This window comes from Vigna umbellata, chromosome 1 (genome assembly GCF_029865625.1).
Source record: "Vigna umbellata cultivar VRB3 chromosome 1, Vumbellata_1.0, whole genome shotgun sequence".
NCBI classification, from domain to species: Eukaryota; Viridiplantae; Streptophyta; class Magnoliopsida; order Fabales; family Fabaceae; genus Vigna; species Vigna umbellata.
Window position 1 is genome coordinate 26,822,025 of NC_142165.1, and position 72,089 is coordinate 26,894,113.

A 72,089-nucleotide genomic window follows, 5' to 3' on the forward strand; every position below is an offset into this window, starting at 1 on the left:
TATAAATTTGGATTTAAATTTAAAGTCATTAATATGAATAAAATTTTTAACCTTTTTTTTAGTTTTTCTATTGTTGAAACCCATAAACAATTTTCAGTTTATGTTTATTTGAAATATAATTTTGTTGATAAATAATTTGGTATTGAGAAATCATTTTCACAACAGTGTTGCATTTTAAGAAATGAAATATTTTTATGAAGATAAACCATATTTCAAGTTATGAACATAATTGTATATATGCTTTTCATTGGTTTTCGAATTTTACTTTTTAAATATTTTTTTTAAAAAAATAAAATAATTATTTTATTAATATTATCTATTAAGTGATTTTTTTTTAATTTTTCATTTTTTTAATTTAACCTCTTTTTTAACTTAATAATTTTTTAATTAAAAAGTTACTTACAAAAAATATAAAAATTACTTATAATAAAATAATAAAAATTATTTATATTTAATTTTATAATTATAATAATAACAATAATATTAATTTTATAATTTTTTATTATTATAAAAAAAATAGTACACATGCGTGTGTGTTTTCTAATTTATATAAAAGAAGTAAATTATATTGCAGCAGTAAGACTTCTTGAAATTTTAGTAAACATAGTTCTATATATTTTTCTAAAAAATTAATTATATCAGTAGGACTTAAAATTTTTAATAGAGATAAATTGAAATGTAAAAAAAAAATCATTTTATTAATCTAAAACTTTATTTCATCTAAACTCTTTAAAATTAAAGGATAACTACTCTTGTACACTTTCAATTTTTAGTATTTCAAAAGACAACAAATCTTGAATTGTTTAGTTTTCTTACTTTTGAAATGATTTATATATATCAAGACTCTCTATATCTCTTTAAAGTGATGGTTCTTAAGGGCATTGGTTATCCATATCTTATCATCTTCTTAATGCTCAATATGGGTGGGTTGGAATTGTTAGGTTATATGTTATGTTTGTGAACTTTTCCTTTTAAGTTAAAATGTTTTTTATTTTATAGAAACTAATCTAAATAATATAGTATAAATATATTTAAGTTCATGAAAGTAAGCAAATTTGTTTCTATTAATATAACCAAGATGAAAAAATCAGACTAATAAATATTTTTTACATGATTTATGTGAATGTTTTTCCCAAAAGTTCCTTCAGTTTCTCCAAGTAATCCTTTTATAAATGCTTTTATTATTGAGACTCTTCCATAATTGAATTTAATGCGTTCAGTGAAGGTTGCACTGGAATCAGAGTCTTCAAACATTTTATCATCCAAGAGTTTGCAATGACAAGATGTTAATAGTATTTTGATTGTTTTTTTAAGAGGATCACCTCGTCGATGAGAGGGAAGTATTTATCTACAAAGACTTTTGAATGTTCAAGTTAATAAAAGAAATAAGATTTATTATGAGAGTAATTATCAAGGATTAAGGGTAGTCGGGCTTTACTATTGGATTATTGGTCGTGTTGGTCGAGTTACGTTGTTTGTCAACCATGTTTTGTGGCTTGTTCTGAGGTCAAAGTTGTGTTCTATGATTGTGTTAGGCGGCTTAAGCCTTTTACCTGGTGTCGTAGGATTGTAATTGTACTTTGCCTTCTTTTGTACTCGGGTGCTGCTGAGTTGACTACCATGCTGAACTTTTCTATGTTCGATGTAGTATTTTTAGAGTCATTGCTTGGTATTTCTTTCAGTGTCTGCTGAGTTGACTACCATACCTGAAGGCTTTGTTTATGGGTTTTTGTCCGCTGTTGTTTATCTGGATCCTTGTTCTAGGTTGCCACGTTTGTGGGCTTTCGCTACAGTCCAATAGTTTTGTGCTTCAACAATTTTTTTTTGCTCAAGTATTGTGCTGAGTGTGTCCTATTCTAGGTTGCTAAGCTATCCCTGTGCTATCAAGGTTGAACATCATTTTTTTCTTATAATCGAGTTGATATGTCAAGTTGTTCTAGTGACTAGTCGTTGGATCATTTCTAGTGTTTGAGCAATAGGATACAAGGATTTTCTTGTTCGTGTGCTCTGGTGTTTGGAACACTGGGCTCTTTTTGTACTTGATTACCTAAATTCCAAGCTGATCACATGTTGAGATGTCATGGTGTTGAGTTGAGTTTTGTATTTGGGCATAGGAAGGTTGAGCTTCTTTGGGCTTAGGAAGGTTGAGCTTCTTTGGGCTTTTAATGAAGGATGGTGTAAGTAGGACCACCCAAATTGCTAGTTGTGCGATGCATAAAAGTTTCTTGATGGAAATATTGTTGAAATTTTACTGAGTAGACTCTTAGAAAAGAGAGATAAGTCACCATGGACAAACTAAAAAATATTGTCTTACCTAGCCAGAGTTTTCCTCAGTCATTTTTACAAATTTCCTTATAGAAATTCATGATTTTTATTAGATGAGAAATCCTAAAAATTATGTTTCAGATAGATGTTATCTAGTGCCAACTTAAGGTCATGCACACCTGTTACATTGTATTTTGTGAGTTCCCCATTTTTGTAACAATATGGAGCAGTGTGTTGGAGATGTTTGTCATTATAGACTTGGCACAAATGTTGTAGTAGGTCGAGTAACTAGATTGTTACTTTCCAACTAGATATAGTTGATCATGAATTAACGATAAATCTTTACTATGTCATTCCTATGCAGATCTTTAGGTACATCACTAACAAGAATTGAGTTTAGACTTTCTTCATGATATGGAACTATACAAGATCTAGTTTTAGATCCACCATACTTGTGTATTTTATCATTAGACCCTCTATATATATATATATATATATATATATATATATATGTCATCCATGAGGACCAAGTAGGTCGCAAATGTCTACTTGAATGAACTTGTGACATTTTTCCTAATGACCTTCGATAATGACCTTCGACAATTGGGAGTGCTTGTTCGGGTGGCATTGAAATGCTAGTTTCTTCTTGAAAGTGAGTTTGATATCCTTTTTGGTCATGTTTTGATGTAGCAAAAGAACCCTGCAATGATCTATTTAGATGTATTTACGTCCCATTAATTGTAATAGCCATTAACTAGAAGACCTTGGGTCATTAAGGTCACATGATAATTTAACTTTTGTTGGATCTCAAAGAATTTCCACCAATAAAAGTTTAGCATGTTGCATCAATTGCATGGATTTTGAGCACATGTGTCATCCTTTGAATTTTCACATGAAAAGAACATTGGTGCATTGCACCAATGTATCATAAGGTGTTGCCACATAAGCCCCATTGATGAGTGCAAATAAAGACCCGTAACTTGTTGAGGCGAATGATATCATAATAAAGAGAAAATATTTATATGCATGTTATTGTTCCACAAGTATTCAATATAATATTATATCATAATAAAATATTAAAAATGAGTATCAAGATAACACTCTTCAAAACCATTTCAAAACTTAGATCATAAATGCTCGTGCCAGCATGAGTGATTATCAATAATCATAGACTATCTTTATGCAGATGATGATAGTGAATAATGTGAAGACATGATAAAGTTTTACTTGAGCCCCACAATGGGCACATGTGATCTTACCTAGATCTTGAACATGGACTTTGTGAACATGTGACAAGATCCTAATAGTGCTTTGATTGCTCCTTTTGTTTGAAGAGGGTCACCTCATGAATGAGAGGGAAAGACTCACCTACAAAGACTCTCTGACGCTCAAGTCAGTAAGAGAGTTAAGATATATTATATGAGAGTAATTATCAAGTATCAAGTGTGAAGTAAGTATCTCTTGAGAGTTACTCTTATATTTATAGGATCAACATGAGTTGTGATTCTATTCCTATTAGAATAATATTTATCTAAGAAGTATAATAATAGTCTAATAATAATAATAATAATAGAATAATTAATAATAACCAAAATGTCAAACTATTGAAATTTAGTTATAATATATAAATATGCCCCAAATAGGTATTTTGAGCTACTCCATAATAAAGAGCCTAAAATAACCTTGTTGGACCGTTAACTTAATATGTCTTTTGGGTCGAGTAGAAACAACATAAAATAAGTAGGTTTTGTTTGAGTCTCATTTTTTTTCCACCCTTCATCAACAATAAGTGACAAAACACTCCTCCTTTCCTCCTTCTAAGAAGAGTTATTTATTACTAATTCACATTGTTCTCTTCAAGTTTGTTGTATTGGCAACTGGTTAGTAGTACTTGAAAAAACATGAAGGTTTCTGGCCTCTTTGCTTTGCTCTTGGTGGTTGGAGCAACTGTGATGTTCTTTAACATCTTAAGTCCAACAAGGGCCTTTGGGACACCTGGTATATATCTTCTTCCCTTGTTACTCTTTGTTTTATTTGAGAAAATTAGTTAGATATCTTCCAATAATGCCAATCAATTTCTTTGTCTTGTGTTTTGTTATTATCGCTATCCGAGTTGTGCTTGCATGCAGTGGTGGCAATTTCCAATCCAAAACTCCTTGGAAAAAACTATCATTCTTTATTTTCTCCTTTTTGTGTTTGATTTTCTGTAGTAGACAAACTATTTTTGTTATTATTCTGTTGTTTGACTTGAAACAACTATAGTGTTGTTTAGCAACAAACATTGAGTCCTTTATTTATAATCTAACAAGTTTCTAATGACATCTCAGATTTTATTGAAACCAACAGTGGTGATAAAGCCTCACGGATTGCAGAACGGAGGAAATTGAAGGTATGAATGCTTTACAATCCTTGGACTAAAGCTCTGACCCTTGATCATGCTGGTTAGAGCAATAAAAAATGATGATGATGTTATTACATAGTAAATTTGATGTGTTAATATTAAGTACCTTGAAAGTAATACCTAGAATGAATGTTACTTATTGAATAATTGATGTAAAACTTTTACACTTACAAAATGCATGAAAAATCAGTTGTGCCTTTAAGCATCCTATGTACTGGCCAATGTAAATACTTATAACTAACGATCATGCAAATTTCTAATTTTGTTAACTTTTAGAATAAAAGGTTCGATTGAACAAAACTAACATGGGATGAATTGATTTAAAGTTAAAAGTTCTACTTTTAAAAAAACTTTTCAATTATTTAAAACTTATTTTTATCAAACTTTAAACTTTGAACTTAATTAACTTTAAACTTTGAACTTATATTATAATTAAGGATCATGCAAATTTCTAAGTTTGTTAACTTTTAGAATAAAAGATTACGTTGAACAGAACTAATAGAGGATGAATTACTTTAAAGTTAAAGTTCTGATTTTTAAAACTTTTCAATTATCCAAAACTTATTTTTATCGGACTTTGAACTTATACTAAACTGTAATAACAAAATATCATAGTATTAAACTTTTATAAAATGTGTGAAAATTTAATCTTGTTGCAACGAAACAAAGAGAATAAGAAATAAAAACAAGTCATACAAAAATTTTAGACGGGTTCAAATCAATAATAATAAGTTGGTGAATCACTCTAAAGAGAGTGATCATAAATCACTATAAAAACAACCAAAACAATAGACTATTATAACCATAAATATAAAATGAAACATGTAATAAAACCTTTAAAATAATGAAAAATATAACCACAAGGAAAGAAAAACACTCTTGAATACCTGATGAAACACACCTTCTTTAAATAATCACGAGAAATGAAAAACCACCTCTTGAAAATCGACAAGAAACAAAAACACTTCCCTTAAAAATCCTTAAGGGATGAATCAAGAATCCTAACAACAGTAATAGCACCTTATCACACAAGAACCCTCTTGGAAGAACTTAAAGTCACTCTTTTAGCACAAAGGTTAAACCAAAGCTTACTATAGTAGTCATTTAAAATTTTTCTTCCTTCCATCTGATTTAGCGGAATCAGGATGCACCGATGGTTTATGAACAAAACACTTTTTAGAAGGGAAAAGTGGCAAACAAACATAATATACTGAGTAACTCTATAATTGGAAAATTGATACAACAATAACGTCTGATAAAAGTTCATTTTACAGTGTTACTACTTCAGTAAATTAAATTATTCAACGTATTGGCCTTCTGCACGTAATAAGCCTCACTTTGCATGATAAACTTCAAATGGAAAAAACAAAATGATTAACAAAAAAATACAAAACCCTTCTCACCTCAACCTGCCCTATGCAAATGGGAAATGCTGGTAAAAAGATTAGTGTCCTTAGCCTATGAAGCATACAACTTTGTAAGTTCCTCATTAAAAGTCTTTTTTATTGCCTCCCTCTTGAGTTTGAGAGCAGCAGTAACAAGGCCAGACTCAGGGGTCCATGGATCAGAAAGCAATTTAATTTTTGAAGGAATCTCAAATTTCTCCAGATGAGCCTTCTTTCCCTCCTGCCAATAGTTTCATTAAGAGAACTTCTATTCTTAATATTTTTCACAATATTATATACAATTACGTGAGATAAAAAAAAGGAAGAGAGAAATGAGAAATAAGATGCGCTATTTGATAGAAAGGGATTGAAAATTTGAGGTTTAAGAAAATGTTAAAGGAATATTTTAACTCGTTCACAGACTAAGATAACAAAGGAGGAACACATGGAATGTTGATTCAAAGAATGTATGTATGCATACTAGAAAAAGAGCAAACCTTTTCTTTTAATTGTGAAATTTGGGACTCACACCAAACATAACTAATAACAGGGAACTAAGTGGGATATCTTTGGTGTAACGTATGTTACAAGATATAAAATCAAGAACTAATATCAAGTTAGAAATGAACTTTACAACCTAATATAAGCCCCTTTGTCTCCTAGGGACTTTTTATAACATGCAAATTTTATACAAGTAAACATCACCAAATCTGTATAAATATATAAAAAGGATGAAACACCAGCTACATAAATCTACACGGCATGTCTTTTTAACCACATAAGCAAAATCTTATAACTTTGCCTTCCTTGGCTTTTAGGTTACTTTTATCTTGGATAATCGGCTTGTAAAGGGAGGTTTACATCCACTTATATACTTTAAACTGACTTTATCACTAGTCAATATGAGACTTTCAATACACCTCCCTCACGCCGAGATATATACATTTTGTGTGTGGGATTAGACATCAATGGATGGTTCGGTAGTGGCTCAATAGCGGGTGAAATGATATGTCCAAAAAACATAAATCTCATTACGATAGACTCTAACTTATAGCTCTGATACCATGTTAAGAAATGAACTTTAAAACTAACTCAATCCCAAAAAATCGGCTTGTAAGGTGAAAGTCAATATGAGACTTTCAATACACCTCCCTCACGCTGAGATATATACATCTTGTGTGTGGGATTAAACATCAATGGATGGTCCGATAGTGGCTCGATAGCAAGTGGAATGATATGTCCAAAAAAAACATAAATCTCATTAGGATAGGCTCTAACTTATGGCTCTGATACCATATTAAAAAATGAACTTTAAGACTAACTCAATCTCAAAAAATCGGCTTGTAAGATGAAGTTTGCACCCATATATATACTCTAAATTAGTCTTATTTCTAGTTGACGACGTAAGACTTCCAACAATAATTATTGGTTGTTTTCTTTAACCATGCAGAAATTAGAAAATGCCATCTCAATTTGATCATTCTTATTGTCATGATAAAACGCCAAATCAATGACTTGGTTTAAATAGTATAAGTCAAGGATAGAGGACAGCACAATAAAATGTAAATGTCATGGTCACAATAAACACACAATTATGACCCTTTTGTAAAAGGAGGATCACTATTTTCCAGATGATAAAAGCTTTTCAAGACATTGAACAAGATGTATCATATTCATATTCAAAAGTGGCCCTACTCTATTTATAATAAAAGAAATATAGGCTAAACCCAAAATACAAATAAGGACTAATAACAAACAAACTAAAGATAAAAGATAAAGATAAGATAAAGATAATATATCTAACACTCCCTCTCAAGTTGATGCATACAAATCGTATGTACCAAGCTTGTTACCAATTTAATCAATAAAAAATTAGTGAAAATATTTGCTTTTGCACTCAAGTGACACCAAATTGTTAATGATTTGCGAAGACGACATAAAAGATGAAATATCAACCCAAAAGACCTCCTTGAGCAACAAATATGGGAGGTTGCTCCATATAAATTTCTTTTTGCAAATTGTCGTTGAAGAATGCATTATTGACATCCAATTGATAAAGAGTGCAAACAGAGGTTAACAAACAACTAATAACAGCTGTGGAGAATAATATTAAACCGCGGTGGACAACCGCGAAACTTCGACAAAGAAGATTACCATCAATAGCAGACAACAACAAACTGTAGGGACTAAATTGTCATTAGTAATTGATAGGGGCCTGCAATGGTGGACAACAACAAACTACAAGTACTAGATTGCCATCAGTAACGGATGGTGGCCTGGAGTGGTTGACAACGATAGACTGCAGGGACTAGATTGGACCACATAGAAACAGTGAAGGTAGAAGATCTGACTCTTCAAAAGAATGGTCTTCTTTATTCATCAAAGCACCTAGAAACAGACTCTCCCAGTGGTGAACATTGGTGGACAAGGCAACAAATAGTGGACAACAATGAAAAAGACTCTAGTAGAGAACTGAAATTAGGAGAGTAGGACTGAGGTACTCAGACATAGGTTTTGAAAGATAAAATTCTTAGGACTACTAGTCGAGACAATCAAAATCGTGTTATCATTAGTCAAATCTAGAACTTCGACTATGGCAACAGAGGGTGTCGGTGACACTGACAGCGGCGGTAGACGACAGTGCTGCTGGTTGCAACAGTAGACAGCACCGCCGACAGCGGTAGGTGTCGTGACAGAGGCGACAATTTGTTTTTTCTCAAAAGAATCTTAGGCTCTAGATACCATGTTGAATATAGTGAAAAAACTATGTATGAAATTAATCTCCCTCTTGTTGAATATATACATATTTATAATAGAAGAAATATGGACTAAGTCTAAAATACAAATAAGGGATAATAACAAACTAATTAAAAATAAAAGATAAAGATAATATATCTAATACTTCTCCTCAGGCTGGTATATACAAATCGTATGTACCAAGCTTGTTGCTAATATAATCAATAAAGACATAGTGAAAATATATGCTTCTACACTCAAGTGACACCAAATTGTTAACGAATATGACATAGAAAATAAAATATCAACCCAAAAGAGAGCATGTGAAATCCAAGTTGCAACTTTTAACCATTCCAGGTTTTTCGTGTACAAAATATGGTGTTACATGATTTGTTTTCTAAATTTGCATATGTGGTTGTTTGAATACAAGACAAACCCGAGATAAATTAGGACGTAACTCTAAAGTTAATTACAAAATTTGCTTTCGTTAACTTTTAAGTCTATAATGTATTATTGATTTAGACAAGTGTACTTCCTAGAATATGACATTAATTCCTAATCATTACCAATAGATTGTTAAGAGAATTTAGGAAAGTGGGCATACCTTTACAAGTGATGCATGCACCTCCTTCACAGTTTCTTCTTTTGCACACAGATCTAAAAAATTGACATATGAAATTCCTTGTTGTGAAGCCCATTCCTCCAATGTGAACTGAGAACCCACCACAAGTGCCACACAGTAACTGTGGAAAGGGTCAGCATGGACCATAATATTGTCCACAAAGGGACTAACAATAAGAGCTGCCTCAACCTGCATTTAATAAGTTGGTCATGTAGGAAAATGTTTTAGAATGGTGCATGGTGCATGCTACAAAGTTGTTGAAAAATATGCCTAAATACCTACAACATGAAGATGGGAATTTTAATTTCTCAGAAAGGAGTAATATTTTATCAAGTTATTTTAAGCATAGGATACACTTAGAATTTGAATTTCCCGTTACACTTTTAACTCCAGTATAGTGCCAGTAACACATTCTCTAACAAACCTTTTACTATTGGCTAAATTTTCTTAAAACTACAAATTTTAATGATTCTTACTTTCACAGTAATGGATTCCGATCTTGATCCTGCAGTTTTTTAAAAGTTTTAACCAACACTGGAATGAATGTTAAAAAGAGCATGTTTGAGAGTTTATTGCTAACACTAACAACTCTAAAAATTGCTAACACTAATAACACTAAAAAGAGAGCTTAGCAATAAAAGTATTAGTGGTCCTTTCAATAACACAACTTTTCCTTAAAAAAACAAAAAAGAAGTATTATCCATATATACCTTTCCCAAGGAGACATATTCTCCATGCTGCAGTTTAACAATGTCCTTTTTACGGTCAATGATTTCAAGGCATCCATCTGGATGAAATCTGCCAATGTCACCAGTGTAAAACCACCTCATGCCTCTTTCATCAACCTTCACAACAAGTACAAATTAATCTCTTCCTCCCCCCACATAAAAAAAGTGTAACAAAATACAGACAGACATTGGACAGAAAAAATGTGTAAGATGAAATCTTTCAAATTGACTAAACAGAACTTTTATGGCAATAGTGGAAAATCGGAAGTGATACATTATCCCAGTTTTTTCTCCCCAAAGAAAAATAACAGAAAAGACCATCGATACAAACCTTGTACGATTCATTCGTTTTTTCTTCATTTTTGAAATACCCTAGAGTGACATTTGGACCACCAATTACAATTTCTCCACGGGGCATTGGTGAGTCATTTGTTAAATATCCACCTTCAGGCCAGTTGATTAGCTGTGGTAAGAAAAGCAAATGTTCATTAGAAATACTCTTTCACGGATACCAGAAAGAAAAGTAAACTGCTATGATTAGATATCTAGAGTAGAAAATACATAATGATGACTCAATCTTGAGGCCCCTTTACATTGCACCATTATACAAGGAAGATCATAGATTTTATCTATTTCTATAAAATTTTACGAGCTACAAATCACCAATGACAACAAGATTGAAGAAAAAAGGGAAATAGTTGACATTCAATACATCCACTTTAGAGTTGTGAGAAGGCCTCCACAAAGTCGTAAAGTACATAGGTCACACTTGGAAACATTCAAACAGTACTTAAAAACATTTATGGATAGATTTGAAAATATTTTCTATTTTGATATATACATATAAAGTACAAACCTCAGATAGGTTAACTTTTTTGAGTGAGTAAAACCTAGGACCTCATGCATATACATCTCAAATCTCCTACCACGGGGTCAACTCTAGTAGTTCAAATAGGATACAATAACACCAGAAACATCTTTCAAAAAACTTAAGAAAAGGTACATGCTCACAAGTTACTTAAGACTAGAGCACTAGTTAAAAATGGTAGAAAATCAATGACAACCATGGTTATAAACAAGACCTTTTGTGAAAAGAAAATGGTAAAATGAGTATAGAAAGAGAACAAGCTTCCTATTCTAGTAATTTCTCCACTTGCTAAGAAATTTTACATAACGTGACTTAACAAGATTTACTCAAGATAGGTAACCCATGCATATATACACGACCGTGTTGAATGATCACCATCAAGAATTGTTATCCGAGTATGATTGTAAGGTTTTGTATTACTTCTCCTTATTAATGTAGCAAGGTCCATGCTATGACATTACTCCCCTCCCCATAAGCAAAAATAAAAAAAAATGTGCCATTCAAGTTGCATGAAGATAAATTGATCTAATCTATAATTACCTTAATAAATGAGCATGGAAGAGGTGGTCCAACACGACCAACAGAAGTGTCATCAACATCAGAGAATGTCCCACCAGCACAAGTCTCTGTAAGACCATATCCTTGACCGATTGGAGCACTGAATATGACCATACATATATGAAAAAATATAATAATGGAAATGCAAAAAGGCAAAAAAGCACTGGAGTAGAAACTAGTAACATTTCCTTTTGTGGAACACTCAAAAGTGAATGAAGTAATTTATCCTTTAGAAGGTCATTCCACACATAACACATACATCGAATTTTAAAAGGAAAAATGCTGGCCCACAAAAGATTCAATTTTTCTTTGTTTACGGCAACTATCAAGGTCAATTACAACTTCCAGAAGTTACGTTTGAAATTTTCATCACAAGCCTCCCTATCTAGATTACATACTCTTTCATAATATTCTGACTTGTGTTGGTTCAGATTGTTTTGGGAGAAAATATAAAACATTCGTTTCTCTAAAATAAGAAGTGAGAAATCATTACAAGGTTGATAGAACAGTATCCTAATATTTATTAAGTCTGATCCTCAAGTTGGTCCTCTAGGCTTAAAGTTCTAATGGTCAACCAGTATAGTAAAATAAATGGTCAAAACTTATCACAAGTTTCACCACACCACCTAAAACATGAACAATAATTGTTGGGTATCCAAGTGTGAGTCCAAGTCCCACATTTGATAGAATTGAGAAAGTAGGACAGTATATAAAGATAAAAGACCCATTAACCCATTGCCTTAAGGTTTTGGGTAAAGAGTGGTGTCGATCCCTTGTATAGTTGGCTCAGATGTTATTGGTGTTTGTGCAACCCACATGGAACTTCCTCCTCGATAGACCCAACAGTGGTATCAGAGCCAACAGTGGTATCAGAGCCGATGGTTTGTCTTGATGACCGGCTCGGACGAGTATAAGCAAGCTCCGTTAAGATACGGCCCTTGGAAAGGGCTACTCGCGGTTGTGGTTAGTTGGGAATGCTTCCGCTGGAGGGGGAGTCTACCTATGTGGAAGAGACTCACCCTTGAGGGGGAGATGTTGGGTATCCAAATGAGTCCAAGTCTCACATTGGATAGAATTGAGAAAGTAGAGCAGTATATAAAGATGAAAGACCCATTACCTTAAGGTTTTAGATAAAGAGTGGTGTCGATCCCTTGTATAGTTGGCTCAGATGTTATTGGTGTTTGTGTAACCCACGGGTAACCTCCTCCTCGATAGACCCAACAATAATATCTCTTCAAAGTTAAAGATAAGCTAATATTTGACATGTCTATGCATGATGCAATTTAATACAATGGTTATGTTTTGGAGAATATTTCTTTCTCTTTTGATTAGCTTGTAAAATAGGGTTTTTTTCAATCGACACTTATTTTATATGGATTTCAACTTTGGAAAGATTGGCTAGATTTGAGTTGATTTGTCTTTCATGTATAGCACGAATGGTGAGAACCAGAAAAAGAAGTCTTCAATTAAAGAAGAAATTGGAGAACAAGATCTCAAGAAGACAAATTAAAGAATATAAAAATGTAATAAATTTAGAAGAAAGTATCCCACATGAAAAACGTAGCTTGAAAATAGGCCTAGGTTAGAATAGCTTGTTTGGTTTTTAGAATAAGTCTAACCTAGGGTAGAATAAAAAAACCCTGAGTGTATATGTTAGGAGCAATCCCAAACACTCCTTAAAGGCTTGTAGTGCAATAAAAGAGCACATCCTCTTCATTTAAAATCACACCTTTTTATAATAGAATACACTTTAACTTGAAAACTTGAGAGTGAAGTTCTTTTGTGAGAAGAATGAGCTTGGTTGAGTTTTCCCAAGATCCTCTCTTCTTGTCTTCTTGGACTCTTCAAGAAGAGTCTCAAGAGACCCTCAAGGATCTTAGCCACCCTACCCGTAGACCCTAGGGTGTGTACACCTCTAATAAGAAAATTCTTGAAAAAGAAAATGAATTTTATTATTTTCTTTCATGTCTATTACATTCACCTTATCTCTATTTGTAACAATCTAATCTTCTAAAAAAGGGAAATAAGAAAACAATATACTGAAAAATAAACTAGAAGATCCTACAGATATTTTCTCTAATGAGGAAGATTCTATAGATATTTTCTCTAATTAGGAAGGTTTTCCTCTAATTACAACATAAATACTCCATCCTTCCTCACTCCTTTTCCATTTCCACTTGCACTATCATTGATTGTCTTATTCATTCCATTTCTTGCATCTAATTGTGTAATCTTGTTGAGATTCCACCCTTCTACCTTTTCCACATCCTTTAGCCATCAAGATACACCCCAAAAGCATAAACACCATTTGCCATATACACCATCCACCAACACTCACCAATACCCCATACCTAGACTATTTGGCCATTCCTTTCTGCAACAAAACCCTATAAAAAAGATGGCCAAAAAGATCCAATCATCTTCCAAGACTTTCTTGGAAGCTTGTTTCTCTTTTGTGTCTTGGGTTCTTGGGGACTTCTAGTGGACTTTCCTGGTCAGGAGCCTTGAGAGGACCTCATCATCAATGAGCTTTTGTGTTTTTGATGTTCTTGGTTTCTCTCAGGAAAATGTCTTACCCTCTACACTTTTTCACTCATTTTTATTCCAAAATAAAATTAATTTTTATTTATTTCAAAGATAATGCATACATGTAATGACAAGACTGACCCGAGACAAATGTTGATGAACTTCTGGGTATCACCAGAAAGGGGAGCACCACCAGATAGTATAAAACGGATTCGGCCGCCCAGAATAGCTCGGACCTTTTTGAACACAAGAAAATCCCAAAGAGCCTTTTCCAAACCCCAAGCTCCAAGCCAACTACCATTAACTGCTTGCATCCTCCGGGCATAGGCTAAATAAAACAATTTCTTTGGCAATCCTCCTGTTGCATTTACCTGCATTGACAAGCTTTTAAGTCCTCAATCTCACCCAACTAGACCATGTTTGGATAAACTTTTCTATAAATAGCTTTAAGAGATAAAACTAAGATAAAATGCATTGAACTTCTCAAGCTAAAATTAACTCATACAGTTTAGTTTCTCGAGAAGCTATATAAAAACTAGAACTTTTATATATGTAAAGTGTATCAGTTGATTTTGGCTAATGCAAAAAGCTCAATTCATTTTACCTTCTTTTGTATTCTTCTATATGAGCAAGAAAAGTTCATCCAAACAATGCAACTAGCTTTCTAACATACATGTACCCTTGACGTGTTCAATGTAGGAGTGCAATCACACAAGTCACAAATCAAAGTACCTTCTTGAACACTCCATCACGAACACGATCAAGAATTGCTGGTACAGCTGCCATTAGAGTTGGACTCAGTGCAGTAGCATCCCCCTTTGTTCCTTTCTTAATCTTGTTTGATGTGTCAGTAAGGGTCAAAGGAGATCCATATCCTATAGGAACTCCAACAGCTGCCATCAAATTCTAACTTGTATGCAAGTTTGTTAAAACATGAAATAAAGGAGAACAGAAGAAATTAATATGGAAATAAAATCAATGCCCTTAAAAAAGAAATATTCATAGAATGTATTCAAGAACACTGTATTCACATACCTCAGCTGCTAATTCTAAGATATGAGCCATCGGCAAGTATGCAAGATATATATCCTTGGTCCCAATATCGGGAACAATGGTCATGACAGCAGAGAGTGTAGCTAAGACATTGCCATGTGTCATCATCACACCCTGTGCAAAAGAAAGATTAAAGAAATAGCAAAATAACATTAAGGTTAAACTACTTGTTTGAGCCTAGTTGTTTCCATTTTAAGTTTTAGTCCTTGTACAAGAAAACTGAAAAGTTTAGACCACGCCTAGTTTTTTTGTGAGAGCAGATCATTTATGTGGCGGTTTCACTGTCAGAAATTGTTTTCTAATGCTAGTAAAAAGGACCAAAACTAACTTTTTGTTCGTGCACAGGAACTAAAACTTTAGTTTTCTTGAGCAGAGGCTAAAACTTAAAACGAGGGAAACTATAAGAGCAAGTGAATAACTTAACCCAGTATAAATAAGAGAATAAAAAGGGAACAAAAAGAAGCCAAGAAAACATATTTTAGACAGTCTAAAACACTGTGTAGAGCAGTCAATCAAGTAAAAGGATACAAGAAATTGAAATTGGGAGAGCTACACATCTCAAAGATGCTTCTGACCTTGGGTAATCCCGTACTTCCACTTGTATACATTATAACTGCAACATCTGCTGAAAGTGGTAAATCAGCTTCAACAGGGTTTTCTCTGCCAAGTCTCTCAACCTCAGAGAACGAAGTGATTGTCCAGTTATATGCAATAGAAGAGGCATCAGATGGGATATCATCATCCATGCAAATCACACGTTTCACTGTGTCAAGTTGTCCACTTATATTTACTAGTGTTTTCATTTCTTTTCGCCCACAAATTACTGTTGTAACCTCTGTCTGGAAAAGGTTTTTGAAAGTGAGTTCGTACCAAAACAAAGAGCACACAAACTTAAACAAGGCAAACACAAACATTTCAGCAAACCATATTAAGTTCTAGAAAGTAAAAAACAACTGTGAGAACAAGCCCTGGCTATATAAACAACTTTACGAGACAGATTCAATTTTCCGAAGCTCAATAAACTAAAAATGCTAGAACTTATTGGTTGAGGAAATGTGTGATGTTCAAGTTTGCTCACCAAAAAATTGTGGACAATAACATAGTTTATTTCTTTAGAAAACCTACAAACTAACTACAGCCTTGTGTTAGTTGCTTATATAATGCCACCTCATGATGTAGCCAAAATTTGTTTGGTGCACTGAATTGAAGAGGATTTAGAAATTGCAAGAAGCATTTTATACATTGACATTTGCTGTGAAATAGAATTGTGTTCATGACATTCTAGTACTCTACCAGATAGCCAGTCATTGATTGCTACTGTGCATTTCCTAGCAAAGTTATTAGTTAACATACATCAAAAGAGGCTGGCCATATTGCTTTAGAAATTTAATCACACCTCTTTCCTTTTTTTTCTCATATGTCATATACGTGACAAGTGCTAAAAAATTGATCCATCGTATATATACAATCAAACGTGGCAAACTCGTATTATCCAAGGGTAAGATCCACTGGATTGTGATGAGGGTATACAGCAATTAGCAGAACATCCCAGGCATAGATGTGTGAGAAATAAGAGACAAAAGAGGAGTAACAAAAACCTCATTCAATGAATATGATAAAGCTTCCTCTCCCAATGATGCATACATAGTAACTACTGTCACATTTCGCCTGAAACAACCCTGAAGAAGCAAAAAGAGGGAAAGAAAAACCATGTCAAGTTATTTCCCCCTTATTATAGGGAAGAGTTATCGGTACATATTATCCTTCCTATGCAAAGAAGTTGTTTTCACATTGCAGTTCATGACAATTGATATCAAAGTGCAACTTTACCCATGGACCAAGTGTAACCTTCTTTAAATGTCACGAAGGTGTAGTTTCTTTCTATCTTGCAAAACTTTAAAGACAGATTTTATATTTCTTAAGTAAGTTTTTCCAATCAAATTTCCCACTTGATAAATAAAAGAATGGCGATGACTCTAATGTGCAAAAAAACAATTCCAGCATTACCATAGAAGTGTGACCAGTTCGTGTGTAGTGAATGAAATAAGTAAAAATTAAATAATTGCCACCAACATTTCATCGAGTAGAAAATAAATAAATAAAAATTCACAAACATGAGGTGTTAGAATCAAAATGAAAGTGTGTTCAAGTCAATAAATTTCTGCAGATATAAAATGTCAAGCGTAAACCTATATTTTTATAATTACGTAAATCTAATCTTACTCATTTTTACACAAAACATCCTATCTTACTTAATTACTTAATAAATTTAAATATTTTCCAGAAAACTGCCTCAGATACATTTTATTTTCCATACTTTTCAATTTCGTGAACTTAATCCCATAACTTTTTGCAAAAAATTCATTTTTCTACCATCTTAATAATAGAATTTTAATTTATCCTTGAATTTAATATTTCACAAAAATCTTGATGTAACATGACACCATTGTCATAACATTTATAAGACCGACACTTTAGTATGTTATCATCACATTAATATTTCTTATCAAACAAAAGATGTTAAATAAAAGTGTACACTTAAATTCGTAGAAAAAGCAAATCCAAAAAAGAGTTTAACCAGACAGCAGAACCTGAAGAGCCATAAACCACTCTTGGCGCGTGTCAGCGAAGATGGCGGCGCGTTCCTCCCTGGCATGTCCGAGGAAGGCTAACCCGGAAGCGAAGCTCGAAACGACATCGAAGACCGTATCGTAGGAGAGCCAGCCGTAGTCTCCCAAGTGAAGCTTCTCGAACGACCTGCCGTCGGGGCTGCTCTCCACTTCCCTCGCCAGCACCACGCGCGTGCCAAGGAGGAGCCTCTCCGCATGCGTTTTGCACGCCTCTTCGAAGAGCTCTGCGAGCGTGGCAACGCCTTCCCACGCGCTCTGGACCGGTGACTCAAACCGGCTGTTTCGGACAACCAGACCGGCCTCGCCGCCGGTTTGGACCGGAACGCCGCGTCTTTTGGGAGGATTCTTGTTGCGTACGAGAAGCGTGACGAGGAGAGGGAGTATGACTCCAAAAATGTAGGGACTCATGGTGTGCGTGTGTGTGTGTGTGTGTGAGAGAGAGAGAGAGAGGCTTAAATTAAGTAAACGGAAGAGAAGAGAGAGAGAGAGAAGAGAGTGTAGCTTTGGGGAGAACGATGCAGTGAACGTCGTTGGAGTTTCAGTAGGGAACGAGTTCCCCAACTTGATTTGGCACAAGTGCTTTCAGATTTGTTTTGTCGTCAACTTTTCTTTTCTGTTCGTTGGTTTTCCTTGGATTAGGTTGCCAACGTGGAAACAGATGCCTACCCGCAAAAGCGGAGAATAATGGAAAGGAAATTATTATTCCACCAAATTACACTACTAAAGTCTCCAAAAATTCTTTCCTTCTTTTTTTTAATTTAATTTTTATAACATTTTTTAAAGACATATTACAGCTGTCGAATAATGACGGTAATCACGGTAATTTTTTTACACAAATTGTTTTTACGCTTCTTACGTAATTTCACTCTATATATATATATATATATATATATATATATATATATATATATATATATATTGATTTTAGTGAGGAAAAAGTAATTAATTTGAAATAAATTAAAAATAAGAAAATTAATTGCACGTTAGAAACTGAAAATATCGGTTTTTGCACCAAACTAGGCATATTTGCCTATAATATTACCAAAATGGGCAAATTCAACCAAATTTACGAAAATGGGGAAGTCGTGGGGGGCCCAAACGACTTCAAATGAAGAAGTCGTGCCCCCCCTGCACGACTTCACACTGTTCATAGCAACAGTGTTGAAGTTGTGCACCCAAAAAACGACTTCAAGACCTTGTAATCGATTACAATGTAATGGTAATCGATTACAGAGTGTTGAAATCATGACCACCCTGCACGACTTCAAATTTGTATGCCACCAAAAGCATTGGTAATCGATTACAAAACATGTGTAATCGATTACCAGGTTGTTTTGGTGCAAGGCAGAAGAGGACGCTCGTCCAGCCAGGCAGAGAGAACGCTCGTCCAGAAAGCTAAGAGAACGTTCGTCCATCTAGCTAAGAGGACGCTCGTCGAGATGCGCTCAGTGGACGCTCGACAGGAGAATTGGACGCTCGTCCATTTTCAGTGAACGCTCGTCCACATACAGATCGTCCGCGCCCGGGCGCGATTTTTCCAGAAAGTTTCACGCAAGAGTGCTTCTTCCAACATAACCCACCTGGTAATCGATTACCAAAATGGCGTCATCGATTACCAGTACGTTTTCTGCCTTCACATTTCCAGTCTTGCAGGGGTCAAGATTTCAACATTGTGTAATCGATTACCAAAAAATGGTAATCGATTACAGGACCCAAAAGTCGTTTTTGGGGTGCACGACTTCAACACTGTTGCTATGAACAGTGTGAAGTCGTGCAGGGGGGCACGACTTCTTCATTTGAAGTCGTTTGGACCCCCCACGACTTCACTTTTAGTCAATTTTTGCCTACTTTGGTAATAAATACCACACTTTTGCCTACTTTGGTAACAAAGCCGAAAATATCAGTCAAATTAATTTTTTTTAGAAAAAACTTAAGTTACAATTATTTAAAATGAAAAAAGGTTTGATGTTAAATTTGTATATATAGTCAAAAATCAATTTAATATATAAAATTGTTAATATAATTGTAACGTGAGAATTCAAAATATGAAATATTCATTACAATTTAAAAAACTTTAAAGGAATAATGTAAGTCATTCAATTTGGTAGTTAAAGTGCATTTTGTTCACACCCTAGCAGTAAATAGCTATTCAGTTAGGATGGTAAAAACGAATCTACGTCCTTCGTTTAAACTCGATTCAATAATTGTTTGTCAAAAATGACTCAGATTATATTAACTTGCCAAATGAAAATGGATTAAATTTACAATCTAGTCTAACTCCTTAAGTTATCATTTAGATTGTTTCAAATACTGGTCGAGTTGTTTTAGACATTGACTGAGTTGTATCAGACTTTGGTCGAATTTTGGTCGAATTGTCGGACTGTGTTAATATGAACTGTCACGGCATTGGTTCAATTTTCTTTTTATGATGTCAAGCTGCTAGCACGACTAACCCATGAGGTTGGCCTGCTAGGTTGTCGGGCTTGGCGGGTTGGTTCAGGCTCCAAAATTGAAAACGTTGTCCCAGCCTACCTTTTTTGACCAAGCTAGCAGGCTTACCCGTCGAGCTTGGCCCTTTTCGCCATTCCTATCAGTGATGGTTTGTAGAGGAGAAGACTTCACATGTGGAGCATTGGTCGTGCATCTTGTAGAGTACTCGTTCATGATTGTATGTTCGAGGTAGTTGGATTTGCACACGTGGTTAGAGGGTTGTTGATTAGAAGGAGGTTAGTTGCTTAAGGAATATGTATGACTTCTTCTTTGGGGTTTCATATTCCTTAGGGTTGCTTACAAGATCAAGATAACAGAAAATCATCTTTCTCTAAATTCTTCTTCATAAGATGTGTGAACACAAAAACGTACATTTGCTTAGGTCCTTAATAATGTGTGTAATATTCATTTGTCCCAATTACTTACTCCTTGCATGGCGTATTTTTGTTAACAAAAGGGATAAACCTCATCCACATTTACCTTTAATATGTTATTACTTAATTATGACTTATCTTGCTACTTACATGGATATGTGAGCATCTCATTCCATAGTATAGTGTTGGTCGAGATGTTTTGAACCCTCTGATTTATGTGGACATGTAAGTTGAGGTGTCTTCCTCCTCGACCTATTAGTATAATTATATTCACTATTATCAGCTATACGTAGGATATCATTAAAAAAACTAAAGAAAAAAAAATTAGAACAAAAATTAGAAATTGAAAAACTATTATGATGACACTTGTATATTCTACTAACTTTTTTTATATAGAATTAAGAGAAAATAAATAATGTAATTAAAGTATTTTTATAAAACATTGTCAGAACCCTTAAAAACCCTGAGTTAGTGGAAGCCAGGTGTAGGTGCAAGGGTTCTGAAATTCAGAAAGTGGAAGACAGGTGTGGGATGCAAAGTGGACGATCGATTTTGACGATAGTTTATAAGTTAAGTTTGCAAAATTCGTGCCATTTTTCTGCATGCACCATTCTCTTCCAAATATTCTGAGTTCTTCATTTCTCCTACTTCTCTCTACAATCTTCTTCTTCTTCTCTCTAAGAATTCTCATCTTTTTCTTCTTCCAATCTTTAATCAGACCACGTTTGAGTCTTCCTGGTGTCAGGAGCTTTCTTTTGCACCGATCAAGTTGCTGGTTTGAGCTGGTAAGTTCATTCCTCTCTTAGAACTGTTGTTTTCTGGTACATGCAAACCAAGTTTTTGGTTTCATGAGTTATCATTTCATTCTGAACACACTTTTGGTCTTTTGATTGGTTTAGTTTCATAAATCTTGATCCGTAGGATTCTAAGATTTCTGGTGGTGAGCTATTATATTCAAACTATGAGCTTTCGGCTAAGTTTAAGAGGTAAGGGAAGCTTATATAATTTGATTATGATTCTTGTTCTAAATGGTTGTATGTTTGTCTGATCATTTGATGAATATGGAGTATGGGTGTTACTGCATGTTTGTTTGAATGAGGGGATAATTTATAAATGATGTGAACTGGGTTGAGATAGTGTTTGATCTTTAGTCTGCAACATTTTGCGTAATTCTGTGTTTGTCACCGAGAGTCATTATTGACCGTTCGGTTTTTCATTTGGGTATTTGGTTTGAACTAGATTCTTCTTCTGTAGAGAATTTCAGTTAATGACCGATCGGTGTTTCTCTTAGTACTCTGGTAAATAAGCGTTTGGTCTAAGTATAGTTTTCTCTTTGTAAATTAGCTTAGTTAAGGTATTCTATAATATCTAAAATTGTAGATATTATAATTATCCTTTATTAAAAATAAGTGTTACATAATGGTATTAGATATATCTATACTCCTTCATTCTTGGTATAAACTAAGTAGTGCTCGGTCTTAAATCCGGCGCTCGGTCTCAGCGATGCTCGGTTTTAATCCAAGCGCTCGGTCTCATCATAATACTCAATTATATTTTTTGGAATAAAAGTGTTCGACCCTCGTTTGTAGTGTTCGGTTTAAACTCTTAGGTCTCAGATAAAAACTTTCATAATCTTTTGTTAGGTTTAATTATATGTATTCTATAGTATTCCATACATTCCTTGAGTTCTGTTAGTAAAGACCTTTCGGTCAAAATGGTTGAGTATCTAGGAAACATTCCTTATTATTATAAGTGTTAGGCTTCTGATGAGTCTTGTCTCGTATGGGTCGTTCGGTCTTGTTCCGTGGATTAGTGAAAGACCGCTCGGTCTTACACTAAGTGTTCGGTTATGATAATCTAAACAATATTCTCTTGTGTCGGTCTTACTTCTAAGATTTAGGTTATCTCCTTAAACTCTATTTTAAGATGGGATCTGGTTTTATTGGTTTGGTTTGACTGTATTGATAATGAAGTATGATGACTTTAAAGTATGATGTGATTTAAATGGTATGGATATGAAAGAGTATTCATGGGAGGAATATCTCAAGATTTGTTATGGAATAATAAAGTATGAATGTTGTCATGCTAAGGTGGCGTTTATCCTGATATTCTATGATTACTCATTCTCAAGTAGAGAGGAGTAAATCTTGTGTGAGAATGGCAGGAGGTCCTAGTCCATAAGGTTAAGATGTGCGATGTAAGAACAGACTAACCTCGGGTTGCGGCGGTTGAGGGCATCCCAGCTACTACATGACCCGGGTGCACAAACGTTGTAGCTACACAGAATTCATACAGTCCGGATAGTCAGAGTCAAATGGTTGGTCATTCCATGCAATGATGAATAATTATGGTTGGAAATGTATGATTGGTTGTTGAATAATTGACTATGGAATTATATCAGATTTATGAGAAATATATGTCTTACTGAATTAATTAAATTACATAAGCTTACCCTATTTCTTATCTTGTATGTTTTGTTCATTCTGTTGTTATTCCTGTTGGAATGATCATCCTGTGGATGTGAGCAGAAGGGGAAGAGTGCTTGTTGGAAGAAGCCTTGGAAGAAGTGGAGGTTAAGGCTGAACCTTAAGACCGTTCGGCAATTAGAGATTTTCTTTCTATATAACTGTTCAATTAAGATTGTTTTATTGGAACTGTTCGGTCCAGTATTTAGCTTTGTAAAATTTTAAATTCTGTAGTATTTTGTAAGGTCATTCGGCCATAAACATATCCTTCCTTTCTGAACTAATCTGTAATATTGTTAATATGTGAGTATTCTATGATATGGTTTTATACTATATTTTTGGGATGTTACAAACATAGTTAATATAAAAACATTTCGAATTAAATTAGATGTGATCATGGATTAACATTTTTCAAATTAATATTCATTTTGTTAATTAGATTAAATTGGATGTGAGATCAACATAATCAACTTTAACATAGGATCAACTCAAATATAAACTCAACTTCATTTGGCCAAATCCGTCTTGATCCCACTGGAATTCGACTTAGACTTAGACTCAATCAAACTTAGCTTAATATTGGACCAACCTAACCTAATTCCTATTAGAGTTAGCCTGACTCATGCCTACCATGGCTTAACTAAACATAGGATTAGACCCACTTAGCTCGATGTGGCATGGGTTCAACCTAACTTAGCTTGACATGACACCAACCTGATGTTAAGACAAGATTTTCTAGAGAGACTAGATTGTCTAGCCACTCGAGTTTTAAGTTTAACATACAACACTTAACGAAAATATTGTTTAGTGAACTGTAACGTCTAAGAGAAGTGCATGAACGTACTATACTTTTGTCTTTTTTGTTTTTTCTCTCTTTATTTGTGCAGATAATGACAACACCAAACTTTACTCAAAAGCACTACACACATATCAGAAAGACATTGAGAAATAGGAAAACATTCTTGAAATGTTTCCCTAAAGCTTTATGTTCTGCCATAGTCGTACAAGCTCTCATTGTTAAAGCAATGTTGCTCTTCCTAAGATGCAAAAAAGTACAAATCTTCGTACAAGAAGCCACTTACTCTAAAAAAGGTCAACTCTTTCTAAGTAACGATAATCTCTCGAATAAAGCTATATAAGGAGAACTCACAGAAGAGAATAGAAGAACTTTTGCTATCATTGAATCGTTACACTGTTATCTCTCTAAAAGTTTACATCGTCTTATTCTATTCTTAGAAAAAGAAAAAAGTCTTTCAAGTTATCATATTTCGTAGTATTGAATTTATCCTTTCTTTAAGATTTATTTGAATATATACTTGTAATCAAAATACTGATTATGTTTGTTTATTCATAAGTGAATTAAAACACTTGTATTATTTAACTTAGTTGAGTTAAACATTCTAGATAGGTTGTCTAGGGTTGATACCAAAAATGGCTAAACTCAGACTAGTGAAGTTGATTAGGGGAACTAGAAGTTGTTGATAATAATTGTATACCAGGAGAAAGTTATACTTGTTTGTGATCTTGTATAAGATTAGTGGAACCCCTTAAAAGGTGTTAAGGGAGACTAGACGTATCTTAGGTTGAGTGAATCACTATAAAAATACTTGTGTTATTTATTTTCCTGTTTAAGACGTTTTCCTAAACACTTGCTTGAAATCACAGGGATCTAACAATTACTACAGTTTATCTAACACTCGCAATAGTTATTAAACATTGTTTTTGCAAAAAGTTTTAAAACATTATATGTGGGATTAATCTCCCTTATATTGAATATACACATATAGTACTCTATTTATAATAGAAGAATATGGGCTAAGCCCAAAATACCAATAAGAAATAATAACAAACTAACTAAAGATAACATATAAAGATAAGATAAACATAATATATCTACACTCCCCCTTAAGCTTGTGCATACAAATTACATATACTAAACTTACTACTAATATAATCAATAGACTTAGTGAAAATATATGCTTCTACACTCGAGTGACACTCAATTGTTAATGATTTACGAAGACGACATAAAAGACGAAATACCAACCCTGAAGACTCCTCCTGAACAACAAATCTGAGAGGTTGCTCCATGTAAATATCTTCCTGCAAATCGTCGTTAAGGAATGCATTGTTGATATCCAGTGGATAAAGAGGTCATTGTTGAAGAGCCACTACGACTATAGATAGACTAACAAAAGCCGTATATTTGCCATGGGAGAAAAAATCTTATATAAACGGGTCAAATGCAATGGTGACAGAAGGGAAGTAGAAGAGACAGTAGTAGAAGAAGTCATGGATAAACAGGAGAGAGAAACCTTAAAAATCCAATATTCTCTAATCAAGGCACTTGAAAAAGAAAAAGAAAACAACCTCAATGCTCTAAATAAATGTCTAAGAGGAGACGAGACGTACGACCATGCACGATGAACCTAAAAAGGAAAAAGAGCAACCTCAACACTCCGAATCACTGCAAGACGTGCTACCATGCATGAAGGAAAAGGGAGCAAATCCACAACTTCAAAAGACAAAGGCACTAAGAGAGTGTAAGAGCTCCGATGAAGGCATCTAATGGTACGGTGGTCGCCTGACCAAGACAATCAATACGGTGTGATCGTCAATCGAAACTATAACTTCAATAATGACAATGGTAGACAATGGCACTGCCAGCAGCAAGAATAGGCAACGTCGCTACCGACAACGACAAATATTGTGGTAGAGGCAAAAAAAACTTTTTTTCTCAAAGGAACCTAGCTCTGATAATATGTTAAGAAGTGGACTTTAAGCCTAATTCAATCCCACAAAACCGACTTGTAAGATGAGGTTAACATCCAATTGTATACTATAAATTAACCTTATTTCTAATCAATGTGAGACTTCCAACTAGACTAAATGTTATCCTACTCAACCTAGTTTTAATCATGTCAGGATCAATATGGTTTTGATTGAACTAGGATCAACCTAAGCTTAACCAACCTCAAATGAATTAGACTCACTTCAACTCTATCAAATGTAGACTCGTTCTGCATCAGGTCGACTTAGACTTAAGCTAACTTAACTTGAGCTTAGATTAACTCGACTTAACTTAAGCTTAGATTAACTCGACTTAACTTGAGCTTAGACTAATTCGACTTAACTTAAACCTTACTTAACCTAGTTTTAATTGAACCAAAATCATCATGTAACAAGCCTAACTCAACTAAATATGGTTTAGTTCTAACTCAAATGAACATGAATACGCATTGATTTGTCTGAATGCAAGTTTATCCTAATTCAAATAGTGCTACTTCACTTAGATATAAACATTTCATAAATTAAAATGATCAAAAAGCATATTTATTTTTAATTTTCAAAATGAAAAAATTTATTCCATCTATATCCAATCTAAATTTAATTAAATGAACTTAAAACCAAAAATATGAATTTAAATTTAAGATAATTTTATTTAAATTAGAGTAATATAAAATTGAATAATTATTGATTAAACTTTACCGTTTGCATTTTTTTTTCTCACCTTTAATTCTTATAAAAGAATTGCAAACTAATTTTTATTGGAATATCACAAAAATAGCTGAAAAAAAGTATATAATAAGTTTACGGAGATAAATAGTTCAATATGTTCGGAAGCTATAATAATAAAATAAAACTAAATTATATTACAATATCCTTAATGGTATTTTAAGATCATCTTATAAGATCATCTTATAAGATCATTTAGTTGTCTTTTACTTCATAAAACAGGTATAATAAAATACAAATATGAATGACAAATAGTATATTTTTCTTCCCAAAAGAATAGTGCCCCTCAAACACTGTATGTATATGAGGTAAACACACAAAGAGCTTGGTTAGTTAATTCTGTTGTTGCAATATATTAAAAAAAAGGAAAACAAAAAATAGTCTTTACATTCTCTTAATGCTGAAAAGGCTTAGTTTGGTCCTGTTCTTGGATTGGTTTGATCCTCAGGTGGTTGCCCCGGGGTTACGGTCCTAGATAAAATTTCCATCATAGATTGAACGGCCCCTGTTAGATTCTCCGGAATTTGCTCCATGTTTAAAATATCTGCCCCAAATCTAATTTCACTAGTAGTTTCTTGTTCNCTAGTGAAATTAGATTTGGGGCAGATATTTTAAACATGGAGCAAATTCCGGAGAATCTAACAGGGGCCGTTCAATCTATGATGGAAATTTTATCTAGGACCGTAACCCCGGGGCAACCACCTGAGGATCAAACCAATCCAAGAACAGGACCAAACTAAGCCTTTTCAGCATTAAGAGAATGTAAAGACTATTTTTTGTTTTCCTTTTTTTTAATATATTGCAACAACAGAATTAACTAACCAAGCTCTTTGTGTGTTTACCTCATATACATACAGTGTTTGAGGGGCACTATTCTTTTGGGAAGAAAAATATACTATTTGTCATTCATATTTGTATTTTATTATACCTGTTTTATGAAGTAAAAGACAACTAAATGATCTTATAAGATGATCTTATAAGATGATCTTAAAATACCATTAAGGATATTGTAATATAATTTAGTTTTATTTTATTATTATAGCTTCCGAACATATTGAACTATTTATCTCCGTAAACTTATTATATACTTTTTTTCAGCTATTTTTGTGATATTCCAATAAAAATTAGTTTGCAATTCTTTTATAAGAATTAAAGGTGAGAAAAAAAAATGCAAACGGTAAAGTTTAATCAATAATTATTCAATTTTATATTACTCTAATTTAAATAAAATTATCTTAAATTTAAATTCATATTTTTGGTTTTAAGTTCATTTAATTAAATTTAGATTGGATATAGATGGAATAAATTTTTTCATTTTGAAAATTAAAAATAAATATGCTTTTTGATCATTTTAATTTATGAAATGTTTATATCTAAGTGAAGTAGCACTATTTGAATTAGGATAAACTTGCATTCAGACAAATCAATGCGTATTCATGTTCATTTGAGTTAGAACTAAACCATATTTAGTTGAGTTAGGCTTGTTACATGATGATTTTGGTTCAATTAAAACTAGGTTAAGTAAGGTTTAAGTTAAGTCGAATTAGTCTAAGCTCAAGTTAAGTCGAGTTAATCTAAGCTTAAGTTAAGTCGAGTTAATCTAAGCTCAAGTTAAGTTAGCTTAAGTCTAAGTCGACCTGATGCAGAACGAGTCTACATTTGATAGAGTTGAAGTGAGTCTAATTCATTTGAGGTTGGTTAAGCTTAGGTTGATCCTAGTTCAATCAAAACCATATTGATCCTGACATGATTAAAACTAGGTTGAGTAGGATAACATTTAGTCTAGTTGGAAGTCTCACATTGATTAGAAATAAGGTTAATTTATAGTATACAATTGGATGTTAACCTCATCTTACAAGTCGGTTTTGTGGGATTGAATTAGGCTTAAAGTCCACTTCTTAACATATTATCAGAGCTAGGTTCCTTTGAGAAAAAAAGTTTTTTTTGCCTCTACCACAATATTTGTCGTTGTCGGTAGCGACGTTGCCTATTCTTGCTGCTGGCAGTGCCATTGTCTACCATTGTCATTATTGAAGTTATAGTTTCGATTGACGATCACACCGTATTGATTGTCTTGGTCAGGCGACCACCGTACCATTAGATGCCTTCATCGGAGCTCTTACACTCTCTTAGTGCCTTTGTCTTTTGAAGTTGTGGATTTGCTCCCTTTTCCTTCATGCATGGTAGCACGTCTTGCAGTGATTCGGAGTGTTGAGGTTGCTCTTTTTCCTTTTTAGGTTCATCGTGCATGGTCGTACGTCTCGTCTCCTCTTAGACATTTATTTAGAGCATTGAGGTTGTTTTCTTTTTCTTTTTCAAGTGCCTTGATTAGAGAATATTGGATTTTTAAGGTTTCTCTCTCCTGTTTATCCATGACTTCTTCTACTACTGTCTCTTCTACTTCCCTTCTGTCACCATTGCATTTGACCCGTTTATATAAGATTTTTTCTCCCATGGCAAATATACGGCTTTTGTTAGTCTATCTATAGTCGTAGTGGCTCTTCAACAATGACCTCTTTATCCACTGGATATCAACAATGCATTCCTTAACGACGATTTGCAGGAAGATATTTACATGGAGCAACCTCTCAGATTTGTTGTTCAGGAGGAGTCTTCAGGGTTGGTATTTCGTCTTTTATGTCGTCTTCGTAAATCATTAACAATTGAGTGTCACTCGAGTGTAGAAGCATATATTTTCACTAAGTCTATTGATTATATTAGTAGTAAGTTTAGTATATGTAATTTGTATGCACAAGCTTAAGGGGGAGTGTAGATATATTATGTTTATCTTATCTTTATATGTTATCTTTAGTTAGTTTGTTATTATTTCTTATTGGTATTTTGGGCTTAGCCCATATTCTTCTATTATAAATAGAGTACTATATGTGTATATTCAATATAAGGGAGATTAATCCCACATATAATGTTTTAAAACTTTTTGCAAAAACAATGTTTAATAACTATTGCGAGTGTTAGATAAACTGTAGTAATTGTTAGATCCCTGTGATTTCAAGCAAGTGTTTAGGAAAACGTCTTAAACAGGAAAATAAATAACACAAGTATTTTTATAGTGATTCACTCAACCTAAGATACGTCTAGTCTCCCTTAACACCTTTTAAGGGGTTCCACTAATCTTATACAAGATCACAAACAAGTATAACTTTCTCCTGGTATACAATTATTATCAACAACTTCTAGTTCCCCTAATCAACTTCACTAGTCTGAGTTTAGCCATTTTTGGTATCAACCCTAGACAACCTATCTAGAATGTTTAACTCAACTAAGTTAAATAATACAAGTGTTTTAATTCACTTATGAATAAACAAACATAATCAGTATTTTGATTACAAGTATATATTCAAATAAATCTTAAAGAAAGGATAAATTCAATACTACGAAATATGATAACTTGAAAGACTTTTTTCTTTTTCTAAGAATAGAATAAGACGATGTAAACTTTTAGAGAGATAACAGTGTAACGATTCAATGATAGCAAAAGTTCTTCTATTCTCTTCTGTGAGTTCTCCTTATATAGCTTTATTCGAGAGATTATCGTTACTTAGAAAGAGTTGACCTTTTTTAGAGTAAGTGGCTTCTTGTACGAAGATTTGTACTTTTTTGCATCTTAGGAAGAGCAACATTGCTTTAACAATGAGAGCTTGTACGACTATGGCAGAACATAAAGCTTTAGGGAAACATTTCAAGAATGTTTTCCTATTTCTCAATGTCTTTCTGATATGTGTGTAGTGCTTTTGAGTAAAGTTTGGTGTTGTCATTATCTGCACAAATAAAGAGAGAAAAAACAAAAAAGACAAAAGTATAGTACGTTCATGCACTTCTCTTAGACGTTACAGTTCACTAAACAATATTTTCGTTAAGTGTTGTATGTTAAACTTAAAACTCGAGTGGCTAGACAATCTAGTCTCTCTAGAAAATCTTGTCTTAACATCAGGTTGGTGTCATGTCAAGCTAAGTTAGGTTGAACCCATGCCACATCGAGCTAAGTGGGTCTAATCCTATGTTTAGTTAAGCCATGGTAGGCATGAGTCAGGCTAACTCTAATAGGAATTAGGTTAGGTTGGTCCAATATTAAGCTAAGTTTGATTGAGTCTAAGTCTAAGTCGAATTCCAGTGGGATCAAGACGGATTTGGCCAAATGAAGTTGAGTTTATATTTGAGTTGATCCTATGTTAAAGTTGATTATGTTGATCTCACATCCAATTTAATCTAATTAACAAAATGAATATTAATTTGAAAAATGTTAATCCATGATCACATCTAATTTAATTCGAAATGTTTTTATATTAACTATGTTTGTAACATCCCAAAAATATAGTATAAAACCATATCATAGAATACTCACATATTAACAATATTACAGATTAGTTCAGAAAGGAAGGATATGTTTATGGCCGAATGACCTTACAAAATACTACAGAATTTAAAATTTTACAAAGCTAAATACTGGACCGAACAGTTCCAATAAAACAATCTTAATTGAACAGTTATATAGAAAGAAAATCTCTAATTGCCGAACGGTCTTAAGGTTCAGCCTTAACCTCCACTTCTTCCAAGGCTTCTTCCAACAAGCACTCTTCCCCTTCTGCTCACATCCACAGGATGATCATTCCAACAGGAATAACAACAGAATGAACAAAACATACAAGATAAGAAATAGGGTAAGCTTATGTAATTTAATTAATTCAGTAAGACATATATTTCTCATAAATCTGATATAATTCCATAGTCAATTATTCAACAACCAATCATACATTTCCAACCATAATTATTCATCATTGCATGGAATGACCAACCATTTGACTCTGACTATCCGGACTGTATGAATTCTGTGTAGCTACAACGTTTGTGCACCCGGGTCATGTAGTAGCTGGGATGCCCTCAACCGCCGCAACCCGAGGTTAGTCTGTTCTTACATCGCACATCTTAACCTTATGGACTAGGACCTCCTGCCATTCTCACACAAGATTTACTCCTCTCTACTTGAGAATGAGTAATCATAGAATATCAGGATAAACGCCACCTTAGCATGACAACATTCATACTTTATTATTCCATAACAAATCTTGAGATATTCCTCCCATGAATACTCTTTCATATCCATACCATTTAAATCACATCATACTTTAAAGTCATCATACTTCATTATCAATACAGTCAAACCAAACCAATAAAACCAGATCCCATCTTAAAATAGAGTTTAAGGAGATAACCTAAATCTTAGAAGTAAGACCGACACAAGAGAATATTGTTTAGATTATCATAACCGAACACTTAGTGTAAGACCGAGCGGTCTTTCACTAATCCACGGAACAAGACCGAACGACCCATACGAGACAAGACTCATCAGAAGCCTAACACTTATAATAATAAGGAATGTTTCCTAGATACTCAACCATTTTGACCGAAAGGTCTTTACTAACAGAACTCAAGGAATGTATGGAATACTATAGAATACATATAATTAAACCTAACAAAAGATTATGAAAGTTTTTATCTGAGACCTAAGAGTTTAAACCGAACACTACAAACGAGGGTCGAACACTTTTATTCCAAAAAATATAATTGAGTATTATGATGAGACCGAGCGCTTGGATTAAAACCGAGCATCGCTGAGACCGAGCGCCGGATTTAAGACCGAGCACTACTTAGTTTATACCAAGAATGAAGGAGTATAGATATATCTAATACCATTATGTAACACTTATTTTTAATAAAGGATAATTATAATATCTACAATTTTAGATATTATAGAATACCTTAACTAAGCTAATTTACAAAGAGAAAACTATACTTAGACCAAACGCTTATTTACCAGAGTACTAAGAGAAACACCGATCGGTCATTAACTGAAATTCTCTACAGAAGAAGAATCTAGTTCAAACCAAATACCCAAATGAAAAACCGAACGGTCAATAATGACTCTCGGTGACAAACACAGAATTACGCAAAATGTTGCAGACTAAAGATCAAACACTATCTCAACCCAGTTCACATCATTTATAAATTATCCCCTCATTCAAACAAACATGCAGTAACACCCATACTCCATATTCATCAAATGATCAGACAAACATACAACCATTTAGAACAAGAATCATAATCAAATTATATAAGCTTCCCTTACCTCTTAAACTTAGCCGAAAGCTCATAGTTTGAATATAATAGCTCACCACCAGAAATCTTAGAATCCTACGGATCAAGATTTATGAAACTAAACCAATCAAAAGACCAAAAGTGTGTTCAGAATGAAATGATAACTCATGAAACCAAAAACTTGGTTTGCATGTACCAGAAAACAACAGTTCTAAGAGAGGAATGAACTTACCAGCTCAAACCAGCAACTTGATCGGTGCAAAAGAAAGCTCCTGACACCAGGAAGACTCAAACGTGGTCTGATTAAAGATTGGAAGAAGAAAAAGATGAGAATTCTTAGAGAGAAGAAGAAGAAGATTGTAGAGAGAAGTAGGAGAAATGAAGAACTCAGAATATTTGGAAGAGAATGGTGCATGCAGAAAAATGGCACGAATTTTGCAAACTTAACTTATAAACTATCGTCAAAATCGATCGTCCACTTTGCATCCCACACCTGTCTTCCACTTTCTGAATTTCAGAACCCTTGCACCTACACCTGGCTTCCACTAACTCAGGGTTTTTAAGGGTTCTGACAATGTTTTATAAAAATACTTTAATTACATTATTTATTTTCTCTTAATTCTATATAAAAAAAGTTAGTAGAATATACAAGTGTCATCATAATAGTTTTTCAATTTCTAATTTTTGTTCTAATTTTTTTTTCTTTAGTTTTTTTAATGATATCCTACGTATAGCTGATAATAGTGAATATAATTATACTAATAGGTCGAGGAGGAAGACACCTCAACTTACATGTCCACATAAATCAGAGGGTTCAAAACATCTCGACCAACACTATACTATGGAATGAGATGCTCACATATCCATGTAAGTAGCAAGATAAGTCATAATTAAGTAATAACATATTAAAGGTAAATGTGGATGAGGTTTATCCCTTTTGTTAACAAAAATACGCCATGCAAGGAGTAAGTAATTGGGACAAATGAATATTACACACATTATTAAGGACCTAAGCAAATGTACGTTTTTGTGTTCACACATCTTATGAAGAAGAATTTAGAGAAAGATGATTTTCTGTTATCTTGATCTTGTAAGCAACCCTAAGGAATATGAAACCCCAAAGAAGAAGTCATACATATTCCTTAAGCAACTAACCTCCTTCTAATCAACAACCCTCTAACCACGTGTGCAAATCCAACTACCTCGAACATACAATCATGAACGAGTACTCTACAAGATGCACGACCAATGCTCCACATGTGAAGTCTTCTCCTCTACAAACCATCACTGATAGGAATGGCGAAAAGGGCCAAGCTCGACGGGTAAGCCTGCTAGCTTGGTCAAAAAAGGTAGGCTGGGACAACGTTTTCAATTTTGGAGCCTGAACCAACCCGCCAAGCCCGACAACCTAGCAGGCCAACCTCATGGGTTAGTCGTGCTAGCAGCTTGACATCATAAAAAGAAAATTGAACCAATGCCGTGACAGTTCATATTAACACAGTCCGACAATTCGACCAAAATTCGACCAAAGTCTGATACAACTCAGTCAATGTCTAAAACAACTCGACCAGTATTTGAAACAATCTAAATGATAACTTAAGGAGTTAGACTAGATTGTAAATTTAATCCATTTTCATTTGGCAAGTTAATATAATCTGAGTCATTTTTGACAAACAATTATTGAATCGAGTTTAAACGAAGGACGTAGATTCGTTTTTACCATCCTAACTGAATAGCTATTTACTGCTAGGGTGTGAACAAAATGCACTTTAACTACCAAATTGAATGACTTACATTATTCCTTTAAAGTTTTTTAAATTGTAATGAATATTTCATATTTTGAATTCTCACGTTACAATTATATTAACAATTTTATATATTAAATTGATTTTTGACTATATATACAAATTTAACATCAAACCTTTTTTCATTTTAAATAATTGTAACTTAAGTTTTTTCTAAAAAAAATTAATTTGACTGATATTTTCGGCTTTGTTACCAAAGTAGGCAAAAGTGTGGTATTTATTACCAAAGTAGGCAAAAATTGACTAAAAGTGAAGTCGTGGGGGGTCCAAACGACTTCAAATGAAGAAGTCGTGCCCCCCTGCACGACTTCACACTGTTCATAGCAACAGTGTTGAAGTCGTGCACCCCAAAAACGACTTTTGGGTCCTGTAATCGATTACCATTTTTTGGTAATCGATTACACAATGTTGAAATCTTGACCCCTGCAAGACTGGAAATGTGAAGGCAGAAAACGTACTGGTAATCGATGACGCCATTTTGGTAATCGATTACCAGGTGGGTTATGTTGGAAGAAGCACTCTTGCGTGAAACTTTCTGGAAAAATCGCGCCCGGGCGCGGACGATCTGTATGTGGACGAGCGTTCACTGAAAATGGACGAGCGTCCAATTCTCCTGTCGAGCGTCCACTGAGCGCATCTCGACGAGCGTCCTCTTAGCTAGATGGACGAACGTTCTCTTAGCTTTCTGGACGAGCGTTCTCTCTGCCTGGCTGGACGAGCGTCCTCTTCTGCCTTGCACCAAAACAACCTGGTAATCGATTACACATGTTTTGTAATCGATTACCAATGCTTTTGGTGGCATACAAATTTGAAGTCGTGCAGGGTGGTCATGATTTCAACACTCTGTAATCGATTACCATTACATTGTAATCGATTACAAGGTCTTGAAGTCGTTTTTTGGGTGCACAACTTCAACACTGTTGCTATGAACAGTGTGAAGTCGTGCAGGGGGGGCACGACTTCTTCATTTGAAGTCGTTTGGGCCCCCCACGACTTCCCCATTTTCGTAAATTTGGTTGAATTTGCCCATTTTGGTAATATTATAGGCAAATATGCCTAGTTTGGTGCAAAAACCGATATTTTCAGTTTCTAACGTGCAATTAATTTTCTTATTTTTAATTTATTTCAAATTAATTACTTTTTCCTCACTAAAATCAATATATATATATATATATATATATATATATATATATATATATATATATATAGAGTGAAATTACGTAAGAAGCGTAAAAACAATTTGTGTAAAAAAATTACCGTGATTACCGTCATTATTCGACAGCTGTAATATGTCTTTAAAAAATGTTATAAAAATTAAATTAAAAAAAAGAAGGAAAGAATTTTTGGAGACTTTAGTAGTGTAATTTGGTGGAATAATAATTTCCTTTCCATTATTCTCCGCTTTTGCGGGTAGGCATCTGTTTCCACGTTGGCAACCTAATCCAAGGAAAACCAACGAACAGAAAAGAAAAGTTGACGACAAAACAAATCTGAAAGCACTTGTGCCAAATCAAGTTGGGGAACTCGTTCCCTACTGAAACTCCAACGACGTTCACTGCATCGTTCTCCCCAAAGCTACACTCTCTTCTCTCTCTCTCTCTTCTCTTCCGTTTACTTAATTTAAGCCTCTCTCTCTCTCTCTCACACACACACACACACACGCACACCATGAGTCCCTACATTTTTGGAGTCATACTCCCTCTCCTCGTCACGCTTCTCGTACGCAACAAGAATCCTCCCAAAAGACGCGGCGTTCCGGTCCAAACCGGCGGCGAGGCCGGTCTGGTTGTCCGAAACAGCCGGTTTGAGTCACCGGTCCAGAGCGCGTGGGAAGGCGTTGCCACGCTCGCAGAGCTCTTCGAAGAGGCGTGCAAAACGCATGCGGAGAGGCTCCTCCTTGGCACGCGCGTGGTGCTGGCGAGGGAAGTGGAGAGCAGCCCCGACGGCAGGTCGTTCGAGAAGCTTCACTTGGGAGACTACGGCTGGCTCTCCTACGATACGGTCTTCGATGTCGTTTCGAGCTTCGCTTCCGGGTTAGCCTTCCTCGGACATGCCAGGGAGGAACGCGCCGCCATCTTCGCTGACACGCGCCAAGAGTGGTTTATGGCTCTTCAGGTTCTGCTGTCTGGTTAAACTCTTTTTTGGATTTGCTTTTTCTACGAATTTAAGTGTACACTTTTATTTAACATCTTTTGTTTGATAAGAAATATTAATGTGATGATAACATACTAAAGTGTCGGTCTTATAAATGTTATGACAATGGTGTCATGTTACATCAAGATTTTTGTGAAATATTAAATTCAAGGATAAATTAAAATTCTATTATTAAGATGGTAGAAAAATGAATTTTTTGCAAAAAGTTATGGGATTAAGTTCACGAAATTGAAAAGTATGGAAAATAAAATGTATCTGAGGCAGTTTTCTGGAAAATATTTAAATTTATTAAGTAATTAAGTAAGATAGGATGTTTTGTGTAAAAATGAGTAAGATTAGATTTACGTAATTATAAAAATATAGGTTTACGCTTGACATTTTATATCTGCAGAAATTTATTGACTTGAACACACTTTCATTTTGATTCTAACACCTCATGTTTGTGAATTTTTATTTATTTATTTTCTACTCGATGAAATGTTGGTGGCAATTATTTAATTTTTACTTATTTCATTCACTACACACGAACTGGTCACACTTCTATGGTAATGCTGGAATTGTTTTTTTGCACATTAGAGTCATCGCCATTCTTTTATTTATCAAGTGGGAAATTTGATTGGAAAAACTTACTTAAGAAATATAAAATCTGTCTTTAAAGTTTTGCAAGATAGAAAGAAACTACACCTTCGTGACATTTAAAGAAGGTTACACTTGGTCCATGGGTAAAGTTGCACTTTGATATCAATTGTCATGAACTGCAATGTGAAAACAACTTCTTTGCATAGGAAGGATAATATGTACCGATAACTCTTCCCTATAATAAGGGGGAAATAACTTGACATGGTTTTTCTTTCCCTCTTTTTGCTTCTTCAGGGTTGTTTCAGGCGAAATGTGACAGTAGTTACTATGTATGCATCATTGGGAGAGGAAGCTTTATCATATTCATTGAATGAGGTTTTTGTTACTCCTCTTTTGTCTCTTATTTCTCACACATCTATGCCTGGGATGTTCTGCTAATTGCTGTATACCCTCATCACAATCCAGTGGATCTTACCCTTGGATAATACGAGTTTGCCACGTTTGATTGTATATATACGATGGATCAATTTTTTAGCACTTGTCACGTATATGACATATGAGAAAAAAAAGGAAAGAGGTGTGATTAAATTTCTAAAGCAATATGGCCAGCCTCTTTTGATGTATGTTAACTAATAACTTTGCTAGGAAATGCACAGTAGCAATCAATGACTGGCTATCTGGTAGAGTACTAGAATGTCATGAACACAATTCTATTTCACAGCAAATGTCAATGTATAAAATGCTTCTTGCAATTTCTAAATCCTCTTCAATTCAGTGCACCAAACAAATTTTGGCTACATCATGAGGTGGCATTATATAAGCAACTAACACAAGGCTGTAGTTAGTTTGTAGGTTTTCTAAAGAAATAAACTATGTTATTGTCCACAATTTTTTGGTGAGCAAACTTGAACATCACACATTTCCTCAACCAATAAGTTCTAGCATTTTTAGTTTATTGAGCTTCGGAAAATTGAATCTGTCTCGTAAAGTTGTTTATATAGCCAGGGCTTGTTCTCACAGTTGTTTTTTACTTTCTAGAACTTAATATGGTTTGCTGAAATGTTTGTGTTTGCCTTGTTTAAGTTTGTGTGCTCTTTGTTTTGGTACGAACTCACTTTCAAAAACCTTTTCCAGACAGAGGTTACAACAGTAATTTGTGGGCGAAAAGAAATGAAAACACTAGTAAATATAAGTGGACAACTTGACACAGTGAAACGTGTGATTTGCATGGATGATGATATCCCATCTGATGCCTCTTCTATTGCATATAACTGGACAATCACTTCGTTCTCTGAGGTTGAGAGACTTGGCAGAGAAAACCCTGTTGAAGCTGATTTACCACTTTCAGCAGATGTTGCAGTTATAATGTATACAAGTGGAAGTACGGGATTACCCAAGGTCAGAAGCATCTTTGAGATGTGTAGCTCTCCCAATTTCAATTTCTTGTATCCTTTTACTTGATTGACTGCTCTACACAGTGTTTTAGACTGTCTAAAATATGTTTTCTTGGCTTCTTTTTGTTCCCTTTTTATTCTCTTATTTATACTGGGTTAAGTTATTCACTTGCTCTTATAGTTTCCCTCGTTTTAAGTTTTAGCCTCTGCTCAAGAAAACTAAAGTTTTAGTTCCTGTGCACGAACAAAAAGTTAGTTTTGGTCCTTTTTACTAGCATTAGAAAACAATTTCTGACAGTGAAACCGCCACATAAATGATCTGCTCTCACAAAAAAACTAGGCGTGGTCTAAACTTTTCAGTTTTCTTGTACAAGGACTAAAACTTAAAATGGAAACAACTAGGCTCAAACAAGTAGTTTAACCTTAATGTTATTTTGCTATTTCTTTAATCTTTCTTTTGCACAGGGTGTGATGATGACACATGGCAATGTCTTAGCTACACTCTCTGCTGTCATGACCATTGTTCCCGATATTGGGACCAAGGATATATATCTTGCATACTTGCCGATGGCTCATATCTTAGAATTAGCAGCTGAGGTATGTGAATACAGTGTTCTTGAATACATTCTATGAATATTTCTTTTTTAAGGGCATTGATTTTATTTCCATATTAATTTCTTCTGTTCTCCTTTATTTCATGTTTTAACAAACTTGCATACAAGTTAGAATTTGATGGCAGCTGTTGGAGTTCCTATAGGATATGGATCTCCTTTGACCCTTACTGACACATCAAACAAGATTAAGAAAGGAACAAAGGGGGATGCTACTGCACTGAGTCCAACTCTAATGGCAGCTGTACCAGCAATTCTTGATCGTGTTCGTGATGGAGTGTTCAAGAAGGTACTTTGATTTGTGACTTGTGTGATTGCACTCCTACATTGAACACGTCAAGGGTACATGTATGTTAGAAAGCTAGTTGCATTGTTTGGATGAACTTTTCTTGCTCATATAGAAGAATACAAAAGAAGGTAAAATGAATTGAGCTTTTTGCATTAGCCAAAATCAACTGATACACTTTACATATATAAAAGTTCTAGTTTTTATATAGCTTCTCGAGAAACTAAACTGTATGAGTTAATTTTAGCTTGAGAAGTTCAATGCATTTTATCTTAGTTTTATCTCTTAAAGCTATTTATAGAAAAGTTTATCCAAACATGGTCTAGTTGGGTGAGATTGAGGACTTAAAAGCTTGTCAATGCAGGTAAATGCAACAGGAGGATTGCCAAAGAAATTGTTTTATTTAGCCTATGCCCGGAGGATGCAAGCAGTTAATGGTAGTTGGCTTGGAGCTTGGGGTTTGGAAAAGGCTCTTTGGGATTTTCTTGTGTTCAAAAAGGTCCGAGCTATTCTGGGCGGCCGAATCCGTTTTATACTATCTGGTGGTGCTCCCCTTTCTGGTGATACCCAGAAGTTCATCAACATTTGTCTCGGGTCAGTCTTGTCATTACATGTATGCATTATCTTTGAAATAAATAAAAATTAATTTTATTTTGGAATAAAAATGAGTGAAAAAGTGTAGAGGGTAAGACATTTTCCTGAGAGAAACCAAGAACATCAAAAACACAAAAGCTCATTGATGATGAGGTCCTCTCAAGGCTCCTGACCAGGAAAGTCCACTAGAAGTCCCCAAGAACCCAAGACACAAAAGAGAAACAAGCTTCCAAGAAAGTCTTGGAAGATGATTGGATCTTTTTGGCCATCTTTTTTATAGGGTTTTGTTGCAGAAAGGAATGGCCAAATAGTCTAGGTATGGGGTATTGGTGAGTGTTGGTGGATGGTGTATATGGCAAATGGTGTTTATGCTTTTGGGGTGTATCTTGATGGCTAAAGGATGTGGAAAAGGTAGAAGGGTGGAATCTCACAAGATTACACAATTAGATGCAAGAATGGAATGAATAAGACAATCAATGATAGTGCAAGTGGAAATGGAAAAGGAGTGAGGAAGGATGGAGTATTTATGTTGTAATTAGAGGAAAACCTTCCTAATTAGAGAAAATATCTATAGAATCTTCCTCATTAGAGAAAATATCTGTAGGATCTTCTAGTTTATTTTTCAGTATATTGTTTTCTTATTTCCCTTTTTTAGAAGATTAGATTGTTACAAATAGAGATAAGGTGAATGTAATAGACATGAAAGAAAATAATAAAATTCATTTTCTTTTTCAAGAATTTTCTTATTAGAGGTGTACACACCCTAGGGTCTACGGGTAGGGTGGCTAAGATCCTTGAGGGTCTCTTGAGACTCTTCTTGAAGAGTCCAAGAAGACAAGAAGAGAGGATCTTGGGAAAACTCAACCAAGCTCATTCTTCTCACAAAAGAACTTCACTCTCAAGTTTTCAAGTTAAAGTGTATTCTATTATAAAAAGGTGTGATTTTAAATGAAGAGGATGTGCTCTTTTATTGCACTACAAGCCTTTAAGGAGTGTTTGGGATTGCTCCTAACATATACACTCAGGGTTTTTTTATTCTACCCTAGGTTAGACTTATTCTAAAAACCAAACAAGCTATTCTAACCTAGGCCTATTTTCAAGCTACGTTTTTCATGTGGGATACTTTCTTCTAAATTTATTACATTTTTATATTCTTTAATTTGTCTTCTTGAGATCTTGTTCTCCAATTTCTTCTTTAATTGAAGACTTCTTTTTCTGGTTCTCACCATTCGTGCTATACATGAAAGACAAATCAACTCAAATCTAGCCAATCTTTCCAAAGTTGAAATCCATATAAAATAAGTGTCGATTGAAAAAAACCCTATTTTACAAGCTAATCAAAAGAGAAAGAAATATTCTCCAAAACATAACCATTGTATTAAATTGCATCATGCATAGACATGTCAAATATTAGCTTATCTTTAACTTTGAAGAGATATTATTGTTGGGTCTATCGAGGAGGAGGTTACCCGTGGGTTACACAAACACCAATAACATCTGAGCCAACTATACAAGGGATCGACACCACTCTTTATCTAAAACCTTAAGGTAATGGGTCTTTCATCTTTATATACTGCTCTACTTTCTCAATTCTATCCAATGTGAGACTTGGACTCATTTGGATACCCAACATCTCCCCCTCAAGGGTGAGTCTCTTCCACATAGGTAGACTCCCCCTCCAGCGGAAGCATTCCCAACTAACCACAACCGCGAGTAGCCCTTTCCAAGGGCCGTATCTTAACGGAGCTTGCTTATACTCGTCCGAGCCGGTCATCAAGACAAACCATCGGCTCTGATACCACTGTTGGCTCTGATACCACTGTTGGCTCTGATACCACTGTTGGCTCTGATACCACTGTTGGGTCTATCGAGGAGGAAGTTCCATGTGGGTTGCACAAACACCAATAACATCTGAGCCAACTATACAAGGGATCGACACCACTCTTTACCCAAAACCTTAAGGCAATGGGTTAATGGGTCTTTTATCTTTATATACTGTCCTACTTTCTCAATTCTATCAAATGTGGGACTTGGACTCACACTTGGATACCCAACAATTATTGTTCATGTTTTAGGTGGTGTGGTGAAACTTGTGATAAGTTTTGACCATTTATTTTACTATACTGGTTGACCATTAGAACTTTAAGCCTAGAGGACCAACTTGAGGATCAGACTTAATAAATATTAGGATACTGTTCTATCAACCTTGTAATGATTTCTCACTTCTTATTTTAGAGAAACGAATGTTTTATATTTTCTCCCAAAACAATCTGAACCAACACAAGTCAGAATATTATGAAAGAGTATGTAATCTAGATAGGGAGGCTTGTGATGAAAATTTCAAACGTAACTTCTGGAAGTTGTAATTGACCTTGATAGTTGCCGTAAACAAAGAAAAATTGAATCTTTTGTGGGCCAGCATTTTTCCTTTTAAAATTCGATGTATGTGTTATGTGTGGAATGACCTTCTAAAGGATAAATTACTTCATTCACTTTTGAGTGTTCCACAAAAGGAAATGTTACTAGTTTCTACTCCAGTGCTTTTTTGCCTTTTTGCATTTCCATTATTATATTTTTTCATATATGTATGGTCATATTCAGTGCTCCAATCGGTCAAGGATATGGTCTTACAGAGACTTGTGCTGGTGGGACATTCTCTGATGTTGATGACACTTCTGTTGGTCGTGTTGGACCACCTCTTCCATGCTCATTTATTAAGGTAATTATAGATTAGATCAATTTATCTTCATGCAACTTGAATGGCACATTTTTTTTTTATTTTTGCTTATGGGGAGGGGAGTAATGTCATAGCATGGACCTTGCTACATTAATAAGGAGAAGTAATACAAAACCTTACAATCATACTCGGATAACAATTCTTGATGGTGATCATTCAACACGGTCGTGTATATATGCATGGGTTACCTATCTTGAGTAAATCTTGTTAAGTCACGTTATGTAAAATTTCTTAGCAAGTGGAGAAATTACTAGAATAGGAAGCTTGTTCTCTTTCTATACTCATTTTACCATTTTCTTTTCACAAAAGGTCTTGTTTATAACCATGGTTGTCATTGATTTTCTACCATTTTTAACTAGTGCTCTAGTCTTAAGTAACTTGTGAGCATGTACCTTTTCTTAAGTTTTTTGAAAGATGTTTCTGGTGTTATTGTATCCTATTTGAACTACTAGAGTTGACCCCGTGGTAGGAGATTTGAGATGTATATGCATGAGGTCCTAGGTTTTACTCACTCAAAAAAGTTAACCTATCTGAGGTTTGTACTTTATATGTATATATCAAAATAGAAAATATTTTCAAATCTATCCATAAATGTTTTTAAGTACTGTTTGAATGTTTCCAAGTGTGACCTATGTACTTTACGACTTTGTGGAGGCCTTCTCACAACTCTAAAGTGGATGTATTGAATGTCAACTATTTCCCTTTTTTCTTCAATCTTGTTGTCATTGGTGATTTGTAGCTCGTAAAATTTTATAGAAATAGATAAAATCTATGATCTTCCTTGTATAATGGTGCAATGTAAAGGGGCCTCAAGATTGAGTCATCATTATGTATTTTCTACTCTAGATATCTAATCATAGCAGTTTACTTTTCTTTCTGGTATCCGTGAAAGAGTATTTCTAATGAACATTTGCTTTTCTTACCACAGCTAATCAACTGGCCTGAAGGTGGATATTTAACAAATGACTCACCAATGCCCCGTGGAGAAATTGTAATTGGTGGTCCAAATGTCACTCTAGGGTATTTCAAAAATGAAGAAAAAACGAATGAATCGTACAAGGTTTGTATCGATGGTCTTTTCTGTTATTTTTCTTTGGGGAGAAAAAACTGGGATAATGTATCACTTCCGATTTTCCACTATTGCCATAAAAGTTCTGTTTAGTCAATTTGAAAGATTTCATCTTACACATTTTTTCTGTCCAATGTCTGTCTGTATTTTGTTACACTTTTTTTATGTGGGGGGAGGAAGAGATTAATTTGTACTTGTTGTGAAGGTTGATGAAAGAGGCATGAGGTGGTTTTACACTGGTGACATTGGCAGATTTCATCCAGATGGATGCCTTGAAATCATTGACCGTAAAAAGGACATTGTTAAACTGCAGCATGGAGAATATGTCTCCTTGGGAAAGGTATATATGGATAATACTTCTTTTTTGTTTTTTTAAGGAAAAGTTGTGTTATTGAAAGGACCACTAATACTTTTATTGCTAAGCTCTCTTTTTAGTGTTATTAGTGTTAGCAATTTTTAGAGTTGTTAGTGTTAGCAATAAACTCTCAAACATGCTCTTTTTAACATTCATTCCAGTGTTGGTTAAAACTTTTAAAAAACTGCAGGATCAAGATCGGAATCCATTACTGTGAAAGTAAGAATCATTAAAATTTGTAGTTTTAAGAAAATTTAGCCAATAGTAAAAGGTTTGTTAGAGAATGTGTTACTGGCACTATACTGGAGTTAAAAGTGTAACGGGAAATTCAAATTCTAAGTGTATCCTATGCTTAAAATAACTTGATAAAATATTACTCCTTTCTGAGAAATTAAAATTCCCATCTTCATGTTGTAGGTATTTAGGCATATTTTTCAACAACTTTGTAGCATGCACCATGCACCATTCTAAAACATTTTCCTACATGACCAACTTATTAAATGCAGGTTGAGGCAGCTCTTATTGTTAGTCCCTTTGTGGACAATATTATGGTCCATGCTGACCCTTTCCACAGTTACTGTGTGGCACTTGTGGTGGGTTCTCAGTTCACATTGGAGGAATGGGCTTCACAACAAGGAATTTCATATGTCAATTTTTTAGATCTGTGTGCAAAAGAAGAAACTGTGAAGGAGGTGCATGCATCACTTGTAAAGGTATGCCCACTTTCCTAAATTCTCTTAACAATCTATTGGTAATGATTAGGAATTAATGTCATATTCTAGGAAGTACACTTGTCTAAATCAATAATACATTATAGACTTAAAAGTTAACGAAAGCAAATTTTGTAATTAACTTTAGAGTTACGTCCTAATTTATCTCGGGTTTGTCTTGTATTCAAACAACCACATATGCAAATTTAGAAAACAAATCATGTAACACCATATTTTGTACACGAAAAACCTGGAATGGTTAAAAGTTGCAACTTGGATTTCACATGCTCTCTTTTGGGTTGATATTTTATTTTCTATGTCATATTCGTTAACAATTTGGTGTCACTTGAGTGTAGAAGCATATATTTTCACTATGTCTTTATTGATTATATTAGCAACAAGCTTGGTACATACGATTTGTATATACCAGCCTGAGGAGAAGTATTAGATATATTATCTTTATCTTTTATTTTTAATTAGTTTGTTATTATCCCTTATTTGTATTTTAGACTTAGTCCATATTTCTTCTATTATAAATATGTATATATTCAACAAGAGGGAGATTAATTTCATACATAGTTTTTTCACTATATTCAACATGGTATCTAGAGCCTAAGATTCTTTTGAGAAAAAACAAATTGTCGCCTCTGTCACGACACCTACCGCTGTCGGCGGTGCTGTCTACTGTTGCAACCAGCAGCACTGTCGTCTACCGCCGCTGTCAGTGTCACCGACACCCTCTGTTGCCATAGTCGAAGTTCTAGATTTGACTAATGATAACACGATTTTGATTGTCTCGACTAGTAGTCCTAAGAATTTTATCTTTCAAAACCTATGTCTGAGTACCTCAGTCCTACTCTCCTAATTTCAGTTCTCTACTAGAGTCTTTTTCATTGTTGTCCACTATTTGTTGCCTTGTCCACCAATGTTCACCACTGGGAGAGTCTGTTTCTAGGTGCTTTGATGAATAAAGAAGACCATTCTTTTGAAGAGTCAGATCTTCTACCTTCACTGTTTCTATGTGGTCCAATCTAGTCCCTGCAGTCTATCGTTGTCAACCACTCCAGGCCACCATCCGTTACTGATGGCAATCTAGTACTTGTAGTTTGTTGTTGTCCACCATTGCAGGCCCCTATCAATTACTAATGACAATTTAGTCCCTACAGTTTGTTGTTGTCTGCTATTGATGGTAATCTTCTTTGTCGAAGTTTCGCGGTTGTCCACCGCGGTTTAATATTATTCTCCACAGCTGTTATTAGTTGTTTGTTAACCTCTGTTTGCACTCTTTATCAATTGGATGTCAATAATGCATTCTTCAACGACAATTTGCAAAAAGAAATTTATATGGAGCAACCTCCCATATTTGTTGCTCAAGGAGGTCTTTTGGGTTGATATTTCATCTTTTATGTCGTCTTCGCAAATCATTAACAATTTGGTGTCACTTGAGTGCAAAAGCAAATATTTTCACTAATTTTTTATTGATTAAATTGGTAACAAGCTTGGTACATACGATTTGTATGCATCAACTTGAGAGGGAGTGTTAGATATATTATCTTTATCTTATCTTTATCTTTTATCTTTAGTTTGTTTGTTATTAGTCCTTATTTGTATTTTGGGTTTAGCCTATATTTCTTTTATTATAAATAGAGTAGGGCCACTTTTGAATATGAATATGATACATCTTGTTCAATGTCTTGAAAAGCTTTTATCATCTGGAAAATAGTGATCCTCCTTTTACAAAAGGGTCATAATTGTGTGTTTATTGTGACCATGACATTTACATTTTATTGTGCTGTCCTCTATCCTTGACTTATACTATTTAAACCAAGTCATTGATTTGGCGTTTTATCATGACAATAAGAATGATCAAATTGAGATGGCATTTTCTAATTTCTGCATGGTTAAAGAAAACAACCAATAATTATTGTTGGAAGTCTTACGTCGTCAACTAGAAATAAGACTAATTTAGAGTATATATATGGGTGCAAACTTCATCTTACAAGCCGATTTTTTGAGATTGAGTTAGTCTTAAAGTTCATTTTTTAATATGGTATCAGAGCCATAAGTTAGAGCCTATCCTAATGAGATTTATGTTTTTTTTGGACATATCATTCCACTTGCTATCGAGCCACTATCGGACCATCCATTGATGTTTAATCCCACACACAAGATGTATATATCTCAGCGTGAGGGAGGTGTATTGAAAGTCTCATATTGACTTTCACCTTACAAGCCGATTTTTTGGGATTGAGTTAGTTTTAAAGTTCATTTCTTAACATGGTATCAGAGCTATAAGTTAGAGTCTATCGTAATGAGATTTATGTTTTTTGGACATATCATTTCACCCGCTATTGAGCCACTACCGAACCATCCATTGATGTCTAATCCCACACACAAAATGTATATATCTCGGCGTGAGGGAGGTGTATTGAAAGTCTCATATTGACTAGTGATAAAGTCAGTTTAAAGTATATAAGTGGATGTAAACCTCCCTTTACAAGCCGATTATCCAAGATAAAAGTAACCTAAAAGCCAAGGAAGGCAAAGTTATAAGATTTTGCTTATGTGGTTAAAAAGACATGCCGTGTAGATTTATGTAGCTGGTGTTTCATCCTTTTTATATATTTATACAGATTTGGTGATGTTTACTTGTATAAAATTTGCATGTTATAAAAAGTCCCTAGGAGACAAAGGGGCTTATATTAGGTTGTAAAGTTCATTTCTAACTTGATATTAGTTCTTGATTTTATATCTTGTAACATACGTTACACCAAAGATATCCCACTTAGTTCCCTGTTATTAGTTATGTTTGGTGTGAGTCCCAAATTTCACAATTAAAAGAAAAGGTTTGCTCTTTTTCTAGTATGCATACATACATTCTTTGAATCAACATTCCATGTGTTCCTCCTTTGTTATCTTAGTCTGTGAACGAGTTAAAATATTCCTTTAACATTTTCTTAAACCTCAAATTTTCAATCCCTTTCTATCAAATAGCGCATCTTATTTCTCATTTCTCTCTTCCTTTTTTTTATCTCACGTAATTGTATATAATATTGTGAAAAATATTAAGAATAGAAGTTCTCTTAATGAAACTATTGGCAGGAGGGAAAGAAGGCTCATCTGGAGAAATTTGAGATTCCTTCAAAAATTAAATTGCTTTCTGATCCATGGACCCCTGAGTCTGGCCTTGTTACTGCTGCTCTCAAACTCAAGAGGGAGGCAATAAAAAAGACTTTTAATGAGGAACTTACAAAGTTGTATGCTTCATAGGCTAAGGACACTAATCTTTTTACCAGCATTTCCCATTTGCATAGGGCAGGTTGAGGTGAGAAGGGTTTTGTATTTTTTTGTTAATCATTTTGTTTTTTCCATTTGAAGTTTATCATGCAAAGTGAGGCTTATTACGTGCAGAAGGCCAATACGTTGAATAATTTAATTTACTGAAGTAGTAACACTGTAAAATGAACTTTTATCAGACGTTATTGTTGTATCAATTTTCCAATTATAGAGTTACTCAGTATATTATGTTTGTTTGCCACTTTTCCCTTCTAAAAAGTGTTTTGTTCATAAACCATCGGTGCATCCTGATTCCGCTAAATCAGATGGAAGGAAGAAAAATTTTAAATGACTACTATAGTAAGCTTTGGTTTAACCTTTGTGCTAAAAGAGTGACTTTAAGTTCTTCCAAGAGGGTTCTTGTGTGATAAGGTGCTATTACTGTTGTTAGGATTCTTGATTCATCCCTTAAGGATTTTTAAGGGAAGTGTTTTTGTTTCTTGTCGATTTTCAAGAGGTGGTTTTTCATTTCTCGTGATTATTTAAAGAAGGTGTGTTTCATCAGGTATTCAAGAGTGTTTTTCTTTCCTTGTGGTTATATTTTTCATTATTTTAAAGGTTTTATTACATGTTTCATTTTATATTTATGGTTATAATAGTCTATTGTTTTGGTTGTTTTTATAGTGATTTATGATCACTCTCTTTAGAGTGATTCACCAACTTATTATTATTGATTTGAACCCGTCTAAAATTTTTGTATGACTTGTTTTTATTTCTTATTCTCTTTGTTTCGTTGCAACAAGATTAAATTTTCACACATTTTATAAAAGTTTAATACTATGATATTTTGTTATTACAGTTTAGTATAAGTTCAAAGTCCGATAAAAATAAGTTTTGGATAATTGAAAAGTTTTAAAAATCAGAACTTTAACTTTAAAGTAATTCATCCTCTATTAGTTCTGTTCAACGTAATCTTTTATTCTAAAAGTTAACAAACTTAGAAATTTGCATGATCCTTAATTATAATATAAGTTCAAAGTTTAAAGTTAATTAAGTTCAAAGTTTAAAGTTTGATAAAAATAAGTTTTAAATAATTGAAAAGTTTTTTTAAAAGTAGAACTTTTAACTTTAAATCAATTCATCCCATGTTAGTTTTGTTCAATCGAACCTTTTATTCTAAAAGTTAACAAAATTAGAAATTTGCATGATCGTTAGTTATAAGTATTTACATTGGCCAGTACATAGGATGCTTAAAGGCACAACTGATTTTTCATGCATTTTGTAAGTGTAAAAGTTTTACATCAATTATTCAATAAGTAACATTCATTCTAGGTATTACTTTCAAGGTACTTAATATTAACACATCAAATTTACTATGTAATAACATCATCATCATTTTTTATTGCTCTAACCAGCATGATCAAGGGTCAGAGCTTTAGTCCAAGGATTGTAAAGCATTCATACCTTCAATTTCCTCCGTTCTGCAATCCGTGAGGCTTTATCACCACTGTTGGTTTCAATAAAATCTGAGATGTCATTAGAAACTTGTTAGATTATAAATAAAGGACTCAATGTTTGTTGCTAAACAACACTATAGTTGTTTCAAGTCAAACAACAGAATAATAACAAAAATAGTTTGTCTACTACAGAAAATCAAACACAAAAAGGAGAAAATAAAGAATGATAGTTTTTTCCAAGGAGTTTTGGATTGGAAATTGCCACCACTGCATGCAAGCACAACTCGGATAGCGATAATAACAAAACACAAGACAAAGAAATTGATTGGCATTATTGGAAGATATCTAACTAATTTTCTCAAATAAAACAAAGAGTAACAAGGGAAGAAGATATATACCAGGTGTCCCAAAGGCCCTTGTTGGACTTAAGATGTTAAAGAACATCACAGTTGCTCCAACCACCAAGAGCAAAGCAAAGAGGCCAGAAACCTTCATGTTTTTTCAAGTACTACTAACCAGTTGCCAATACAACAAACTTGAAGAGAACAATGTGAATTAGTAATAAATAACTCTTCTTAGAAGGAGGAAAGGAGGAGTGTTTTGTCACTTATTGTTGATGAAGGGTGGAAAAAAAATGAGACTCAAACAAAACCTACTTATTTTATGTTGTTTCTACTCGACCCAAAAGACATATTAAGTTAACGGTCCAACAAGGTTATTTTAGGCTCTTTATTATGGAGTAGCTCAAAATACCTATTTGGGGCATATTTATATATTATAACTAAATTTCAATAGTTTGACATTTTGGTTATTATTAATTATTCTATTATTATTATTATTATTAGACTATTATTATACTTCTTAGATAAATATTATTCTAATAGGAATAGAATCACAACTCATGTTGATCCTATAAATATAAGAGTAACTCTCAAGAGATACTTACTTCACACTTGATACTTGATAATTACTCTCATATAATATATCTTAACTCTCTTACTGACTTGAGCGTCAGAGAGTCTTTGTAGGTGAGTCTTTCCCTCTCATTCATGAGGTGACCCTCTTCAAACAAAAGGAGCAATCAAAGCACTATTAGGATCTTGTCACATGTTCACAAAGTCCATGTTCAAGATCTAGGTAAGATCACATGTGCCCATTGTGGGGCTCAAGTAAAACTTTATCATGTCTTCACATTATTCACTATCATCATCTGCATAAAGATAGTCTATGATTATTGATAATCACTCATGCTGGCACGAGCATTTATGATCTAAGTTTTGAAATGGTTTTGAAGAGTGTTATCTTGATACTCATTTTTAATATTTTATTATGATATAATATTATATTGAATACTTGTGGAACAATAACATGCATATAAATATTTTCTCTTTATTATGATATCATTCGCCTCAACAAGTTACGGGTCTTTATTTGCACTCATCAATGGGGCTTATGTGGCAACACCTTATGATACATTGGTGCAATGCACCAATGTTCTTTTCATGTGAAAATTCAAAGGATGACACATGTGCTCAAAATCCATGCAATTGATGCAACATGCTAAACTTTTATTGGTGGAAATTCTTTGAGATCCAACAAAAGTTAAATTATCATGTGACCTTAATGACCCAAGGTCTTCTAGTTAATGGCTATTACAATTAATGGGACGTAAATACATCTAAATAGATCATTGCAGGGTTCTTTTGCTACATCAAAACATGACCAAAAAGGATATCAAACTCACTTTCAAGAAGAAACTAGCATTTCAATGCCACCCGAACAAGCACTCCCAATTGTCGAAGGTCATTATCGAAGGTCATTAGGAAAAATGTCACAAGTTCATTCAAGTAGACATTTGCGACCTACTTGGTCCTCATGGATGACATATATATATATATATATATATATATATATATATATAGAGGGTCTAATGATAAAATACACAAGTATGGTGGATCTAAAACTAGATCTTGTATAGTTCCATATCATGAAGAAAGTCTAAACTCAATTCTTGTTAGTGATGTACCTAAAGATCTGCATAGGAATGACATAGTAAAGATTTATCGTTAATTCATGATCAACTATATCTAGTTGGAAAGTAACAATCTAGTTACTCGACCTACTACAACATTTGTGCCAAGTCTATAATGACAAACATCTCCAACACACTGCTCCATATTGTTACAAAAATGGGGAACTCACAAAATACAATGTAACAGGTGTGCATGACCTTAAGTTGGCACTAGATAACATCTATCTGAAACATAATTTTTAGGATTTCTCATCTAATAAAAATCATGAATTTCTATAAGGAAATTTGTAAAAATGACTGAGGAAAACTCTGGCTAGGTAAGACAATATTTTTTAGTTTGTCCATGGTGACTTATCTCTCTTTTCTAAGAGTCTACTCAGTAAAATTTCAACAATATTTCCATCAAGAAACTTTTATGCATCGCACAACTAGCAATTTGGGTGGTCCTACTTACACCATCCTTCATTAAAAGCCCAAAGAAGCTCAACCTTCCTAAGCCCAAAGAAGCTCAACCTTCCTATGCCCAAATACAAAACTCAACTCAACACCATGACATCTCAACATGTGATCAGCTTGGAATTTAGGTAATCAAGTACAAAAAGAGCCCAGTGTTCCAAACACCAGAGCACACGAACAAGAAAATCCTTGTATCCTATTGCTCAAACACTAGAAATGATCCAACGACTAGTCACTAGAACAACTTGACATATCAACTCGATTATAAGAAAAAAATGATGTTCAACCTTGATAGCACAGGGATAGCTTAGCAACCTAGAATAGGACACACTCAGCACAATACTTGAGCAAAAAAAAATTGTTGAAGCACAAAACTATTGGACTGTAGCGAAAGCCCACAAACGTGGCAACCTAGAACAAGGATCCAGATAAACAACAGCGGACAAAAACCCATAAACAAAGCCTTCAGGTATGGTAGTCAACTCAGCAGACACTGAAAGAAATACCAAGCAATGACTCTAAAAATACTACATCGAACATAGAAAAGTTCAGCATGGTAGTCAACTCAGCAGCACCCGAGTACAAAAGAAGGCAAAGTACAATTACAATCCTACGACACCAGGTAAAAGGCTTAAGCCGCCTAACACAATCATAGAACACAACTTTGACCTCAGAACAAGCCACAAAACATGGTTGACAAACAACGTAACTCGACCAACACGACCAATAATCCAATAGTAAAGCCCGACTACCCTTAATCCTTGATAATTACTCTCATAATAAATCTTATTTCTTTTATTAACTTGAACATTCAAAAGTCTTTGTAGATAAATACTTCCCTCTCATCGACGAGGTGATCCTCTTAAAAAAACAATCAAAATACTATTAACATCTTGTCATTGCAAACTCTTGGATGATAAAATGTTTGAAGACTCTGATTCCAGTGCAACCTTCACTGAACGCATTAAATTCAATTATGGAAGAGTCTCAATAATAAAAGCATTTATAAAAGGATTACTTGGAGAAACTGAAGGAACTTTTGGGAAAAACATTCACATAAATCATGTAAAAAATATTTATTAGTCTGATTTTTTCATCTTGGTTATATTAATAGAAACAAATTTGCTTACTTTCATGAACTTAAATATATTTATACTATATTATTTAGATTAGTTTCTATAAAATAAAAAACATTTTAACTTAAAAGGAAAAGTTCACAAACATAACATATAACCTAACAATTCCAACCCACCCATATTGAGCATTAAGAAGATGATAAGATATGGATAACCAATGCCCTTAAGAACCATCACTTTAAAGAGATATAGAGAGTCTTGATATATATAAATCATTTCAAAAGTAAGAAAACTAAACAATTCAAGATTTGTTGTCTTTTGAAATACTAAAAATTGAAAGTGTACAAGAGTAGTTATCCTTTAATTTTAAAGAGTTTAGATGAAATAAAGTTTTAGATTAATAAAATGATTTTTTTTTTTACATTTCAATTTATCTCTATTAAAAATTTTAAGTCCTACTGATATAATTAATTTTTTAGAAAAATATATAGAACTATGTTTACTAAAATTTCAAGAAGTCTTACTGCTGCAATATAATTTACTTCTTTTATATAAATTAGAAAACACACACGCATGTGTACTATTTTTTTTATAATAATAAAAAATTATAAAATTAATATTATTGTTATTATTATAATTATAAAATTAAATATAAATAATTTTTATTATTTTATTATAAGTAATTTTTATATTTTTTGTAAGTAACTTTTTAATTAAAAAATTATTAAGTTAAAAAAGAGGTTAAATTAAAAAAATGAAAAATTAAAAAAAAATCACTTAATAGATAATATTAATAAAATAATTATTTTATTTTTTTAAAAAAAATATTTAAAAAGTAAAATTCGAAAACCAATGAAAAGCATATATACAATTATGTTCATAACTTGAAATATGGTTTATCTTCATAAAAATATTTCATTTCTTAAAATGCAACACTGTTGTGAAAATGATTTCTCAATACCAAATTATTTATCAACAAAATTATATTTCAAATAAACATAAACTGAAAATTGTTTATGGGTTTCAACAATAGAAAAACTAAAAAAAAGGTTAAAAATTTTATTCATATTAATGACTTTAAATTTAAATCCAAATTTATACTTATAAAGCCTGCTAAGAGAGCTTGTATTTTTTTATCTTTAACCTGCAAATGTCTTAAAAAAATAAATATTATAATATAATAAAGCAAAATATCAATAATAACCTTCAATTTAAGGGTTAAATATGTTTTTAGTCCCTAAACTATTGGCCGTTTCTGGTTTTTGTCCCTCTTTCAAAGTAAGGTACAATTTGTTCCTCATTCTTTTCGAAACGTTCGTTTTAGTCCTTGGAATTTTGGTTTTAGTCCTCATTTGTTGCTAAATGAGGACCAAATGTTTAAACAGTGTTTAGTTTTCGAGGACTAAAACGAACGTTTCGAAAAGAATGAGGACCAAATTGTACCTTACTTTGAAAGAGGAACGAAAACCAGAAACGACCAATAGTTTAGGGACTAAAAACATATTTAACCCTCAATTTAATTGACATTTAAATTTCATAACAGATTATTAAAAATAGATGGTACAAAAATAAATCTAAAATTAAAATAATGTAATATTTATCTACTTATATTTTTAATGGATTTAAAGTGATTACTAATATGAAATCATATAAAAATTACAAAAAATAAATTAAATAAAACAAACCGTATTCATGCATTAGACATATCATATTTACTGTAGATTTATTAATTAATATTTACATTAAAATGTTAATCTCATAATCTCTTTTTAGAAGTAATATTAAGAATTATATCATATTTACTAAATTAATTAATTATTGTTCCATACAAATTAAAAATGTTTATCTCATAATTTTAAATAAATAAACTTAAAAGTGCAGTATTTATATTTTCATTTACTGTAGATTTATTAATTAATATTTACATTAAAATGTTAATCTCATAATATCTTCTTAGAAGTATATTAAGTGTGACATCCCAATTATATAGGAAGCATATGTAAGACTCATGAAAAATAATTATAATAGTAAATTTTAGCATTTTATTATAATAATAATTTTAATGGATAGAAAAATGTAAATTTTGGATATAAAATTATAGTAATTCTAGAAAGAGAGGTTCAAATTTTTGATAACTTATTCAGGATTTTTTTAAAAAAAATTGAATAGTAAAAAGTGAATAGTAAAAAGTGAATAGTAAATAGTAAAAAGTGAATAGTAAAAGTGAATAGTAACAAAGGGATAAGCCATCCACGTTGGTGTAGAGTAAGATCAGATATGTTTAAGATTAAAATAATATTTTTAATAAAATAATGAATAGTAAAAATATATAGTAAAAAAGTGAATAGTAAAATTTTTTTGGCTATAAATAGCAAGGGAGGGAAGGCTAAAACTTACACCAAAATTCTAGAAACATTTGTGAGAGAAGAGAGTTGGAGGATATTCTAGTTGTAGAGGGATTCTGGAAGTTTTCGGAGAACGGTTTCAGAGGAGGAAATTAAGTCTGGAATAGAGGTAATGGGAGTTACATTTTTTTTGTATTATCTTGAGTATTGCATATGTTGCTTTTGTTTGATCTTAAATCTTAAATATGAAGTATTTTGTTTCTGTATGATTTTGAATTTTGAATGAGAACATGCTTCTGTGTTTAGATCCAAGTGTGATAGTTGTAAAATGTGATGTTGATTATGTTATGTCATTTGTATGTAATTAGTTGTTTATTTTTGTATTTTTGGATGGATTAGAAGTTGTCTAATCGGCTCTGCCAGATTCAACTTCTTGTTTCCCCAAACTTTTTACTTCTTTATTACATTTTTGGAAGGATTAGAAGTTGTCTAACCGGCTCTGCCAGATTCAACTTCTTGTTTCCCCATACTTTATATTGTTTTCCTTATTCGTTTTTATTTTTGGAAGGATTAGAAGTTGTCTAACCGGCTCTGCCAGATTCAACTTCTTATTTCCCCAGACCTGTTATTATTCTTATTATTTAATTACATTGTATTCCTAGAAGGATGAGAAGTTGTCTAACCGGCTCTGCCAGATTCAACTTCTTGTTTCCCCAGAACTTTTATTGTTCTATTTAATTTTTATTGCATCTTCCTGAAAGGATGAGAAGTTGTCTAACCGGCTCTGCCAGATTCAACTTCTTGTTTCCCCTGAATGTTTTTTTTATTAATATTATTTTGATGGTAATGGGAGCTAATTATTTTTGTATGAATTTATTTTATAAAAATATATGCATATGAATGTTGAACTGGTGTGCTCTTGTGAAACTATTTTATGACTTTTATTATATTGGGTGTTATAACTGAAACTGTGAAATTGTACATGTTGTGATGTGATGAAGTTAATCTGTTTGGAATGAGTTTGTTGGCTGGAATTGACCTTGTTGGAAGGTCTGGAGTAAGGGTTCTGTAATAGCTTGTATATGGGTATTTAATAGATGTACATATATTGTTTGAGGTTGTTGTGAGAGGAAGTGAAAATATTAAAAATTTGGCATTTCAGATTGAGAGCATAAAAGAACAGGGTAGATAATTTAAATAAATCAATTGTTAATTATTGAGGGCCTTTCTTTATTGGTAGGATAGATGAACCTTAAAAACCTGAGTTGGCACATCCCTGATCATAGAGCAGCCCTGGCCTGGTCCAGTCAATTGTGACTAGTCATATGTGCTGGCGTCGAAGGTGAGTTTGATGCGTTCAGACATCTGGGTCCTCTCCGGTGACCAATTGGGGTAAAGAAAGATCTCTACTAGGATGAAAATAAAATAAAACAAGTTGATTGTAAATGCTTAATGTTATCATGGTAAAAACTTCATATATATTTCATTTATCGTTACATTGAGCCCAGACTTTAATATGTAGTTCCTAAGATATGTTGATTTATCTTGGCTAATCTATGATCTTTGATTGGTGAAAATATGTTGAGTTATACTCGTTATGGGCAAAATGAGTTTATAATATGAAGTATGATATCTGGCAATATGTTTAATTTATTGACACCAAAACGGATTATTGTAAATCTATGATTAAAGAATGAACATGATTGAGTTAGGTGGATAAGAGGGTATGAATTGTTGATTTTATGAAATGTTGGAGTGGATATGAGAAATCATTACTTATGAAATGATGTTTACTACTGGAGTAGTATGTTCGAGTTATACCATGAGAGCTTGATATGAGTAAAGTAACACTCGAGGTTTATGAAAGCAGGCAGAAAGTGGTCTGACCATAAGGCTTTGACATAAATATATGGTTCATAAATTTTATAGAAGCAGGTAGAGAGAGGTATGACCATAAGGCTTCAGAAAGTAAGACATAGTATACAGGTGAGGCTTAAGGAAGCGGGCAGAGAGCGGTCTGACCATAAGGCTTCGTGAGTAAGCATGGTACACTTGTAAGGTTTATGAAAATGAGAAAGATGATTTTGATAATGATGAATTAATGACATCGGGATAATGATATTTTATCAATTGCAGAAATACATGATTGAAATATTTTTTTTACAAGTTTAATGATTTTATGATATGGTTGGCTTACCCTTATTTGTTTGTGCTATGATCATATAACTCATGTTATATGTGAATAGATAATGTTGCAGATGCGGTTGAAAAAGCTTAGAGATGAGAGAGATGCGGGGAAAAACTTTCAGGGATTTTTGTAAAAAGAATAAATTTGTATTGGGAAAATTATGTTGTATATAAGTGAAATTTCAAATTTATGTTAAAGTGGTGAAAACTATATTGTTTAAAGTTTGTAAGTTTGGTATTGTACTTTGGAGGAATTGAAATAAAGTTTGATTGTTTATAGGAGATATCAAATTAATTTAGTCTCTACTATCAGTAATACCCTTTCATTATATGTGGGTGTTACAGCATATATATAATAAGGACGTCATCATGCGTAATATAGGGAAGCAGTTGAGAGTAAATAGGATTACAGTCATCCTCAAAATAGTTTCAGAATTTAAACTTAAACTCTAAAGAGATCTAAATATAAGCTAGAAGGAAAAACGGTATCCCAAATTTCAGGAATAACTAATAACACCACTGGAGACTAGGCGGCAGCATTGTCCTCAACATCCAAAGTCGTCTCCAATGGAACCTCCTCGCCATCTGCTCCTATCCAAATGGATGATCATCGCAAGAAGAAACATACACAAGCAATACAAACAAGCAAGGGTGAGCTAGATATAAAAATCATGTTATTCAATCACACACAACATGTAAAAGCCACTCAAACATGATACATTGACATCACAAGACTCATTGTTTTATAGACCGACTCGTCCGAACCAGAATGATTGCCGAGCTATGGCGGGTTATGCACTCGTGGTGGCCTCTACTACTTTGCAAAGCCGTTTCCAATGGGTTCCACCCTACCACACTCACGAGGTTAATCCGTTTCGCGCCCTAGAGCATACTGGAAGCCTCCAAGACTAGGACCTCCTGCTACTCCTCACCACATGGATCAATCCTCTCTACTTGAGAATGAAAGACCATTGGAGCGTCAGGAAAACCCCCAAGATTGAGCTACCATGCAATCATTCTACACTAAGGATCTCACCAAGAGATCCTACACAGATGGAACTTGATTTATAACTTGGATCATACTTTCATCACTTTGTAATCATATACTTTCTGCCACAATCAACATATACACAATCTCAACAATACACATTACTCACCAGTCAGAAATTATAAAAATAACATCTCCACAATTGAATCTAAGTTAATCAATACCAAGAACCAAACAACTCCAACTAACCCATAACAGCTCATAAAATGCATCAATTTGTACATACCAACAAGTAATATAATTATTGATTAACACTCACGTTTCAATATAAGAAACAACTATCCTTACTTTATTATATATATATATATATATATATACATATATATTATGTATTTTATCTTATAAATATATATATTTATATATGGATCCTTACTTTAAATTTCAAACACATAGTGACTGATTTCCTAAAATTATAATTGACTAGAAATTAACACATGATAACTTTATGCATCTACAATCAACTTGTTTTATTTTATTTTCATCCTAGTAGAGATCTTTCTTTACCCCAATTGGTCACCGGAGAGGACCCAGATGTCTGAACGAATCAAACTCACCTTCGACGCCAGCACATATGACTAGTCACAACTGACTGGACCAAGCCAGGGCTGCTCTATGATCAGGGATGTGCCAACTCAGGTTTTTAAGGTTCCTCTATCCTACCAACAAAGAAAGACTCTCAACAATTAACAATTAATTTATTTAAATTATCTACCTTTTTCTCTTATGCTCTAAATCTGAAATGCCTAATTTTAATATTTTCACTTCCTCTCACAGCAACCTCAAACACTATTTAATACCCATATACATGCTATTACAGAACCCTTACTCCAGACCTTCCAACAAGATCAATTTCAGCCAACAAACTCATTCAAAACAGATTAAATTCATCACATCACAACATGCACAATTTCACAGTTTCAGTTATAACACCCAATACAATAAAAGTCATAAAACAGTTTCACAAGAGCACACCAATTCAACATTCATATGCATATATTTTTATAAAATAAATTCATACAAAAATAATTAGCTCCCTTTACCTTGAAGTTGAGCAGTATAGTCAACTAGAGTGCCCTAACCGTGCCTTCACAGAGAAAACCCAAACATTGCCCTACAACCACCTAAATGGTGATGGAAACAACTCTTAGAGCTAGAATAGACAGAGAATCAAAAGGAGCACCATGCAACCAGTAAAGTTGCATGCCCTAAGTTCAAGAAAAAGTGGAGAAATTGACTTACCCATCCAAATAAAAATCTAATCGGATAGAAGGGAAGCTCTCAACTCCGTGAGCGAAAGAACACCACCTATTTGAAATTTCAATGGTTCAAATGAGTGCAAGGGTAGAGAGAAGGCAGAGCAAGAAGGAGAAAATGGAGATGAGTTTAGAGAGAGAAAGGGGAACTGAAAAAATGAACTCAGAGCTGGAAAAATGAGGCCTCTTCTGAGGTCCTAGTGTCCTTAGCTTCTTAGGTCAGGCTGCAGGACCCAGTAGCCTTTCATTTTCAGACTCTTACATTAAGTATTATATCATATTTACACTAAATTAATTAAGTATTATATCATATTTACACTAAATTAATTTATCTCATAATCATTATTATGCTTATATTTTAAATAAATAAACTGAAAAATGCAGTATTTATATTTTTATATTTAATATATATATATATATATATATATATATATATATATATATATATATATATATATATATATATATATAAAAGGATATTCTTAATAAAATAATTTTCAATTGCAAAATAAACATATTTACATCAGAGTCGCGAAATTAAAATAAATTAATACTTTTACATAATTAACATTAAAAGGGACTTTTTAAAATATTACTTTCTAATGTTAATTAATATATTTGTTAATCTTTTAATATATATTTTAGTTGAAATATTAATTAAAATTTATAAGGTATTTATAATCAATCACTAAGTATTTTATAATACTAAATATTGAATAGTAAACATGTTTGCATTTTTTACAGTGTTAAAGAGAGTTAAATTAAACTATTAAGTTAATTTAATTGTTATATTTATTAAAGTCAGTTACTTAAAGAAAATTCAGATTATAGATTTCAAATATGTGGTTTCAAATTTCAATATATTATTTCAAATTCTAACATTATTGGAATTATTATTTTAACTATTGAAATTTTGTATCACTTCTTTTTTCTAGGATATATGTGTTTCAAAAACAAAACTTAGATAACATATAATGATTATGCATTGTAGTACACAATATTTTTGTTCATATTTTGTACTATAATATTTATATCAAACATTTATATACAGTATAAATAAGAAATATTTTTTTAAAGGAATAAAGAATTGATTCTTAATTTATATTATTATATGTGTAAAAAATATATACCTTATATAGTGTTACTTATAAAGACTATTATTTTATCAAAAACTTATTATAAAGAATAAAATATACATTTTAAAAATTTATATGACGCACTTAAATATTATTATGGATGAAGTATAATGCGAATGAAACATAACATATGTATAGAAAATTTAAATATAGTAAAAATATTAAAAATATTTTTAATGAACATTCATGGTTTATGTAAAGAAAAAATCAAGTTTTAAACTATATTAATACAAATATGGATTTTTGATGAAGTTATTGTGTTTAGAAACTTGAATATTCATTATTATTATTATTATTATTATTATTATTATTATTATTATTTTGTTTTGGTTATCATTTTTCTTATGTTAAGTAATAATATAAAGATAGAAATAAGTTATTAATATATATATATATATATATATATATATATATATATATATAATAGACATATTAAAAAAGTACTGCTAAATAAGATTATTTAAGTTTTTTTTATGAAGCAGTTCACACCTGTTTGAGTTACATCATTTGGGTCACATTCATGTATTGTAACTAAATCTCAGTAGTTTTGCATGTTAGTTATTATGTATCGTTATTTTATTATTTGTTATAGTATGATTATACTCATCATGTAAGTACTATTTCAATAGAAATATAGATTCAAGATCTATGTTCATCTTATAAATATAATTAGTATTCTTCGAGGAATATATTCGGTTAGAAAAGAGATGCCTTATATCTTTGGTTTTTACCTTAAAAAAAGTAATCATTTGAAAAGTTTTGTAAAATCTTTGGTTTTCTTGAAATCAATAAAACAATAAGTGATGAATCAACAATAAAAGAGAAAAGGTAGAAAAAGATTAACACAAACAATTTATACTAGTTCAGCCAAGCCTACATCCAGTCTTCGTTGTTGAAGGGATTCCACTATAAATTTGATTGAGTTTACAAGAATTTAGAGACATCCCTCTTAATGTATTTCTCACCACACTCAAAATCAAATATAGCAAACAAGAGAGGTATACCCCCACTCTCTTACAATCCTTGAGAACATTCACAACTCTCAAACCCCTCGTCAACACGCACAGGTAGACAAATACAAATTGTCAATGATGATCCTGATCTTCCAGTTACACTCCTCTTAGTGTAGATTAAATAAGAACATTTCAACCCAGTTTCTTGATAGAATCTTGTTGTGTAAGTAACCCAATTTGCACTTGATTCTTCAAGAACACCTCTTGGACGCTCTTGTAATCAAAACTTAATGAAATAGTTAGTTATGAAACTGATAGCAATTGAATTGAATTGAAATAGAGCTCAAGACACGTATTTATAGGATTTTTTGAATCTTGACGCATTATAATCGATTAAGGAATTTATGTAATATTAAGTTTTTCCTTCTGGTTTAACAAGTTTGCTTTTGTTTTAACATGTTATCTAAGCATGTAATCAATTATATAATCTCATTAGCCAATTATACATTCATTTGACTATTATGACAATTCAGGATATTAAATGAAATGGATTTGAACAAAGTAAACTTATTTAACCGAGTATACAACTTATGTAATCGATTAATTCTATACTTAAACAATTTTTTAATCCAATTTCCATTTTAAACAGATAAACTCACTTATCAAACAGATAATGGAATAACTTCGAGTTTTAATCGATTATACAACTTATGTAATCAGTTACTACTGAGCAGTTTGCCCCTATTAAGCATACAATGATATCTGAAGAAATCTAAGAGATTATATACTATGTTAAATCAATTATTTCTACCAGAAATGATATATTCAATCTGTTTAAAGTATGATTCATTTATCAATTAATGAATTCATATATCAAGCACAAACACAATAAAGATAAATAAATTGTTATGCCATTTGTGCAAGAAACCATAAAATCATTCTTTTGTTCATCATAAAAAACATAGATATAAAAGGTAGGTTTAACTCCCTCTATCAACATATTTTTTCTTAAACATTGATACACACGATATTTACAAAGATTCTAACTCTCTTATTGACTTGAGCATCGAAGAGTCAATAATATTTCCATTGGATATTAAGATAACAATGTTATCTAGATGTGAATGTGTACTTCCAAGAGTTCAAGAGAAGGAGACAAGCTCAATTAATGAAAACAAAAACAAGAACACAAGAGTAACATAAATGGCCGAATATAAACATGCTTCAAATGAACAAAGGAGAAGAAAAATGGTAAAAGATAGAAGATAGAAAAGGGGTGGGGAGCTCAAGGATGAAGACATGCTACTTAGGAGGCATTAAAGCTCACCAACCTAAGATTAATGATGTATGTTGTCACTTGAGTGATAATCTCAAGATGAGGCTTGACAAAGAATACACTCTAAGAAAATAGCTCTTTCACAAGGTGTGGTCAAATAGTGTTTTTACTTAAAAATATTCAATCATTTCAAGAGTCTTAAAGAGCTCGTTATATAGTTAAGGGTGAGGGGTCTGTTAGCAATAATACAAGCCAAAGGATGTACACCTAAAAATATTAACTAAGCTTCTAGAAATTAGGTTTAGAGGAGATGTCTTGAAATTGATAGAACCCTAATTTGGTCCCTAAGCCTCTCGTATATGTCCTTGACCTTCTAGAAGAGAATGCCAACTTTAAGTTCTTCCTTTCTCCAAACATGCACCTTATCATGAGTTACCCTAAGGTTAGGACTCTTCTCTACTCCAAGTAGTGCAATCCTCCTCCTTTTTTGGCATAAACTTACCTTACAAAATAAACAACCCAAGAGTCAACATGTCAACTTAAGTCAAGTCAATTATGATCAATAAATTAACCAAAGTCAAATCAACATAAGTCAACTTAGGAAAAGTCGAACATAAAGAAATAGAAAATAAAGATAAAGAAGAAAGGTTAGAGGTCTCCCTTATAGTCATGCTTCTAGTCACTCTCTTTGAAAGGTCTTCCATTGCTTCATAACGAGTCATGAACTCATCATATGAAATTTCAATTTTTTTATTTTTTTAGTAAATTTCAAATTCTATCGTTTTAATTATTTGAAATACCTTTTTAAAATTTTTCAATTTCAATTTCCTTTTAATTTCTTCATCCAAGCAAATAATTTTATTTCAATTAATTTCAAATTCTCCAATTAAATGAATTATTCTCTTAAATTACCTCATCAGAGTACACATTAAGTTATTTTCTATCTTTACTACCCTGCTTTCGTCATATATAAAAAGCTAAATATCTCTTATACATAAATTTATGTATTTTACTTCTTAAAAAACTTTTATTCTAGAACTAAAATACACAATTTAATTGTATTTTATGAAAAAGTATTCAATTTGTTTTACATCATAGTACAAAGATAGGAACTTTGTTGGACATATTGTATAATTTGGAATGTAATTTTATAAACACAACTAATTACATGTAACATGCATTAGGTTGTTATTTCTTATGACAAATAACTCCTTCATATACAAATTACCTGACTAATGCTGATTTTGTATGTTTAAATAATCGTAATATATATCTTCATGGGCATGACTATAGGTAACTTGGACTATAACGACAGCAGCAGAAGCATATATACATTTGTCAATTTACTATACAACATAGCGACGGAGATAATCCAACCGAGCAGGGTGCTTAAGCTTCATGAGAGCCTTGACTTCATGCTTCCGAACCATTTCCCTTGAAATATTCAAGTTCCCAGCGATTTCTCCCAAGGTTCTGTCACCCTTGCCATCAAGTCCATATCTCTGTCTAATCACTAAGCTTTCCTTTGGCTTCAAGGAATCAAGCTACAAAAAAATTCCCAACAAATGACAATGTCAATTCCATAGCATGGTTTTACAAAATTTACTAACTGGAAGGACATGACATGAAAACAACCTTCCAAAATGACTAACTTAGTCTCCAAGGAAAATTTGGAGGATCAAAATCATACATTTTCAATACTTAAGTAGATCCATTTAAGGCAGTTGAAACATGATAAACAAAAGTCGTAAAATTGCATTACTATATAAAAAATTAATCTAGAGACTTTGATTTTCCTCTTATTATGAATCACGAATAAAATTTCTGCCAGTGAATTAGTTAAGCGCTTATTTATGTATTGGAAAGTAGACTGTTCATCACTAGAAGCACGATTAAGGATCTTGTTAAATTATTTTCTTATTTTTACATTTCATGGACTTAAAAGTCTTAGGGTTTGTTTATAATTTTAGAATATATTTTAATTGAGTTATAATACAAGAACAGGCTTGACCTAGCTTTGTGGTGACTGCCTTAAAGACAAGGGACGAAAACCTACTGAAGGGCGCCATTGAGGTAAGGACCTAGATCATTTTGAGCATTCAATACATAGCTTGCACTGCACCGTCCATTGAAGATTCTATGTTCTTTGAACTGCCAAGCATCCTGGCGCATCACACTTGAAACACGCCCCCATAGAAAGCTTCTACGCTCTTCAAAGACCAAGCAAGACAAGGAAAACAGCATCAATTGGTGCGCCTAACCAAGAATCATCTAGACCATTTTAATTCAAATTTAGGCGCCAAGTTGAAGGAACCACATGTGGAATGCGCGCCTAGTGTAGGAATCATCCAGAACCTTGGCTCTTTAGCTTACTTTGTGCATAACTTCTCCTTATAAAGAGGTTTTGTAGCATTGCCTAAGACTTTTGAATGAATTGAAATTCTGAGAATTCTAGAGAAAATTGTAAGCTCTTTTGAGTGTGATACTCTTTCTTTTGTGGAGCCTTATCTTAAGTTGTTTGGAATTCAAATGGTGATTCTTCTCACTTATCGTGAGTCATTTCAAGTGATGTGGTTTTCCATCTTTTTCTTCTCTGCCTGTTTTAATGACTTAAGCATGATAAAAGATGGGTTTCCTACACATGTTAGGAACCAAGTTCTTCTTTCCAAGCCAAGAGGATTCTAATCCTTGGTTCAATACCTGCATTAATTAACTCCTATTGATTCAAACGAGGCATACCTTAGAATCCAATGGATTGTATGGGTAATGTCACTTAGTGGAAGATCCCACTTTGATACCTATTTTTGGGGATTCCATCAGAAGACATCTAGGTATTAGGTGTCTCTATGTCCAGTGAGGATAACTCTTGCAAGGATCCAGTGTTTACAAGTGTAATAAATCAAACTTGGAATATCATTAAAATAATTTGAATGGATTACACTTCTTTGCATTGAAAGGTACTTAAACTACACAATTCTCTTCCCTTCCCATTAGAGTTGAAAATTCCTTAATGCTGGTGAAGAACCTAATGTATGTGCCTAGTTATTTTATTACGTATTAAAATCAGTTAATTTTTTAAACATCATACTATGATTTTAGGATTGTAGAAGATCAAATAAAGTTTAAGCACCTATACTCCAAGCTTTTATGACTTGTAAAGTTTTGAATATGATGGTAGATGTTCAAAATTAGTACTTGAATGTTGATAATGTCCAAAAAGTCGGAAAGAGAAAAAAAATAGTATCCTTGAGAAACACACAGAGAAAATATACAATTCCAGTAAGATCTTTGTTGTCTTTTTTTATTATTCAGTTGACGTACATTATGCTATTTGTTAGTGAGGCCTCTATATGCACTGTATTCGTGAAAAAATTACTATATCAAGGACGGACACTAAAAAGGACTAAGGAAGTGTTTTAAGGTGGCAAGAATGTGATAAATCATAGTTAATTAAAGGTATAGCAAGCAGCACACAACTTCGACATTCAAAGCACTAACGTTTATCACATTAATCAAATTTCACTTATCATCAAAGGGACGGTATCAAGGAGTTGAGTTTTTACCACGTCATCAAGAGCAAGTCTTAGAACAGCAACTTGCCTCCTATTATCAGCATCCACACCATCAAGATCAGTAATCCCATTAATAAACTCTTCCTGCGTGGTTATATGTCTTGAATGCAGAGATAGAATGGGTTTTGATGCCTTCAGTACATCATAATATCGTTCAGGGGAGATCCCAATTCTTTTTAATACCTCCTCTTCCGTTGGTGACCTCTGGTGCTCAAATGTTAACTCGAGTTTTGCTCTATGGATATCTGCTCTGACCTGTTTAAAATGAAAGTGAGATGTTATAAAAGACTGCTCCTAAGTCTATAATAATTTCCTAACCTACATATTTTCTTTGAATGTCTTTGCAAAAATTAGATACGGTCAAAAAACACCGAGAACTTTTTTCATGTATTCTATTTTAATTATAAAAAAGCCTTCCAAGTCAAGTCCTAAGGAAAACAATCCTGGATCTTTCCGTCTTTCACTTTCAACCTACAAAACAGATTTGTTGAAATTGCCATATAATTCAGGCCAAATTAAAAAAGTATGCTGCCTATGTAAAATTAAAATCAACTAATCCATTTTCAAAAAGAATCACCATATTGATAAGAAAAATGAATACCCTGTCAAGTCCAAAAGGAACACGTGTGAAGCTTGAGAGGGTTATGGAACGAACAATTGAATGTCTAATCCAAAATAGACCATATGTAGATAGCTGAAGTCTCCTTTTTGACTCAAATCGATCAATTGCAGTGATAAGTCCCTTAACTCCAGCCTGACAAAGATCTTGAAACCTTGGACCACTTGCAAAATCTTGAAAATATTTGTTAATCACGAACAATACAAGTCGGAGATTGTGCTGCAATAGATACCACTATGATTTATTAATCTCAATATAACTATTACTCATTCCAAAGAATATCAACAAACAAATCAACAATTAAACCATTCGTTTCCAAAGCAACAAGCAGAGAGAGAGCGAAGTAAAAGGAATATATGCGCAATAAATCACTGATCTTTGAAGACTTATTATAAGCCAATCTAAAAGAAGAGTTGAACATTCCATATTACCTTTATGAGCTTGTTTCTCGCAGCTTGACCAATTTCTATAGCTTTCCTTACTTGAACAATGCTAGTGCTATTTGCATCTGCTAGTTCACCATCCGAAATTTCTTTCCCTGCTTCCTGTAAATCTTCTCTCATTTGTAGGAGTGACTGAACCACAAAAAACACAGCCTAGTATCACAAATACTTGAATTTTCACTCAGGATCTTAGGCTATTAAATTTAAAGATTCCTTGACATCAAATGCTTTCTTGACTGTATGCTCAAGATGTGGATCCTTGATTACTAATTCTCATGATTAAATTTCCATACAGTTAAGAGCAACCTCTGCTCTGTACATCATTCACGCCACATGAAGTGTATGTGTACAAAAGACAAAAATCAGTTGAAAGTCATTATCTTCCTGATTAAGCTTTTAGGTTGGAGGGTTCTTTGACATTCAACAATCAAAGGTGACAAACTTCTATTTTGAGAAGGAAAAAAAATCATAAAAGAAAATGAATTGGAGACCAAAACAGGAAAATAATTTCACCTTCATAGGTTCCATCAACTTAAATAACCATGCATGTTCTGAAGAAGGAAGAACTGGCGGAATTTTCATTTTCCTCCAGTCCATGCTAACTAAATCAGTTGATGCTGAATACTCCCTGATAAGCGCATCAATTTTCTCTACTTTATTAACATCTCTTTTTTTCTGAGCTTGAACAATTACCTTCTCCTTTGCATTCCTTTTCAATGCAATCCTTTTATCAAGACTCAATCGTTTGGCCTTCTTATTCAGGTTTCTAACCACATGATCATCATTTCTGCCATCATGTTCATCACCAACCTTCTTCCTCCTCCGGAATACTCTCTTGGTTTTACTATCTGTATCTTCCGTCTCACAAGTATCAGATACGGAGCTGAGTTTATATATATTTTCAAGTTTGGCTGCAGCTTCATTGTAGTCCACAACCATGGTGAATGGAGAGGTTTCATCAGTAGAGACAGCTCTCACTCTCTTCAGCGACTCATTACTTTTTTCTATCCTTTTCCTTTGTTTCTTTGCCGTTTCCACGGGTAGAGGAATTTGCTCCTGAGGTGAAACCAAAGTGGTTTTATTCGATTTATTTCCTTTAAAAGCTACAATTAAGAGTCGTTTATGTGCCTGCTGACGACTGATCAACTTTGTACTCAATCTTAATGGAGTCCTAGCAGCTGAGGTAGAAACAGTAACAACTCCCATGCCAGGTTTCCAAACCGTGTTTAGAGCATAAAAAATTAAACAAATTTTCAATGCAGAGATCCTACAAGAGCAGATAAAGTCAATATCAATGACATTTGCTTACAACAAAATTGCATAAGATCTTGATTAACCATCAATGTGGCATCAACATCAGCACCAATATAAATATTACAACCAAAATCAGCAATACAATGAAAAACCAAAATATTGTTTTATCAGACACTAATTATCCCCCGTTACGAATTTTACGATAGAAAAATGGTTTCAATTGAAATACCTATATAAAACCCATTACGAAGTCTTAGGCTCAATTATTTTGTTGTCATCATTGTTTCAAACAAGAAATTGATACACCAATACTTCCAAACAACAGCACTAACTAACAGAAATCAAGAAACAATCCTAAAATATAACATGGAAAGACTCGCATCAACGCAACCTATTCAGTGTTACTTAATGAGTTCTAAAACGAATGGAATTTTCACTTTTGTTTGGGAATACATGTATGGTAAATAATCACATAGAAAGACAATGTTGAAAAGAAAAATGAAGTGAAGTAGCAGGGAGCATTACTAGCACCTTGAACTGCAATGTTTCCCTGAGTCCACGCAGATTGAATCTACGAGAACGCGTGGAGGTTGTGGTTTCGTTAAACGCGAGATTCTAGAAAAAAATTCGGTGTCCACAATTTTAAGTCTGAAAAATCACAGAGAGATCGACGGTGGAAGAAGAAGAGGAAGCGTTGTACGATCGATACGCGTGGACAGAATGTGGCATGATAGCGCTGACGTGGCGAAGAAAGTGAATGTGGCGCTTTTGGAATGGGGGAGGAGATATTTGGAGGAAGTGTGGATCACATGTGGGGCACGTGGTTGGTTATTAGTGGTTGATGAAAACCTTTGATATTATTGTTGGACCAGTGATGCGTGTGGTGGTGGTGTGTCGACTACGAAGTTCATGCGCACCATGCAACTCGTTAAAATAGTGATACAAATTGACGTTAGGGTAAAAGAATTTAATTGAGTTTCCATGCATTTTATTTTTTTGTGTTAAGTCACTTTTTGGTGGGATTGTTTTAATTAAGATCTTTTTTAGAACTCAATAAAAACTCTTAAATTTTGTTATATATATATATATATGTTACCAGAATTTTGCCGAATAGATTCGAGGTGGAAAGAACCTGACGCGGAAGCTTATACGTACTTCTTATTGCAAAAAAGAAGGAAGTCTATTTATAAGGACTCGCCGCTGAAATCAATAAAAAATATTTAAATATAAAATGAGTATTGAGTTAAATTAAGAATATTTATAGGCTTCTATTAGTATATATAAATAATAATAACAAATAAGATAAGTTCAATCTAAGATCCAAGAAAAATTTAATGTTTGAAAGTGATATTGTAACGTGATATTGTGCTCTAGTCCTTGACTACATAAAATGTTTAATTGGAGAAAAACTTGGTGCCGAGTATTAGCCATGAAAAGATCTAGGACAAAGCAAGGTAAAGGGATGGTAACCTGATTCTTTTCTATGATTTTTAATTTTGTGAACTGGGTGGAATGCTTTTTTGTTCACTGCCCTGGAATTTCTTAATTGGATGTAATGAAAGTGTCATTATACTATTTTTCCTTCTTTTCTAGGCCTACCATGAATTGAATTATAACTGTACTGCTGGAGATGGTTTTATTATTCTGTTATTGAGTTGAAATTGTAGGTGCAGTAGGCAGCAACCAGGTTAGCATTATTATATCATATTCAATGCGGTGTAATTAGCTATGAAAAGTCTGAATTGAGGAATGACCATTGTGTGATTGCTATGTTAATTCTGGAAATTGCTGGATTGCCTTGGGGCAGACTTGATGTATGCTGTGGTGTAGAATGTATCGGGCTATGTGTGAAAATGGAGGGTGCTTTAGTTGTCAGACTAAAATGTTGCTTGCTTTTAACACATTTCCATTCACTATTTTACTAAAACAAAGTCTGGTTTGTGAATATATGAATCCTAATCGGGTGAAGTGCTGTTTTTGGCCTTTGAGAATGTATGTTTGTAGGACAGGGTAGGCTGAATTAGACGCTATACTCTTGCTGCTTTCAGCCACTCATGTATGCTGCTGTGGCTAAAATGCTGGTTTATACTATTTTATTCTGTGAATGATGTGAACGTAAACCGGTTTATGGTTTTTGGCTTAAATCTGTTGCAGCATAGCCTTAAATCTGTGGTGGTAATTAACTAGTCCTATGTGCTTAAAGTTTGATACGCTTTTGGTCTCGTATGTTTAAGTAATTGAACTTGAAATGCAATATCATGAGTTGGAACGAACGAACTGAGGGTTTCTAAAAGGTGCAGAGCAGTGGCTTCACGTAGTCTGCGATTAGGAGTAGTTGGATAAGGGAGTTTTGAGTACAACCCTATGGTTGGGGAGTAGTTTTAGAGTGTTAGTGTAGCAGTCTAGTGCTTACAGATTTTTCACCTGGTGTTAGGAGTCTGGAATGCACTGGTTTGATATAGCTCTAGAGTGCAGTGTGGTCCAGTCGATCCAGGATTTTTGAGTGTGAGAGTCAAGTGTATTTGCTTTGTGAATGAGCCGTGACTGAGTGGAGAGTGTCATGGTAGGATTAGGTAAGAATGTCAGGGGGTTTCTGCAGTCTTTAAAACTGTCATAGTTCACAGTTTGGCAGTTCCATGAAGTAAGCTATTAGGCCTGCATACGCAGAAATGGAGTCTGTC

At 33.3% G+C, this 72,089-nt stretch overlaps 3 protein-coding genes and 1 long non-coding RNA gene across 5 annotated transcripts; 2 read left to right on the plus strand and 2 right to left on the minus strand.

Annotated features, from left to right (window-relative positions):
- Positions 1 to 5,856: 5,856 nt before the first annotated feature.
- Positions 5,857 to 18,412, minus strand: LOC124821501 (long chain acyl-CoA synthetase 9, chloroplastic). Its single transcript, XM_047293387.2, has 11 exons — positions 17,734 to 18,412; positions 16,741 to 16,821; positions 15,718 to 15,981; positions 15,125 to 15,256; positions 14,822 to 14,995; positions 14,231 to 14,460; positions 11,546 to 11,663; positions 10,469 to 10,600; positions 10,120 to 10,254; positions 9,392 to 9,598; positions 5,857 to 6,292 (listed from the first exon to the last, which is right to left on the minus strand). Exons 1-11 carry the CDS (start codon positions 18,178 to 18,180, stop codon positions 6,125 to 6,127), a joined length of 2,088 nt encoding a protein of 695 aa, XP_047149343.2. The 5' UTR covers positions 18,181 to 18,412; the 3' UTR covers positions 5,857 to 6,124.
- A 17,561-nt stretch (positions 18,413 to 35,973) lies between these two features.
- LOC148205027 (long chain acyl-CoA synthetase 9, chloroplastic-like) lies at positions 35,974 to 48,563 on the plus strand. Its single transcript, XM_088102185.1, has 11 exons — positions 35,974 to 36,651; positions 37,564 to 37,644; positions 38,404 to 38,667; positions 39,129 to 39,260; positions 39,390 to 39,563; positions 39,925 to 40,154; positions 42,756 to 42,873; positions 43,820 to 43,951; positions 44,166 to 44,300; positions 44,822 to 45,028; positions 48,128 to 48,563. The coding sequence occupies exons 1-11, from the start codon at positions 36,205 to 36,207 to the stop codon at positions 48,293 to 48,295; spliced, it is 2,088 nt and encodes a 695-aa protein (XP_087958311.1). The 5' UTR covers positions 35,974 to 36,204; the 3' UTR covers positions 48,296 to 48,563.
- Positions 48,564 to 64,684: 16,121 nt separating this feature from the next.
- LOC124846281 (RNA polymerase sigma factor sigE, chloroplastic/mitochondrial-like) lies at positions 64,685 to 70,098 on the minus strand. Of its 2 annotated transcripts, none has more exons than XM_088102196.1 (6): positions 69,940 to 70,098; positions 68,848 to 69,421; positions 68,143 to 68,286; positions 67,694 to 67,930; positions 67,084 to 67,347; positions 64,685 to 65,064 (listed from the first exon to the last, which is right to left on the minus strand). In XM_088102196.1, the coding sequence occupies exons 2-6, from the start codon at positions 69,358 to 69,360 to the stop codon at positions 64,867 to 64,869; spliced, it is 1,356 nt and encodes a 451-aa protein (XP_087958322.1). In that variant the 5' UTR covers positions 69,361 to 69,421; positions 69,940 to 70,098; the 3' UTR covers positions 64,685 to 64,866. The 2 variants fall into 2 exon arrangements, with proteins under 2 accessions (XP_087958322.1, XP_047179462.1); XM_047323506.2 differs by having other exon boundaries at positions 68,668 to 69,421.
- A 622-nt stretch (positions 70,099 to 70,720) lies between these two features.
- On the plus strand, positions 70,721 to 71,399 carry LOC148205028 (uncharacterized). The gene is made up of 2 exons (XR_015783004.1): positions 70,721 to 70,862; positions 71,002 to 71,399. It is a non-coding gene; the product is annotated as an uncharacterized LOC148205028 (long non-coding RNA).
- The last annotated feature ends 690 nt before the right edge of the window (positions 71,400 to 72,089 follow it).

What these genes read in the sequence shown, in the direction of transcription:
- LOC124821501 (XM_047293387.2), bottom strand. Translation starts at nt 18,180, where the DNA reads ATGAGTCCCTACATTTTTGGAGTCATACTCCCTCTCCTCGTCACGCTT. An exon ending in TATCATATTCATTGAATGAG is followed by an intron (nt 15,982 to 16,740) that starts GTTTTTGTTACT and finishes AACCTTTTCCAG; the next exon opens with ACAGAGGTTACAACAGTAAT. An exon ending in AAACGAATGAATCGTACAAG is followed by an intron (nt 10,255 to 10,468) that starts GTTTGTATCGAT and finishes CTTGTTGTGAAG; the next exon opens with GTTGATGAAAGAGGCATGAG.
- LOC148205027 (XM_088102185.1), top strand. Translation starts at nt 36,205, where the DNA reads ATGAGTCCCTACATTTTTGGAGTCATACTCCCTCTCCTCGTCACGCTT. An exon ending in TTCCATGCTCATTTATTAAG is followed by an intron (nt 42,874 to 43,819) that starts GTAATTATAGAT and finishes TTCTTACCACAG; the next exon opens with CTAATCAACTGGCCTGAAGG. An exon ending in AATATGTCTCCTTGGGAAAG is followed by an intron (nt 44,301 to 44,821) that starts GTATATATGGAT and finishes TATTAAATGCAG; the next exon opens with GTTGAGGCAGCTCTTATTGT.
- LOC124846281 (XM_047323506.2), bottom strand. Translation starts at nt 69,360, where the DNA reads ATGGGAGTTGTTACTGTTTCTACCTCAGCTGCTAGGACTCCATTAAGA. An exon ending in CGAGAAACAAGCTCATAAAG is followed by an intron (nt 67,931 to 68,142) that starts GTAATATGGAAT and finishes TATCTATTGCAG; the next exon opens with CACAATCTCCGACTTGTATT. An exon ending in TTCCTTTTGGACTTGACAGG is followed by an intron (nt 67,348 to 67,693) that starts GTATTCATTTTT and finishes CATTTTAAACAG; the next exon opens with GTCAGAGCAGATATCCATAG.